General features: G+C 60.1%; 5 protein-coding genes across 10 annotated transcripts in view; 1 reads left to right on the plus strand and 4 right to left on the minus strand.

Annotated features, from left to right (window-relative positions):
- SLC16A13 (solute carrier family 16 member 13) overlaps window positions 1–7,042 on the minus strand; it is a 22,185-nt gene extending 15,143 nt beyond the window's left edge. For 2 of the 5 annotated variants that reach the window (XR_006287714.1, XR_006287715.1), the window contains exon 1: window positions 6,625–6,835. The gene's annotated coding sequence lies outside the window, so the exon portion shown is untranslated. Of the gene's footprint in view, window positions 1–6,624 lie in introns of all 5 variants that reach the window. The other 3 variants (XR_006287713.1, XM_037887606.2, XM_037887608.2) reach the window with 3 other exon arrangements.
- A 10,758-nt stretch (window positions 7,043–17,800) lies between these two features.
- Window positions 17,801–28,334, minus strand: LOC119564574 (B-cell CLL/lymphoma 6 member B protein). Its single transcript, XM_043537076.1, is given in 11 exon segments — window positions 17,801–21,425; window positions 21,679–21,816; window positions 22,125–22,255; window positions 23,791–23,985; window positions 24,341–24,444; window positions 24,877–25,184; window positions 25,186–25,369; window positions 25,724–25,945; window positions 26,627–26,841; window positions 27,537–27,673; window positions 28,247–28,334. Coding segments are annotated over 11 exon segments (1,854 nt in total). The 3' UTR covers window positions 17,801–21,293.
- A 1,588-nt stretch (window positions 28,335–29,922) lies between these two features.
- On the plus strand, window positions 29,923–38,977 carry TRIP6 (thyroid hormone receptor interactor 6). 2 transcript variants are annotated; one of them, XR_006287712.1, is made up of 11 exons: window positions 29,936–30,151; window positions 30,791–30,989; window positions 31,154–31,299; window positions 31,664–31,783; window positions 32,476–33,066; window positions 33,359–33,449; window positions 33,723–33,892; window positions 34,461–34,639; window positions 34,721–34,841; window positions 35,335–36,076; window positions 38,974–38,977. XR_006287712.1 is itself a non-coding variant. In XM_037887249.2 (10 exons), the coding sequence occupies exons 2-10, from the start codon at window positions 30,800–30,802 to the stop codon at window positions 35,464–35,466; spliced, it is 1,740 nt and encodes a 579-aa protein (XP_037743177.1). In that variant the 5' UTR covers window positions 29,923–30,151; window positions 30,791–30,799; the 3' UTR covers window positions 35,467–36,549. The 2 variants fall into 2 exon arrangements, 1 of the variants encoding a protein (XP_037743177.1); XM_037887249.2 differs by lacking the exon at window positions 38,974–38,977 and having other exon boundaries at window positions 29,923–30,151; window positions 35,335–36,549.
- Window positions 38,978–43,114: 4,137 nt separating this feature from the next.
- LOC102934752 (thialysine N-epsilon-acetyltransferase) lies at window positions 43,115–48,749 on the minus strand. The gene is made up of 6 exons (XM_037887252.2): window positions 48,609–48,749; window positions 48,243–48,294; window positions 47,894–47,977; window positions 47,349–47,447; window positions 45,487–45,527; window positions 43,115–43,466 (listed from the first exon to the last, which is right to left on the minus strand). Exons 1-6 carry the CDS (start codon window positions 48,669–48,671, stop codon window positions 43,293–43,295), a joined length of 513 nt encoding a protein of 170 aa, XP_037743180.1. The 5' UTR covers window positions 48,672–48,749; the 3' UTR covers window positions 43,115–43,292.
- Window positions 48,750–62,734: 13,985 nt separating this feature from the next.
- The window catches only part of LOC119564565 (thialysine N-epsilon-acetyltransferase), a 5,628-nt gene continuing 826 nt past the window's right edge, over window positions 62,735–67,536 (minus strand). Inside the window, exons 2-6 of the mRNA XM_037887253.2 lie at window positions 66,918–66,969; window positions 66,565–66,648; window positions 65,939–66,037; window positions 65,094–65,134; window positions 62,735–63,103 (exon numbers count right to left, since the gene is read on the minus strand). Of these exons, the coding sequence (XP_037743181.1) occupies window positions 62,930–63,103; window positions 65,094–65,134; window positions 65,939–66,037; window positions 66,565–66,648; window positions 66,918–66,969 (450 nt within the window). The 3' untranslated portion in view covers window positions 62,735–62,929. The remainder of the gene's footprint in view (window positions 63,104–65,093; window positions 65,135–65,938; window positions 66,038–66,564; window positions 66,649–66,917; window positions 66,970–67,536) is intronic.

Raw genomic sequence — 67,536 nt, forward strand, 5'->3', positions numbered from 1 at the left:
GTCATCACCCTGAGGAGATAGGGAATGAGACGATGCTCGCTGCTTACGCGAATCTCTCTTCCCAGTACTCTGGCATGGCTAATTGGGGCCCGGCCTACTATACCTTGCCTCACACGGCTATATCCCTCCACACACCGTACCCGGCCGGGGCCAACGATGTCACCTGTGCGCGTGTGGTTAACTGCACTAGTACAAGCCATCTCTAGGCTGGCTGCGACAACTTTTTGGTTATGCTGTGTTTATAATCATTGGGCTTATTTTTTGCTGCTGCTGTGTACAATGTATTCCCTCTTTGCTAAGGCTTTGTAGAGATTCGCCCTGGCAAGCTCCCCGAGTTATGTCCTTGCCTATTTGGGAGTTAAATTGCTCGCAAAAGCAAATTGACGGCTCCCATGAGAGGGCCGAGTATAATTAAACAAAAAGGGGGAGATGAAGGCTCATGTTTGGTCCATCCACCTGCAAACGGTCAGGGCACACCCTGACCGTTGTGAGGAGCAACACATTGCTCCGTCCAAGGACGAGGACCAGATATGAACCCTGGGAACTTGATTAAAGGACAGTAATCGTGGGAAGCTTCCTTGGCTTGGCCTTAAGGCCCGAGAATTAGGAATGTAGTAGATAGAGGCTGAAAAACAAGAATATTAATCAATGTCATGCATTCCTTTGCGGTGAAAGTAGGTAATGTGCAGGGGGGAGAAATATAATAAAGGAGAAGGTGGAAAGCTGACAGGCAGCAGCCCATTTCAGCTGACCAGCTTGCTTGCTTGAATAAATCTGTGTTCTGTCTCATCATTGAACCGCCACAGTCGTACATGCAACATGTGCAGGTGAACGAGCCTCTGATCGTGTGGCTGATGTGATTAGGCCCTATGATGATGTCCCTTGAATAGATCATAGAATCATAGAATATCAGGGTTGGAAGGGACCTCACGAGGTCATCTAGTCCAACCCCCTGCTCAAAGCAGGACCAATCCCCAATTTTTGCCCCAGATCCCTAAATGGCCCCCTCAAGGATTGAACTCACAACCCTGGCTTTAGCAGGCCAATGCTCAAACCACTGAGCTATCCCTCCCCCAGATATGTGGACACAGGAGCGGTTGCAAGTGCCTTGGAGGGTAGGATTCAAATTCAAAATGATCTGGACAAACTGGAGAAATGGTCTGAAGTTAAGAGGATGAAATTCAGTAAGGACAAATGCAAAATGCTCCACTTAGGAAGGAACAATCAGGTACACACACACACACAATGGGAAATGACTGCCTAGGAAGGAGAACTGTGAAAAGGGATCTAGGGGTCAGAGTGGACCACAAGCGAAATATGAGTCAACAGAGTAACCCTACTGCAAAAAAATCAAGCAGCATTCTGGGCTGTATTAGCAGGAGCGTCGTAAGCCAGACACGAGAAGTAATTCTTCCGCTCTGCTCCGCGCCGACACGGCCTCAGCTGGAGTAGTGCGTCCCGTTCTGGGCGCCACATTCCAGGACCGAGGTGGACAAACTGGAGAAAGTCCAGAGAAGAGCAACAAAAATGGTGAAAGGTCTAGAAAACACGAGGGAAGGCTGAAAAACTTGGGTTTGTTTAGTCTGGAGAAGAGAAGATTGAGAGGGGGACACGATCACAGTTTTCGAGTACATAAAACATGGTTACAAGGAGGAGGGAGAAAATTTGTTCTCCTTGACCGCTGAGGATAGGACAGGAAGCAATGGGCTTAAATTGCAGCAAGGGTGGTTTAGGTTGGACATTAGGAAAAACTTCCCAACGGTCAGGGTGGTTAAGCCCTGGAATAAATTGCCCAGGGAGGTTGTGGAATCTCTGTCACTGGAGGTTTTTAAGAGCATGTTAGATAAACACCCGTCAGGAATGGTCTAGAGAATACTTGGTCCTGCCTTGAGGGCAGGGGACTGGACTAGAGGACCTCTTGAGGTCCCTTCCAGCCCTACGATTCTATGATTCAGCAATTCGTAGCTCGTGATATCCAAGCAAACCGCAGAAGAACAAAACCGGTAGATTTGGGAGGGCGGGGATTTGGGGTGCATGCCCCCAAAAGCATGTAATGGCCAGATTGGGTCAGACCAAAGGTCCATCGAGCCCAGTGTCCTGTCTTCCGACAACGGCCAACGCCGGACGGTTCGGAGGGAACGAATAGAACCGGGGCAACACTTGAGCGATCGTCCAGGCTGAAATGCCCGCGTAACCCAAGCCGGGGAACGTCCCCATAAAACCATCCCCAGAGCTGAGCCCTTTGGCGAAACTCCAACCTCGACCGCAAAATTGTCAGCAGTGGAGAATTCCCCCCCACACACACACCCGTAAGAAATTGCTCCAACAATTCAGAACACCAAACGCCCACCGGCCGGAGCGGACCGCAGTGACTTAGAATCATAGAATCATAGAATATCAGGGTTGGAAGGGACCCCAGAAGGTCATCTAGTCCAACCCCCTGCTCGAAGCAGGACCAATTCCCAGTTAAATCATCCCAGCCAGGGCTTTGTCAAGCCTGACCTTAAAAACCTCTAAGGAAGGAGATTCTACCACCTCCCTAGGTAACGCATTCCAGTGTTTCACCACCCTCTTAGTGAAAAAGTTTTTCCTAATATCCAATCTAAACCTCCCCCATTGCAACTTGAGACCATTACTCCTCGTTCTGTCATCTGCTACCATTGAGAACAGTCTAGAGCCATCCTCTTTGGAACCCCCTTTCAGGTAGTTGAAAGCAGCTATCAAATCCCCTCTCATTCTTCTCTTCCGCAGACTAAACAATCCCAGCTCCCTCAGCCTCTCCTCATAAGTCATGTGCTCTAGACTCCTAATCATTTTTGTTGCCCTTCGCTGGACTCTCTCCAATTTATCCACATCCTTCTTGTAGTGTGGGGCCCAAAACTGGACACAGTACTCCAGATGAGGCCTCACCAGTGTCGAATAGAGGGGAACGATCACGTCCCTCGATCTGCTCGCTATGCCCCTACTTATACATCCCAAAATGCCATTGGCCTTCTTGGCAACAAGGGCACACTGCTGACTCATATCCAGCTTCTCGTCCACTGTCACCCCTAGGTCCTTTTCCGCAGAACTGCTGCCGAGCCATTCGGTCCCTAGTCTGTAGCGGTGCATTGGATTCTTCCATCCTAAGTGTAGGACCCTGCACTTATCCTTATTGAACCTCATCAGATTTCTTTTGGCCCAAACCTCCAATTTGTCTAGGTCCTTCTGTATCCTATCCCTCCCCTCCAGCGTATCTACCACTCCTCCCAGTTTAGTATCATCCGCAAATTTGCTGAGAGTGCAATCCACACCATCCTCCAGATCATTTATGAAGATATTGAACAAAACCGGCCCCAGGACCGACCCCTGGGGCACTCCACTTGACACCGGCTGCCAGCTAGACATGGAGCCATTGATCACTACCCGTTGAGCCCGACAATCTAGCCAGCTTTCTACCCACCTTATAGTGCATTCATCCAGCCCATACTTCCTTAACTTGCTGACAAGAATGCTGTGGGAGACCGTGTCAAAAGCTTTGCTAAAGTCAAGAAACAATACATCCACTGCTTTCCCTTCATCCACAGAACCAGTAATCTCATCATAAAAGGCGATTAGATTAGTCAGGCATGACCTTCCCTTGGTGAATCCATGCTGACTGTTCCTGATCACTTTCCTCTCATGTAAGTGCTTCAGGATTGATTCTTTGAGGACCTGCTCCATGATTTTTCCAGGGACTGAGGTGAGGCTGACTGGCCTGTAGTTCCCAGGATCCTCCTTCTTCCCTTTTTTAAAGATTGGCACTACATTAGCCTTTTTCCAGTCGTCCGGGACTTCCCCCGTTCGCCACGAGTTTTCAAAGATAATGGCCAAGGGCTCTGCAATCACAGCCGCCAATTCCTTCAGCACTCTCGGATGCAACTCGTCCGGCCCCATGGACTTGTGCACGTCCAGCTTTTCTAAATAGTCCCTAACCACCTCTATCTCCACAGAGGGCTGGCCATCTCTTCCCCATTTTGTGATGCCCAGCACAGCAGTCTGGGAGCTGACCTTGTTAGTGAAAACAGAGGTAAAAAAAGCATTGAGTACATTAGCTTTTTCCACATCCTCTGTCACTAGGTTGCCTCCCTCATTCAGTAAGGGGCCCACACTTTCATTGGCTTTCTTCTTGTTGCCAACATACCTGAAGAAACCCTTCTTGTTACTCTTGACATCTCTTGCTAGCTGCAGCTCCAGGTGCAATTTGGCCCTCCTGATTTCTTTCCTACATGCCCGAGCAATATTTTTATACTCTTCCCTGGTCATATGTCCAACCTTCCACTTCTTGTAAGCTTCTTTTTTATGTTTAAGATCCGCTAGGATTTCACCATTAAGCCAAGCTGGTCGCCTGCCATATTTACTATTCTTTCGACTCATCGGGATGGTTTGTCCCTGTAACCTCAACAGGGATTCCTTGAAATACAGCCAGCTCTCCTGGACTCCCTTCCCCTTCATGTTAGTCCCCCAAGCAGCGGGAGATGGATTGACAGAAATAGCGGGTGAAGTGGAGAAGTAAACTCAGGCTCCCTGGAATATCACACGTGGACAGGGGTTGAGACATGCAAGGTTGTAATGGAAAAGGGATATGAGAGAAAAAAGAAAAGACGTAAACTAGACAGTCGGCCCGCACTCTTCGCTGTTTGCGTTCCTCGATCTTTGCTTTCCGTCACCTTTAGGAGTTGACCGCATGGCAATCCGAGAGCCTGTTATCCCAGATCTATCGGGCTTTTGTGGAACCGCATTCACACCCTGCTTTATTTGGGTTTTCAAGGAAGTCTTCAAGCCTCCACGTACGTGACGCAGCGATCTCACTTCTTATACAGGAGTTTTACGGGAGCAAAGAACCGGTGATGGGGGTCTCGTGCGAGTCGCACCCAAGAGAGATGTGGACTAGATCGGTGGTCTGCAAACCTTTTTTCTTGGAGACTCCAGTTGAAGAAAATTGTTGATGCCCACGACCCAACAGAGCTGGGGAGGAGGAGTTTGGGGTGTGGGAGGGGCTCAGGGCTGGGGCACAGGGTTGGGGTGCGGGCTGCAGGGTGGGGCTGGGAATGAGGGATTCAGGGTGTGGGTTGGGCCTCTGGCTGGGGCAGGGGGTTGGGATGCAGGAGGGGGTCAGGGTTCTGGGCTGGGAGTGCAGGCTCTGGGGTGGGGCCGAGGATGAGGGTGCAAGAGGGGGCTCCAGGTTTGGGGGGGCTCAGGGGTAGGGCAGGGGATTGGGGTTATCTCGGGAGGCTCTCGTCCACAGACACCCCTCCCCGCCCCCCACAAGCTCCCATTGGCCTTGCAGTCCTGGTACTGGTTTGAAAACCACTGGTCTTGATAATACTTCATGAGCGCAGATGACTGGACTAGATGACTTCTCGGGGTCCCTTCCCGTCCTACGATTCTCCGAAGGGAAATTGTTCTGATCAACGCCTTACTTCATACTTTGCACTTCAACCCAGTTAACCAGGTTGCCTTCGGTTTTTTGCATCTTGAATAAGGGGTTCGCCATACACGGAAGCGACTGGCGCAAAGTGGATGAAGATAGATTGGAACGTAGCCCCCTTAATCCAGAGTCTCCACAAGATTCAGGAGTGGCTCCAGCGCTTAAAGGCTTAGCTGACAAGACTTTCATTTACACTTTCATTTCTGCTTAACTCCCACACACACACAGGACCCGATTCTGCTTCCCCGTGAACTGGCTAATACGGATAATCCACTTTCAGAGCAGATTTAAACGCACACCCGGCCCTCAATCCGAATTAACGTCCCAGTGTAGACAAACCCTTAAGACAGGGGTTCTCAAACTGGGGGTCGGGACCCCTCAGGGGGTCGCGAGGTTATTACATGGGGGGGTCACGAGCTGTCAGCCTCCACCCCAAGCCCTGCTTGCCTCCAGCATTTATAATGGTGTTAAATATATAAAAATGTGTTTTTAATTTATAAGGGGGGGGTCCACACTCAGAGGCTTGCTGTGTGAAAGGGGTCACCAGTACAAAAGTTTGAGAACCACTGCCTTAAGAGGATCAGACATTTATTCCCTCCCCGCTTCAGTGCGGGTTAAGAGTAAATCAGCAAAAAATTGACCCCCTCCCCCCCCCGCGTGCTGAACTCTTTAATCTTGCCACCAGGATTTTATTAACATCTTCACCCCCAGCAGAGCCAAAGACATATCAGGGTGAACCCATCTCCATCACCCCGAAGATCGCATGCCCCCTCGCTGTCCCCCCCCAGCAGCGACTCACCCCAGAATCAGCCGCACCAAAAGCAGTCAGAAGGGATCTAGTGGAGGGAGCTGCGATGGGGGGGGGGGGGGATTACCCCTTTAGCTAGGTGACTCCCCCACGCTCACTCCAGGGAAGGGGGAAGCAACAGCAGCTGGCGGGGGGGGGGGGTAGTATTGGGTCTCCCCCTCCCCCACCACCAGAGCTACTGTGACCAGGGTCAAAGTCTATGGAATCGCAGCAGGAAATCCTGGACCTCCAAACACCATCTCCTCCCTTCCCCCCCCTCCAGCCCGGGGTGTGTGTGTGTGTGTGTGTGGCGATCCCTCCCCTCCGCCAGGCGTTACACCTGTATACCCGCCTGGTCGCTGATCTCCCCCCCGCCCCCAATCCTTACCTGGCCGAGCATCACATCAGCCTCCGCTGCTCCCCCGAAAAAGCCAGGGCAAAAAATCCCCCCCCCCCGCTTCAGAAATCCCCCTCTGGGCGTTATACCCAGATACCAGCCCGCTGCCCCCCCGCCGCCTTCCCGGGGGCTGGCGACCCAGGACCCCCTTAAGAAGCGGAGTGGGGGGGAGGGGATGCGAGGATCAACGAACCCCACAAATCCGGGAAAAAAACAAACAAAAACCCACGTGTGTCCCCCCCCGCCCGCGCCGGGCGCTCACGTGGACCGCCCTGGCCGCGCCACCTGGCCGCAACGTTCCAAGGGGGCGGGGCGCAGCGGCCGCGCCACCTGCTCGCCACGTTCCAAAGGGGCGCCCGGCCGAGCCCAGACAGAACCTGCAGGGGGAAGGCCACGCCCCCTAAGCCCCGCCTCCCGCGCTCACCCCACCGGCGCAGGCGCAGCTGGGCTGTCCCGGAGCGTCCGCTGACCTGGGGTTAATTCGTGGGTCCGCCTCTTCTCCCTGCCCCCCTCCCACCCCGACACAGGGCAGAGCTAGGGGGCTGTCCTGTGGCTGCACGGGGGGACATCGGGGCCTATGGGGCTGCACAGAGTGGACATGGGGGGGTGTTAAGGGGTTGCACAGAGGGGGCATTTGGGGGGCTCTGGGGCTGCTCAAAGGGGGCATTTGGGGGGCTCGGGGCTGCACAGAGAGGATATCTGGGGGGCTATGGGGCTGCCGTGTGCCCTGCACAGAGGGGACATGGAGGGGGGCTATGGGGCTGCACAGAGAGGACATCCGGGGGGGGGGCTATGGGGCTGCCCTGTGCCCTGCACGGAGGAAACATTTGGGCAGGTGGGAGGGCTATGGGGCTGTACAGAGGAGGCATCAGGGGGCTATGGGTTGCTGTGTGCTCTGCACAGAGGGCGTATTTGGGGGGCTCTGGGGCTGCACAGAGAGGATATCTGGGGGACTATGGGGCTGCCGTGTGCCCTGCACAGAGGGGACATGGAGGGGGGCTATGGGGCTGCACAGAGAGGACATCTAGGGGGCTATGGGGCTGCCGTGTGCCCTGCACAGGGGAAACATCTGGGCAGATGAGAGGGCTATGGGGCTGTACAGAGGAGGCATGGGGGGGGGGCCTGTGGGGCTGCCGTGTGCCTTGGCAGAGGGGTATCGGGTTAGCTATGAGACTTTCCCCTTTTCCTGCACAGAAGGGGGAGTCAGAGGGCTATGGGGCAGCCCTGTGCCCTGCACAAAGGGTGCATTTGGGGGGCTATGGGGCTGCACAGAGAGGATATCTGGGGGGCTGGGGGGTTGCCCTGTGCCCTGCACAGAGGGGGGTGGGGTGGGAGCTATGGGGCTGCACAGAGGGGGCATCTGGGGGTGCTATGGGGCTGCACAGAGGGGACATCGGGGCCAGGAGCTACCCTGTGCCCTGCACAAAGGGGGCATTTGGGGGGCTATGGGGCTGCTCAGAGAGAATATCTGGGGGACTATGGGACTGCCGTGTGCCCTGCACAGAGGGGGCATGGGGTGGGGCTGTGGGGCTGCCCTGCGGTCTGCACAAAGGGGGCATTTTCTCCTCACGTCTCCCCTCCCTCTCCCTTTGCTGCCGATCGACCCAAACCCGCCTTGCTCTCCCCTCGCTGGACACGGTGAACGATCGGTTCCCCGCCTCCCGTCAGTCACAACGACGGTGCGGCCGACGCCGAGGATTGAATCCGGCGGAAACGCAACCGGCGGCCGATGCTTCCCCCCATCGCGTGTTTTCAACTCCCTTGCGGGGCTGGATCTAGCCCCAAATGCTCCTAGGCCGCTGTCGGATCCCAACGGCGCTGAAACGGATCGTCCCGGTGGAGAGGAGGGAGTGAAAAACCCAGCGGCGTAGAAAGCCGTCTGCTTTGACTTCCCTCCGACAAGGCATATTCTTTGAGCTTCACGTCAGCTGGTGTTGGATCTCAGTTTGTGGCAAAATCGGAGGGATATAGTCTGCCTTGAGGTTGGCCCGGTGTGGTTTGGAAAACCAGACGGGCGGGCGTTTTTACCAAATAAAGGGGACAACTCCGGGCTGTCGCTTTTTGGAAACAGAAGCCCATGAAAAATGCTCCGTGTTTGGAAGGGGGAAAGTCGCGATGAGACTTCGGGGCGCTGGGTTGCTTGTCGGTTGGCTGTGAAGAAGCCAGGAGCCCCATGAAAATAACCATCAAAGGCGGGGGGAATAAAAGAAGACACGGACTGAAGGCGGAAAGCGGAAAGACCGAGTCAAAGGAGGAGGAATAAACTGGGAAATCAGACTGCGAAGAGCTACAAAGGGATCTCCCAAAACTGGGTGACCCGGCAACACAATGGCCTCTGAAATTAAATGTTGATCAATGCAAAGTCACGCACATTGGAAAACATCATCCCAGCTCTATGCATAAAAGGACGGGGTCTAAATGAGCGGTTCCCCCTCAAGAGGGGGATCTTGGCGTCCTTGCGGATGGCTCTCTGAAAACGTCCACTCAATGGGCAGCGGCCGCCAAAAAAGCCAACGGTATGCTGGGAATCGTTAAGAGAGGGATAGATAATAAGACAGAAAATATCCTATCGCCTCTATATAAATCCACAGGACGCCCACAGCTTGAACACTGCGTGCAGATGTGGTCGTCCCGTCTCAAAAAAGATCTATTTGGGATTGGAAAAGGTGCAGAAAAGGGCAGCAAAAATTATTCGGGGTCTGGAACGGGTTCCGTGCGAGGAGAGATGAATAAGACCAGGACTTTTCAGCCTGGGAAAGAGATGACTAAGGAGGGATATGATTGAGGGCTATAAAATCATGACAGGTGTGGAGAAAGTAAATAAGGACGTGTTATTTACTCCTCATGAACCAGGGGTCACCCAATGAAATAAATAGGCAGCAGGTTTAAAACAAACAAAAGGAAGTATTTCTTCACACAACACACAGTCAACTTGTGGAACTCCTCGCCAGGGGATGTTCTGAAGGCCAAGACTAAAACAGGGTTAAAAAAAGAACTAGATACGTTCCTGGAGGACAGGTCCATCAATGGCTATTAGCCAGGATGGGCAGGGATGGGGTCCCTGGCCTCTGTTTGCCAGAAGCTGGGAATGGGGGCCAGGGGATAGATCACTTGATGATTCCCTGTTCTGTTCCTTCCCTCTGGGGCCCCTGGCATTGGCCGCTGTTGGATGACGGGATACTGGCCTAGATGGACCCTTGGTCTGACCCAGTCTGGCCGTTCTTAATAGCTGGTAACTTCTGTGAAGTGCAAGTCAGGTGTGGCAGATGTGACACTTTGGAGAACACTGGAATATTGTATCGACTTTACAAATCGTCCGAGCCTCTTCGTGGACCACGGGGTTACGTTTCCTGAACTCGGAGCGGAAGGGGGAAACAGAAGAGGGGTAATTAACGCAAATCCCCCACGTACCCAACAAGTCTGGGGACGTTTTCCTGCGGCAGTTCGCATGGACCGGTTGAACGGGTCTGAGAGACAAAGACCTTGTGCCCGTAGACCAGCCAGGAGGGAGGTCACCGGTGCGTCTGATGTCACTGATAAACCGGGGAGGGTTCAGAGAAGAGCTACTGGAATGATTCAAAGATTTGAAAATGTGCCTTACACTGAGAGACGCCAGGAGCTGGGTCTGTTTAGCTTCACGGAGAGAAGGCGAAGGGGTGATTTGATCCCGGGGGACCGGAGATTTGATTTAGACTCTTCCATCTAACAAGAGCCGACGGCCGGACGTTGAAGCTAGACCCGTTCAGACAGGCAATCAGGCATCATATTTTTTACCAGTGGTAATTGTTAATTACTCTTAAAATAATTGCACCTTCTTTCTGGTCTGAATTGGTCTAGCTTCATCTTCCAGCCATTGGACGGCGTTAGACCTTCCTCTCCTAGGCTGGAGAGCGAAATGTATGTTCCCTACGTAGATATCTAGAGACAGGGATCCGGTCACCCCTCAGCCGTCTCCTGGTGATGCTTGGATTGCTCTAAGCCATGTTTTCTAATCCTGGACAATTTCTCCTGGCTCGTGTGGCCCGGGGAAATGCCAGGGTCCGGGCAGGCTGCAAAAAGGAGCGCAGATTCTCCCCCAAACTGGTGGTTAACACTGAAGTTAGCCTCACCAACCAGTCACAGACTGTGCTCCTGATCCCCCACCCTGGTTATCGAGAAGCCGAAAAAAGGAATCACACAGCGCCCTGTATTGCATTCCAGTTGTCTGGCTCCCAATCAGCACCTAGGTCCAGTGCAGTGAGAAGTTACTTAAAACCTCTGCTCGCTATACAAAAATGTTCTTCTCACCCCCAAAAGGGCCGGCCAGGTTGGTGTATCCATCAGGTGTATCCCTGGGATCGTTGTCCCGCTGATGGCCCTTGGCAGTCTGTCTGGAGGCGTCACCCCCAGGGGCACACCGGGCGCAAGCCACCCCTCGGCTGTCTCTTGGGGACGCTACATGGATCGGGCTCCGGGGTGGGATCGCCCGAAGCCGGGTTTCCTACCCCTTGAATGTTTCTCACGGCTCGTCTCCGGCCCTCTTCCAATTGATCGCCCTCCCCCTTGAACCATGGGCCCCAGCCCTGGAGGGAGGATCCGGGCAGCCAACCCCGGAGGGAACAGAACCTCTCCGCTCCTGCCCGCCATCCCCTTTTCGATGCGGTCCAGGATCGCGGGCCCGGGCGGTGAGTTTTCCTATCCCCCCGAGGGTGCTCGGCCCTGAGGCCCAGCCCCCACTCCACCCCCTAGAATATCAGGGTTGGAAGGGACCTCAGGAGATCATCTAGTCCCTGCCTCGCTCCACCCCACAAGACCCCAACCCTCGCTCCGTCCCCCTCCCCCAAGGCCCTGCACTTGCTCTGCCTCTTCCTGCCCCCACTCCGCTCCCTCCGCGAGACCCCACGCTCGCACTGCCCTCTCCCCAAGGCTCCTCCCTCGCTCCGCCCCCTCCCCTGAGGCCCTGCCCCCACTGCACCCCTCCCCAGAGTCCCCTCCGTCACTCAACCCCGCGCAATACCCCAACCCTCGCTCTGCCCCCTCCCCCGAGGGCCTGCTGTCGCTCCGCCTCTTCCCGCCCCCACTCCGCTCCCTCCCCCAAGACCCCACGCTCTCTCCGCTCCCTCCCTCACTCCGCCGCCTCCCTCGCTCGCCCCCCTCTCCCGAGGCCCCGCCCCCACTCCACTCCCTTCCCTGAGGCCCCGCCCTTGCTCCACCCCCTCCTGCAAGGCCCCGCCCTCGCTCTGCCCCCTCCCCAGGGGGCCTGCTGTCTCTCCACCTCTTTCCACCCCCACTCCACCCGAGCCCCCTCCCTCGCTCCACCCCCCCAAGGCCCCTCCCTCGCTCCGCCACCCCCAGGCCCCGCTCTTGCTCCGCCTCTTCCCAACCCCCACTCCGCTTCCTCCCCCAAGACCCCATGCTCGCTCCGCCCCCTCCCCCCGAGCCCCCTCCCTCGCTCCTCCGCCTCCCTCGCTCTCCCCCTCCCCCAAGGCCCCGCCCCCATTGCACTCCCTTCCCTGATGCCACGCCCTTGTTCCACCCCCTCCTGCAAGGCCCCGCCCTTGCTCCGCCCCCAATTAGCTGATCAGGGCACCCCTGTGGTTCCCACTATTTATTTCTCCCATGGGCGCCCTGGGGCTGGAGCCCCCAGGGAGTCGGCGCCGAAGATCGCGGTGCCCAATCCCCCGCCGCAAGGCCCCGTTGGAGAAGAACCGCGCTTCTTCCGTGTGGGAGAGAGCAGAGCGCAGACCCCAGGAGTGGCGCAGCCTGGGGGAAAACCCCGGTCCGGAGGGGGAGAGAGAGGCCAGCGGGGATGGGGGGCAGGCCCCAGCGGTGGGGGGCCCTGAGAACAGGGCAGGATCCGGACTTCCAGGGAGGCCAGCTGAGAGGCGACAGCAGGCAGCCGGGCGTCGGGGACGGGCTGGCCCGGGCCCCCCAGCCTGCCGCTCGGAAAGGGGGGCTGAAGTCCCGGGGCAGGGGAGAGAAGGGTGCGAGGACTCAGAGCATGGGGCCCGGGACAGAGGGCTGCAGACCGGACGGAGGAATCGGACATCTGGATTCATTGCCCTGGAAGGGGAAGGGGCAAAGGTGAACCGGCCGGAGGGGCGAGTCAAGGGGAAGAAGCAGACCACCAGAGGACCGCCACGAGGGGGAGCATCTGTGATGAGCCAACTCTTGCGCTGGGTCGAAACCCTGGATCCTCCGGCAATGATACCTCACATAACGTGAGTGTTGTGTGTGTGACGCCCCCTGCTGGAGAGGATCTGTGTGTGTGTGTGTGTGTGTGTCCGGGGGGGGGGAACGAATTAGCGACATGATCCACCCCTTTTAGCAAAGCATTGGGTTGCTGCTCTTTTACCTCTGTTCTCTGCAGGAGCTTTTGGCAGCAGGCCTGATGCCGGGGTAGATGGGCCCTTGGCTCTGATGTGAGAAGGCGGGGCTGGGGGATTGCAGGCTGGGTGGGGGGGGGGAAGGGATTCCCGAGTGGGGCTGCCCAGGTCTGGGGCCTGGTGTGCAGGGACCCCTCGGCGCGCTGCTCGGAAAGCGTCTCCCGCAGCGGTTCAGTGGGTCACATCCTCCTTGCGCAGGTGGGGAAACTGAGTCACGGAGCTGCGACGCGGCTTGCCCTGGGAATCCTGTATCGCACTCTGGGGCTCCATCCACACACACACACACCCCCTGGGAATGAGGGAGAAGGAACTGGGAATGAACCAGGAATGAGAGGCCAGCTTCTGCCACTAGGGGGCAGCCCCGAGCTGCAGAATGGGCAGGTGGGGCGGGGGGGAGGGGGTGTTTCCCGAGAGCTGGATCCGGTGCGGGGTGGCGGTGCGGGGGTCAGGGGTTGTTCTGGTTTTTCTTGGCCGTAGATCCTGGAAGTTTCTAGCTGATCTGTTTCCTCCTGCCCGCCCCCAGCCGCCCCTTCCACTGGGAGGAAGTGTGTGTGTGTGGGGGGTGGGGTTAGGACTGGAGGCTGTGCAACCCCTCCCCCCTAAACCAGCAGCATGGGTGGGGGGGCAGTGTGCATGGACACACACAAGGAAGGAGATGGGGGGCGCGTCATTGTGCCCCGTGCATTGGCTGTTTGTGTGGGGGGGGGGCAGGGGTTGATGGGGAAGTGTTGTTGGTGGAGCGGGGCGGGGGGAGCGATGTGGGATTGTGTTTAGATGAGTTTTGTCCCACTGCAAACAGCGGGTGCGTTTCGGTGCTGGGCACGGAGTCCCTGGATAACCAGTCGCCCTGCCCCAGAGGTGGCCGCATCTCGGCACCGGGCGAGGGGTCCCTGGATAACCAGCCGCCCCGCCCCAGAGGTGGCCACATCTCGGCTCCGGGCGAGGGGTCCCTGGGTCACCAGCCGCCCCGCCCCAGAGGTGGCTGCATCTTGGCACCAGGCAACGGATCCCTGTATACCCATCCGCCCCACCCCAGAGGTGGCCGCATCTCAGGGCTGGACAAGGTGTTCCTGGATAACCAGCCGCCCTGCCCCAGAGGTCGCTGCATCTCAGCGCCGGGTGAGGGGTCCCTGGATAACCAGGCTGAAATAGGCCAAGGCACCATAGGATATCGGGACCAGGGCAGCAGGCTCAATACCGGGCTAGATGGGCCCGTCGCTCTGATCTGTCTGGGCTCCACTCTCTGCCTTCCCGGCCTCACCCTATCCCCCCCTGGCCCACGGCCCGGCTGCCTCCTTGGGGCCGTGACTCACCCCGGCCCTCCGGGTTCACTGGGGTGTGTGTTTGTGTGGGGAGGGCCCAGGGATGACGTCTTCGCACCTGTTTCCTGCTTCTGTGACTGTTGCGGAAGGAGCTGGGGGGGACCCCCATGTCCGCACCCCACCCCCTTGCCGGCTCTGAGCCACAGGAAGGAAATCCGGCCAGCTGTCCTCTGGTGTGGCAGAGCATGGCTGTAGGGCCACTGGCAGAGACCAGAGCCCCACTGATCCTGGGGGTCTGGAGGATAGGGATAGCCCCTCCCAGCATTATGCCCCCCAGCTCCTGTACTGGGGTGGTGTCAGAGTTCGTGAGGGCCTGTGAAGTTGGGGGCTGTGTCTTGGCTGCCTGGGGGTAAGGCAGGGGAAATCCTCTCGAGTGGGGGGCCGTACGGGGCCCAGGACACACAATGCTACCTAGGGGGCGCCGGCTGCCATCTGGCGCCAGGGCTGGGGGAGCGGCTGGCTCAGGGGGGCAGGGAATGGGGCATGGGGCCTGTCCCCTCTAGGGGGAGCCAGCTCCTATCCAGCCCGACAAATCAAAACTCCCCCCAGCACCTTTTCCGGAGGACTAGTGTGTCTAAGACCTGCCCCCCGCCCCCCATCCCCTCCAGAAGTGAACCTCATCACAGATCAAGGAGTGCAATTGTCTACACCTCTTGTGCAGGGGAGAACTGGATTAATAATCGAGGGTCCCTGGTTTTGTATTAAAGGTGTAGGACGCCTGGGTTCTCTCCCTGGCTCTGGGAGGGGAGTGGGGTCTAGTGGTTAGAGCAGGGGGGGCTGGGAGCCAGGACGCCTGGGTTCTCTCCGCAGCTCTGGGAGGGGAGTCGCGGCTGGTGGGTTAGAGCAGGGGGGGCTGGGAGCCAGGACTCCTGGGTTCTCTCCCCGGCTCTGGGAGGGGAGTGGGGTCTAATGGTTAGAGATGGGGGACTGGGAGCCAGGCCTCCTGGGTTCTCTCCCCTGCTCTGGGAGGGGAGTGGGGGATGGTCGTTTAGAGCGGGGGGGGGGGCCTAGGAGCCAGGACTCCTGGGTTCTCTCCCTGGCTCTGGGAGGGGAGTGAGGGCTGGTGGGTTAGAGCGGGGGTGGGGGCGTTGAGAGCCAGGACTCCTGGGTTCTCTCCCCAGCTCTGGGAGGGGAGTGGGGTCTAGTGGTTAGAGCAGGGGGGACTGGGAGCCAGGACTCCTGGGTTCTCTCCCTGGCTCTGGGAGGGGAGTGGGGGACTGGCGGGTTAGAGCAGGGGGGGAGGGTTGGGAGCCAGGACTCTGGAAGGGGAGTGAGGCCTAGTGGCTGACTCCAAATTCACCCCGGGGTTGCTGAGAACAGAATGCAGCCCTGCCCCCCCCCTTGCAGTTCGGGGGGTGACGCTGGCTTGACCCCAGGGAGCCTTGATCCAAATCAAGCCCCCGTTCCTCCCCCCACCTCCCCCCCGCCCCCAGCTCTGCAGGAAGCTCCCAGATCAGGGAATGAGGCTCTGCGGGGACACTGGCAGGACACAGCTGCCCTGGGTCCATTGTTAGGGCAGGAAGCCGGGATGGGGCGTGTCTGTGGGGCCCCCCCCCACCCCCGCCCCTCTTCAGTGAGCGCAGACAGCAGGACAGGGTGCCCGGACTCCTGGGTTCTCTCCCCAGCTCTGGGAGGGGAGTGGGGGCTGGTGGGTTAGAGCTGGGAGCCAGGACACCTGGGTTCCATCCCTAAGAGCTTATGGGTGAGTTCTTTTCCAGCTAAGACAAGTGGGGTGGGGGTGACACCCCCATTCTCTTTGTTGTCTTGCGGCTCTGTGTCCCGTCCTGCCCAGCACCCCCCTCCCCCGCTAGGAGGGAACCGGCCTACCCCAAGGCAGCCCAGCCCAGCCCCTGGGGCTTCTTTCCTACCCCAGAGGGAGACGCATGAGCTCTGTGGATTTCCAGGGGGAGGGGGAGAGAAAAGGGTGACTGGCCCAAGGCTAAACAGTGAGTTTGGAGCAGATCTGGGGAGAGAACCCAGGAGTCCTGGCTCCCAGCCCCCCTTGCTCTAATCATTAGACCCCCCACTCCTCTTCTCAAGCTGGGGAGAGAACCCAGGAGTCCTGGCTCCCAGCCCCCCTTGCTCTAACCATTAGACCCCCCACTCCTCTTCTCGAGCTGGGGAGAGAACCCAGGAGTCCTGGCTCCCAGCCCTCTGCTCTAACCACCAGCCCCCACTCCCCTCCCAGAGCCAGGGAGAGAACCCAGGAGTCCTGGCTCTGACCCACCCTCCCTCGCTCTAACCACCAGACCCCGCTGCTCTCCCAGAGTCATATGATAAAACTAAAGACCGGATCCCAGAAGAGCCGGTCGTGCCGTCCCCACAAAGGACACTGGATCGAGGTAGCTGGGTGGGATTTGTCGTGGGCAATTCTGCCTTCCCTCCCGTCATTTGCATCTGAGTAGGGATTTTCGTTTCCCCTCACTACCCCCACCCCCGCCCCCATACATGGCTGCATCTCAGCGCTGGGCAAGGGATCCCTGGCTAACCAGCTGCTCCACCCCAGAGGTGGCTGCATTTCAGTGCTGGGAGCGCTGTGCTGTAGGATGTGGTGCTGGGGGGCTCAGCAGGGGGCGCTCTCCCCTGGCAGGCACGGCTGGCCCCAGGGCGGCGCTAGGGGGCGCTGTGGGGCAGGGAGCGGGGCGGGGGGCTCAGCAGGGGGCGCTCTCCCCTGGCAGGCACGGCTGGCCCCAGGGCGGTGCTAGGGGGCGCTGGTGGGGCAGGGAGTGGGGTGGGGGTTCAGCAGGGGGCGCCCTCCCCTGGCAGGCACGGCTGGCACCAGGGCGGCGCTAGGGGGCGCTGTGGGGCAGGGAGTGGGGTGGGGGCTCAGCAGGGGGCGCTCTCCCCTGGCAGGCAGGGCCTTGCTAAACAAAATGCACCCGTGCATCTGTCCAGAAAAGCTTTATTGAAACCAGCCACCGAGCCGCGTGTTGGGGTGCTACAGGGTGTGAGGCCAGAACCAGCTTTTGACAGATACCCCCCAAATCAGCTCCAACCCCCCCCCCCGACCCAAACCTCTCCCCCACCAGAACACCAAGGCGGAGCCCTGATGTGAAAGCACATTTTGCCCCGCAGCGTTTTGTGACAATATATAATATTCCCACCTCTGCAATTTACCCCCGTTTGCATGTTTCCTGGCAACATGTGCTTTTAGCTGGGGGGGTGTCTTCAAATCCCAGAAGAACTACGGGAGTGGGGGAGGTTAAATATGCCACTGCACCCCTCCAGTAGCCAGCACTAGGAATAGCTGTTAAATTTCCCCTCTAGGGGGCGCCAGCTGTGAATTGGCCCAAGGGTGGGGGACTGGCTGGCTAAGGGGGGAAGGGAATGGACATGGGGCCCGTCCCCTCTAGGGGGCGCCAGCTCCCGTCCGGCCCCAGGGCGGGGACTGGCTGGCTCAGGGGGACGGGGAATGGGGCATGGGGCCTGTCCCCTCTAGGGGGCGCCGGCTCCCATCTGGCCCCATGACGGGGCGACTGGCTGGCTCAGGGGGTGGGGAATGGGATATCTTCCTTATGTGTGGTAATGGGAACCGGTCCCATCGTGTGCGTGATAGAGGGAGAATAACTGACCCCTACTAGGTGGGGAGTAGGAGTTGGGAGACGGAGATGTGTGCGTTCCTCTTCCATCTAGAGCCCCATTGTGTGGATGGTCGCCTGATCCCAACCTATCCCGTCTAGACTGCACTATCTACTCCTAGGCTAGCCATCCTAGACCACCCGGCCGATTCTAGACTGGATTAGCCATTCTAGACTGTGCCCGCCTTCCTAGGCTAGCCATTCTAGATGGTGCTAGATGGGTCCAGGCTGTGGTATCCCTTCCTAAGCGATGGGTTCTAGATTGGGCTACCGATCTAGACTGGGCTATCCATTCCTAGGTTAGCCGTACTAGACTGTGCTGTCCTGGATGGTGTTATCCATTCCTTGTTCATGAATTCTAGACTACGGTAGCCATTCTCGGTTGTGCTGTCCGTTATAGGGAGCGCAAACTGTTCAGAGACTGTGTGTTCTAGATCGGGCTATCCTAGATGCGTCTTTTTGTTCCAAGGTGATCCGTTCTAGGCTGTGGTATCCCTTGCTAAGCTATTGATTCAAGATTGGGCGATCTGTTCTAGACCACGCCATGCATTCCTGTGTCGTCAGTTCTAGACTACACTATCCATTCTAGAATGGGCTATCTATTCTGGGCTGCACTATTTGTTCTAGCCTTTACCATACATTGACTGTAGGTTCCCTTATCCATTCTATGCCACACTATCCATTCCTAGGTTGTTTTAGACTATGCTATTCTAGACTCTCCTTTCCCATCTGCTCTTCCCCCTGGCAACTGAAAGGTGATAAACTTCCCTCCTCATTCCAGAACCACAGCTCCCTCCCTTTCCCCCACATGCCGTGAAGCACCAGAGGTTCCAGACCTCTTCTGGAGCAGCAAAGACCAGTTGCTGCTGAAGTTTTGAGCTTTATTCTAGAGCCACTGTGATCCCAGATCCCTCTCTTGCCCCACTAACCTGCTCTGACTTTAATTGTTTTGGGGGGAGTAGGGTCCTCAGCCACCCATGACAAATATCTTACACCCTGCAGTATTCCCAATCCAGCGGGATTCCTGATCTAATGATCCAGCCCATCAATCAGTTGTGTTCTAGACTCATCCATTGATAATCTAGAACCTTAGCTGGGACCAGAGACTAAACGTTCTGCGTTGCTCTCGCTTTGGTCTCCAGAACTTGAAATGCCCAAAGGCCATCTGGCAAAGTGGATATGGAACGATTACAGATGAATAATCTAGAACCCCTGCTCTGGAAGCTCCTGAGCTGAGAGGTTCCAAAATCTGGAGATAGAGACTCAAAAGAGCCTAGAACCCAGGATCTGGTAGACATGAGGCCTCAGAGGTTCTAGTATCTGGAGACATAATATTGAGAGGAAGCCTGGAAATCAGGAATCCATAGGCAGAAGAAAAATCAGAGGTCATATGTTATGGGGGACCTGGATCATCTACATTTTAGCAATCCAGAACCTCTGCTCCTGAAACCTTTGATCCGGGAGGCTCCAGACTTGGTGGATGGAATATTTAGATTCAGAAAATACAGATTCTGGAACCCTGGATTCCATAAAGAGGAGACCTCGGAGGATCTGGACTCTGGAGCTGGAATATGTAGACTCCAGAAGAACACAGTCTAGAACCCTCAATCCTGTAGACAAGGCACCTTAGATGTTCTGGATCCCATATCCAGATAACTGTAGGTGTTCTACACTCAGAAGGTGGAACATTTACATGCTGGATAACATACCTAGAACACAGGATACATTAGGTTCCAGACTCCAACCAGATAAACTCCAGAAGGTCCCCAGACCTTAGGATCAAACTTCTTGCTTTGCTACACCTCACGCTTCCAGAGATCTCCAGCACGTCAAGAACCCTTTTGTAACGGACCTGCCCCAGTACGACTCTAGAGCCTTCTAGAGCGGGCAACTAACTAACACAAGGTCAAGTGGCCGAGCTACAAACGCCTTTTCCATTTGCTCCAAGCACTGACATTGCAAAGCAAATTAAAAGCAACAAAAAATACACCCCCCAACTTGGGGGGAGGGTTAAAAATATAGATAGATACGGGTCAGAAAAAGCCACCGTCAGCAAAAGAATACATTTAATTCTTTAGAGAACCTTTGTGAAAAAGAAAAGAAGAAAACACTTTCTTAAACCAGCTTCAAGCTGGAGGCATCAGTTGTCCACAGAGACAACGTGGGTAGGGGAAAGCTTAACTGGAGTGACTCTGTATTAAAACTGGTTTAATCAAAACTCCGGAGTCACCAGTTGTCCATAGAGACTTCTAGGGTAGGCTAGATCTTCAGTAAAGACTCCGTGGACAAATGGTGAATCTGGATTTTAGTAAAATCAGAGTCAATCCACAGAGATTTAGAGACTGGACTAGAATGTCTTTGAGGTCTTCATGGACAGACCAGAGACATTCGATGTCCCTAAAGATGTCCAGCCTCAGTGAGAACTTAACTGGAGTGACTTTGGGTTGACACTAGTGTCACCGAAACTGCAGAGTCACAATTAGCTGGCTAGAGAGGCTTCCAGGGTGGTTAAATCAGAGTCACTCCAGAGTCACTCCTCCCAGATTTAGATCGTGATTAGAACTTCAGTGAAGTCTATGCAAAACTGGCAGCTGCTGACTCCAGTTAAGCCAACATCAAGCCGGCATCATCAGTTGTCCATAGAGATGTCCAGGGTAGGGGAGAATTCAGAGTGACTCTGGACTGAAACTGGTTTAACCAAATGAGATATTGCCTTCCAGAAGGAAACATAAATCAACTGAAAATTAAGTACAGTAGTTAAGAAAAGTGGGGGGTGGGGGTGGGGGTGGGGGGGGCGTGGTCTCTCACAACACTCTGCCTGCAGAGCTCTGACATCACTTCCTGTGCCACATTTACTTAAAGAACCAAGGACTCCTGGGTTCTCTCCCGAGCTTTGAGAGGGGAGTGGGGTCTGGTGGGTTGGAGCAGGAGGAGCTGGGAGCCAGGACTCCGGGGTTCTCTCCCCGGCTCTGGGTGGGGAGTGAGGTCTAGTGGTTACAGCAGAGGGCTGGGAGCCAGGACTCCTGGGTTCCCTCCCCAGCTGGGGGGGGGAGGGAATTCCAGACCCACTTCAAAACACAGGGTGCAGATACACTCCCCCCTACACATATGGAACTGGGTCTTCCATAGACCAGAGAGAGCACCCCCCTGCAGTCCATAGCCCCCCATGTCCCGTAGCGTCCCCTCCCCGAGCCAAGCCCAGACACTGCAGGACAACACATGCTATGAAAGGGGGTCACGACCAGCGGGCCCCTCCTGACAGGCCGGGAATTTCCCCTACCCCGACACGGCCCCCCCCTGCTGGCAGGAGCGAAGTAAGCAGCGGTGCGGGGCGGGGGGGGAGCTGTGTCTCTCTCCTGCTCTCTGGCGAGAGGGGGAGGAAGCGCGGTCCCCCTTCAGCAGCGGGCGCCGGAGGGGCCGGCCAGCACTGCGTAGCGGATCTTGGTGTTGGTGACGGCCCCATGCTTCTGCCGCAGGTGAAGCCGCAGCTGGCTTTTGTGCCGGAAGTGCAGGTGGCAGGCCTCGCACTGCGGGGGGGCCACAAGAGAGCGGGGGTCAGTGCCCTGAGCCGGGCGGGGGGAGAACCCAGGAGTCCTAGCTCCCAACCCCCCCCCCCCCGCCTCCGCTCTATCCCACCAGACCCCAATCCCCTCCCAGAGCCGGGGAGAGAACCCAGGAGTCCTGGCTCCCAACCTCCCTTGCTCTAGCCACCAGCCCCCACTCCCCTCCCAGCCCCGGGGAGAGAACCCAGGAGTCCTGTCGTCGTCGTCCCCCACTCACGTGATACGGCTTCTCGCCCGTGTGGATCCGGATGTGGCTCTTGAGGGTCTGTAGGTGCCGGAAGCGGGTCCCACACGTCTCGCAAGGGTAGGGCTTTTCACCCGTGTGGATCAACACGTGGGCCCGGAGGTGGGCGACCTGGGAGGGGAGAGAGACGTGATCAGATTCCAGGGGGCTGCAGTACTTGGCCTGGCCTCTAGGGGGCCCTGCTTCCCATTGGAATCTATGGGACTCAGGGTGGCAGTACCCAGCCTGGCCACTAGGGGGCCCTGCTCCCCGTTGGAGTCTATGGGAGCCAGGCGCCTCAGATCCCACTGCACCCACCAGTAGATGTTGGCCCTTATTGATTGCACGAGTTTCTCTCACTGCTCCTTGCCCCAGGCCTCCCCTTCACAGCCCCTCCACCTGACCCCCGCAGAGCCTACCCTGCCGCCCCCCACCCGCACCTGCACGAAGCTGGAGCCGCAGGTCTCACACTTGTAGGGCTTTTCGCCTGAGTGGATCCGCGAGTGGGTTTTGAGGTTCGCTGGCCGGTTGAACTGGGCCCCACAGACTCCGCAGCGATATGGCTTCTCACCTGGGGGGGACACAGGAGGCAGCTAGGGGGCGGCACCCACCTCCCCTCTGACCCCTCCCCATGAGCCCTCCAACATGCTCTTGGCCCTCCTGCTTCCCCTGAACCGCTTCCTCCTCCTCCTGACTTTTCCCACCTCCCCTGACCACGCCCACTTCCCCTGGACCCCGCCCCTGACCCTTCCTGACCCCACCCACCTCCCCTGTTCCCTCCCACCTCCTATTAACCCTGCCCCCTGACCCTTCCTGACTCCACCCACCTCCTCTGTTCCCTCCCACCTCCCATTAACCCCGCCCCCTGACCCTTCCTGACTCCACCCACCTCCCCTGGTCCCGCCCACCTCCTATTAACCCCGCCCCCGACCCTTCCCTGACTCCACTGACCTCTCCTGGTCCCACCCACCTCCCCTGGTCCCCTCCCTCTGACCCTTCCTGACTCCACCCACCTCCCCTGTTCCCTCCCACCTCCCATTAACCCCGCCCCCTGACCCTTCCTGCCTCCACTGACCTCCCCTGGTCCCGCCCACCTCCCTTGGTCCCCGCCCCCTGACCCTTCCTGACTCCACCCACCTCCCCTGGTCCCATCCACCTCCCCTGGTCCCCTCCCCCTGACCCTTCCTGACTCCACCCACCTCCCCTGTTCCCTCCCACCTCCCATTAACCCCGCCCCCAGACCCTTCCTGACTCCACTGACCTCCCCTGGTCCCGCCCACCTCCCCTGGTCCCCTCCCCCTGACCCTTCCTGACTCCACCCACCTCCCCTGTTCCCTCCCACCTCCCATTAACCCCGCCCCCTGACCCTTCCTGACTCCACCCACCTCCCCTGGTCCCGCCCACCTCCCCTGGTCCCCTCCCCCTGACCCTTCCTGACTCCACCCACCTCCCCTGTTCCCTCCCACCTCCCATTAACCCCGCCCCCTGACCCTTCCTGACTCCACTGACCTCCCCTGGTCCCGCCCACCTCCCTTGGTCCCCGCCCCCTGACCCTTCCTGACTCCACCCACCTCCCCTGGTCCCATCCACCTCCCCTGGTCCCCTCCCCCTGACCCTTCCTGACTCCACCCACCTCCCCTGTTCCCTCCCACCTCCCATTAACCCCGCCCCCTGACCCTTCCTGACTCCACCCACCTCCCCTGGTCCCGCCCACCTCCCTTGGTCCCCGCCCCCTGACCCTTCCTGACTCCACCCACCTCCCCTGGTCCCATCCACCTCCCCTGGTCCCCTCCCCCTGACCCTTCCTGACTCCACCCACCTCCCCTGTTCCCTCCCACCTCCCATTAATCCCGCCCCCTGACCCTTCCTGACTCCACCCACCTCCCCTGTTCCCTCCCACCTCCCATTAACCCCGCCCCCTGACCCTTCCTGACTCCACCCACCTCCTCTGTTCCCTCCCACCTCCCCTGGTCCCCTCCCTCTGACCCTTCCTGACTCCACCCACCTCCCCTGTTCCCTCCCACCTCCCATTAACCCCGCCCCCTGACCCTTCCTGACTCCGCCCACCTCCCCGGCCCCTCCCCCTGCCCCCCCGGCGCCCCGTACCGGTGTGCACGGCGCGGTGGGAAGCCAGGTTGCCCTTGTAGCGAAAGGCCGAGCGGCAGACGTGACACTTGAACGGTTTGTTGTCGTGGGGGGCAGCCGCCGGGGCCTGCCCCCCCTCCGCTCCCCCGTCCTCCCCCTCCCCCTCCTCCTCCTCCAGGCCCGGCTCGCAGGCCCCGCAGCCGTACGGCCCAGCACCTGCGGGAGGGGAGGGGGCCGTGAGAGGGTTCAGGGCATGGCCCGGGGGGAGGGGTCCCCAATACTCAGAGCCCGCCCTGCAGCCTATGGGACTGGCCCCTCCCCCTTCAGCGCCTATGTGGGACCAGCCCCTCCCCCGCCACAGCACAGGGGACTGGCCCCCTCCCCTCACCCCACAGTGCGTATGGGACCAGCCCCTCCCCCACCCCACAGCGCGTATCAGACCGGCCCCTCCCTCCACCTCACAGCGTAAATGGGACCGGCCCCTCCCCCCCACAGCACGTATGGACCAGCCCCCTCTCCCCCTCCCCCCACACACCGTGCAGGGGACAGAGCCCCCTTCCTCGCCCCTCACCTGTTGCAGGCCGGGGCCGCCCCTGGGGAAGGTGGGGGCAGGGTGGGTGCAGCGGGGCCCCCACCTGCCGGCGCTGGGGGCACTGTGACAAGGCGGGGTGCGGCCTGCGGGGAGATGGGAAAGGGCGGGGGGGGGGCTCAGCTACTACGAGGCATAGCTCCCCCCAGCCCCCAGTGTATGGGGCCTGGGCCCCCGCCCCCCACTCACCGTATGGGACCAAGCGCCCCGCCCCTGTGTATTGGACCAGGAGCCCCTCTCACAAGCATATAGGACCAGAAGCCCCGATCCCCACGGCATATGGACCCCTCTCCCCCACCCCAGCTTGGCATACGGACCAGCTGCCTCGCCCCCCCAAGTATATGGGACCCGGCACCCCCCTCAATTGACGTATGGGACCGGGCACCCCTCCCCCACTCAGCATATAGGCCCGGGCGCCCCTCCTCTTCCCAACGTATGGGCCCGGGTGCCCCTCCCTGTCCCAGCGTATGGGCCCGGATATGGGACCGGCCGCCCCACCCCCCAGCTCAGCCACTCACCCGCAGAGGGCGCCGTCACGCTGGGTCCCGGGGCCGCACCCCTCTTCCCCGCCATGGCTGGCGCCTTGGTCTTTGCCGGCCGGGGGCTCGGGCAGGGTCGGGGGGCCGGGGGGCTGGGGGCCGGCCCCACCCCCTCCCCCCGCCCCCTCCCCCCGGAGCGAGTTCAGGACGATGAACTTGTATTTCTTCCAGTTGCAGGCCTTGGGGTCGGGGGCGCAGCCACTGGACTCGCAGGGGGAGGCGGGGTGCCCCTCGGAGCGCGACGGACTGTCGGGGGGGCCCCGCTCCCCCCCCGGGGGCGCCCCCCCCAGAACCCTTCGCCGGCGGCCTGGCAGGAGCCGATCGCAGGGGGGCCCCCGGGCTCGGCCCCTCTGGGTGGGGACCCTCTGCGGGCACCATCCCACTGTCATCTGAGGGTCCTTGGGGGGTGTCCAGGGATTTGGGGTCCGCCGGGGAGGGGAGGGGCTTGGGGTAGCAGCTAGCGCGGTCGTAACTGCAAGAGAGAGGGATGAAATGAGGGGGAGCAGTGACCCATTCCCGCCCCACCACCCCGAGCCAGCCCGTCCCCGCCCTGGGGCTGGGTGGGAGCCGGCGCCCCCTAGAGGGGACAGGCCCCTGCCCCATTCCCTGCCCCCCTGAGCCAGCCCGTCCCCGCCCTGGGGCTGGGTGGGAGCCGGCGCCCCCTAGAGGGGACAGGCCCCTGCCCCAATTCCCTGCCCCCCTGAGCCAGCCAGTCCCCGCCCTGGGACCAGGTGGGAGCCGGCGCCCCCTAGAGGAGACAGGCCCCTGCCCCATTCCCCGCCCCCCTGAGCCGCCCGGCGGCCGGAGGGGAGCCGGCGCCCCCTACCTGGCCTGAATGAAGCGGTGACAGGCGTCCACCACGTGCTCCATCTGCAGGTAGGTGGCGGCATTGAGCAGGGCGGGGACAGAGGCCGGGGTGAGGGGCAGGCGGGCGGTGTACATGAAATCCAGCAGGGCCTGGAAGCCCCCGGGCTGGATGGAGCTGGGCAGGGTGAGGACAGTGACCTCGCTGCCCCCCTGGGCCAGGAAGATGGAGTAGAAGAAGCCACTGCCAGGGGGAGAGAAGGGTGATGGGAAAGCGGGACGCGGACTACAACTCCCAGCATCCACCGCGGCCCACCCAGACCACACTGGGGCGGGGCGTGGGGATAGACACCTCCCCTCTGGCCACGCCTCCCCTTCCCACACTGGGGCGTGGCCCAGATGCCACCTCCCCATGGCCACACCTCCTCAGCCCCCTCTCCCCCACCCCGAAGGTGGCTCAGAGTCTGGCCCGGCGGCCCGCCCCCACCCTCTCCCCACAGGACGGGGACCCAGCTGTGGGTCCAGATGGGTGTGGCCCCCCCCCTTGCCGTGCGGAGCCACCAACCCACAGCCATGTCCCTGCCCCACACAGAGCCACCCCACGGCCACCACCATCCCCGTCCCCACGACTCAAAGCCCGTTCCCGTGGCCCCTCATCAGCCCTGTCCCCACCCAGCTGCGCCCCCGCCTTCCCAACCATGCCCCCTACCCGCAGCGCCCCCTCACAGCCCCGCCCACCCACGCACTGCCACACCCTCTCTAGCCACGCCCACCCTTCCAGCCACGCCCTCTCTAGCCACGCCCCCACCCTTCCCAGCCACACCCACTGCTCAGCAGCCACGCCCTCTACAGCCAAGCCCCAGCTGTTCCCAGCCACACCCTCTCTGGCCACGCCCCCAGACCGTCACAGCTCCGCCCCCCTCACCTGCAGGCGGCGAGCACAGCCTTGTGGGCCAGCAGGGGGCGCCCCCCCACCAGCAGGGTGACATCGGTCAGGACGCGGCGGTGACGTAGCTGGTCCAGGTTGACCAGCACGTCTCCGGCGTGGCGTGTGAACTCCCGGACGGAGCCCGCCGGGCCCCCGGCCCCACCCGAGCTCATAGTGACTGCGGACACAGGGGGGTCACCGCAGGCCAGGGCCTGGGGGGGAGACGGGGTTACTCAGAGGGCAGGGGGAGAGGGACACAGCAGGAGAGGGCAGGAGTCCTCCTCCCAGCCCCCCCGATCTCACCACCAGCCCCACTTCCCTCCCACAGCTGGGGAGAGAACCAAGGAGTCCTGGCTCCCAGCCCCCCTGCTCTGACCCACCAGCCCCCACTCCCCTCCCAGAGCTGGGGAGAGAACCCAGGAGTCCTGGCTCCCAGCCCGCCCTGCTCTGACCCACCAGCCCCCACTCCCCTCCCAGAGCTGGGGAGAGAACCCAGGAGTCCTGGCTCCCAGCCCGCCCTGCTCTGACCCACCAGCCCCCACTCCTGTCCCAGAGTCGGGGAGAGAACCCAGGAGTCCTGGCTCCCAGCCCGCCCTGTTCTGACCCACCAGCCCCCACTCCTGTCCCAGAGTCGGGGAGAGAACCCAGGAGTCCTGGCTCCCAGCCCCCCTGCTCTGACCCACCAGCCCCCACTCTTGTCCCAGAGTCGGGGAGAAAACCCAGGGGTCCTGGCTCCCAGCCCCCGGTCCTCTAACCCACCAGCCCCCCCTCCACTGCCAGAGCTAGGGAGAGAACCCGGGAGTCCTGGCTTCCAGCGCCCCCCCCCCCCCCGGCTCTAACCCACCAGCCCCCACTCCCCTCCCAGAGCTGAGGAGAGAACCCAGGCATCCAGGCCGTGACAGCTCACCCTGACCAGCAGGGACCCTCTAACCTTCCTGCCCGCAGGACTTTGGGGGGGCGGGAGAGTGCAATCTCCCAGCTGAACCCCCCAGTCCGGAGAACCAGCCTCCAATGGCTCATCCAGGCGGGGTCTCTTATAGTGTCCTGAGAGGGGGGGTGGGGGAAGTTCTCTCTCTAGTTCACATCCTTCCTGCCCCGGCCCAGCCGTGGGGAGGGAGTGGGGGGGGGGGGGGGAGTATTAATAGACTTTTCAGGAAAAAGGCCGGAGAATTCCAAGATCCACAAACAAACCCACCTCCAAGCTCCCCCCTCTTCTAACCCACCACCCCAATCCCGTCCCAGAGCTGAGGAGAGAACCCAGGAGTCCTGGCTCCCAGCCCCCCCTGCTCTGACCCACCAGCCCCCACTCCCCTCCCAGAGCCGGGGAGAGAACCCAGGAGTCCTGGCTTTGATCCCTGCTCAGTTCACCCCACTGCTCTGTTAAGGCACCCCCCCGCACCTCTCTTTTTAGATCCAGGAATTGGGAGCGGGGGGGATTTGTGGCGAGGGGGGGAGCTGCTGGGACCCGCTGATCCCTGAATGAAGTTACTCTATTTCCTTCTATTGTCCTGGCCTACGCTGGGGAGCCCGGAGTGTGTGTGGGGGGGGGGGGCAGGCAAGGAGGTGGGAATTGGGGGGCAAGGAGGGAGGAAACTGGATATTTTTTTGGACCCTCACCCTTAGTGAGATGAGACAAAGACACATGGCGGAGGCAGCCAGGCAAGGGGTCCCTGGATAACCAGCTGCCCCCGCGAGGTGGCCGCATCTCAGCACCGGGCGAGGGGTCCCCTGTGTAATTAGCCGCCCCGCCCCAGAGGTGGGTGCATCTCAGCGCCGGGCGAGGGGTCCCTGGGTCACCTGCCGCCCCGCCCCAGAGGTGGCCGCATCTCAGTGCTGGGTGAGGGGTCCCCGGGTCACCGGCCGTCCCGCCCCGGAGGTGGCCACATCTCAGTGCCGGGAGAGGGGTCCCTGGGTAACAGCCGCTCCGCCCCGGAGGAGTCCCTGGGTAGATTTCTGGACACAAAGTCCATTGTGGTACAGTCAACAAATGCAGGAAACTCCCAGTAGTGGCGGGGGGGTGGGGGGGTGCCCCAGGCAGTGACATCACACTGGGTGGGGGGGCAACTCAGCATTTCAATTGTCATATAACCCAGATCTTAAAGTCGCGGTAGGGGCTAGAGACTCTTTTGATTGCACCAGTAGCCAGGGAGAGAACCCAGGAGTCCTGGCTCCCAACCCCCCTGCTCTAACCCACCGGCCCCCACTCCCCTCCCAGAGCCGGGGAGAGAACCCAGGAGTCCTGGCTCCCAGCCCCGCCCCCGAATCTAGCCCACAGGTTAATCGCTCGGGTTCGAGGAATGTGTCGGTACCACCCTGTGGCCAGCAGGTGGCGCTGTCGGCCCGCGCATCACCCTGGCTTGCAGTGTGGGCCCCACGCCCAGCAGGGGGGGCTGGGAGCCAGGACTCCTGGGTTCTCTCCCTGGCTCTGGGAGGGGAGTGGGGTCTGGTGGGTTAGAGCAGGGGGGGCAGGGAGCCAGGACTCCTGAGTTCTCTCCCCTCCTCTGGGAGGGGAGTGGGGGCTGGTGGGTTAGAGCGGGGGGGGGGGGGCGCGCTGGGAGCCAGGACTCCTGGGTTCTCTCCCTGGCTCTGGCAGCGGAGTGGGGTCTGGTGGGTTAGAGGACCGGGGGCTGGGAGCCAGGACCCCTGGGTTCTCTCCCCGACTCTGGGACAGGAGTGGGGGTTGGTGGGTTAGAGCAGGGGGAAAGAGGGGGGTTGGGAGACAGGATTCCTGGGTTCTCTTCCCAGCTTTGTTATGTGACGTTGGGTCTGTCCCTTACTGCTGTGCCTCAGTTTCCCCTCCTGCGCTGCATCTCTTTAGACTGTCAGCATTTTGGGTCAGCGTCTTTCACTGTGTGTCTGGGCAGCAACGGGGGCCAAGACAGGAAACCCTGTCCCCCCCCTCCCCCCCGTGGAACAGCTGTTCAGACTTTCCTGATAAGGCTGGACAGGAGCCAGGGACTCAGAGTGGGGCTGGCCGGCCAGTCCCTGACCCAGGACCGGATGGGAGCCGACACTCCTGGAAGGGGAAAGGTCCAGTACCCAATTCCCCACCCCTGAGCCAGGCCGAGAACCCAGGAGTCCTGGCTCCCAGTCCCCTGCTCTAACCACTAGACCCCACTTCCCTCCCAGAGCCGGGGAGAGAACCCAGGAATCCTGGCTCACAGCCCCCCCTGCTCTAATCCACCAGCCCCCACTCCCCTTCCAGAACCAGGGAGAGAACCCAGGAGTCCTACGCTGCCCCTCCCATGCCCCCCCACAGGAAGTGGTAGGAATTCCCAGCCCCACGTGACCCCTCTGGAATGTGGTGACGTCACCGAGGGGTCCATTAAAAAAAGTTTTTTGGGAGTTGGAAGAAAAAAAAAAACTTTTCCGGGGAGTTTAGGAGCCGGCGGGATCCGGCGCCTCCGGGACCTTCCCCCTGTCCCCCACCGGGCTAGGGAACCCCCCACCCCACGAGTGGGGCAGTACAGGAGGGGCTGGGACCCCCCCCCCCCGCAACTGGGATTCCCGCATCGGAGCCAGGTAAGAATCGGGTCCCCCCACCCAGCAGGAATTCTCCCCACGTGATCAGAGACACACACCCTCCCCGGCCAGGGACCCTTCCCCACTGAGACCCCCACTCCCTCTCCCAGGGACCCCTCCCCATTGGGAACCCCCTCTCTCTCCCTGGGCTAGGGACCCCACCCCCTTTAGCGCCCCCAGGGCCAGGGTCTCTACGCCAGGACTTTTCCTCCCCCGCCTTCCGCCCCTGGGACACCCCCTCCCCCACGGTTGGAATGGAGGGGGGCTGGGGTTCCCCAAGCTGGGTCCCCCCCCCCCCCACCCTGGAAATCCCCTCCCCAACCAGGGCCAGTGGGGCCGGGTGAGAGTTAAATCCTGCCCCTCCCCTGCCAAATCTAGACAGACCCAAGGCAGGCCCCACTGCCCTCCCACAGCAGGGGAGAGAACCCAGGAGTCCTGGCTCCCAGCCTCCCTGCTCTAACCCACCAGAACCCTCCTCCCCTCCAGGAGCCACAGAAAGAACCCAGGAGTCCTGGCTGCCAGCCCCCCTGCTCTAACCCACTAGCCATCGCTCCCCTCCAGGAGCCACAGAGAGAACCCAGGAGTCCTGGCTCCTAGCCCCCCCGTTCTAACCTCTCTGCACCCCCCCTCCCTCTGCAGGTCCCAGAGATGTCCGGTCCCACCTGGCTTCCCCCAAAGCAGCTGAGCTCCTCGGGGTCTCCCGGCGTCTCGGTCTCGGCTCTGGCACTCGGCAAACCCCAGAAGAAATACGCCCCTGTTCCTGCGCCCCCCAGGCCGGCCCCCCAGGAGCAGAACGGGGGGGGCATGAGCGGGACAGGCTACCAGCCAGCGGGCCCTGGTAAATACCTGGTTTTCCTCTTCCCCCCCCCCCCCCGCCCCCATACCCGAATGGTCTGATCCAGGTTGGGGGCAGGGCTGAGGGGGGGAATCTGGGAGGCGGTGGAGGGGGGAATAGAGAGGGAGGGGGCCTGTAGGTCTGACCCATTGCTGTTTCCCCTCTAGGCAGCCTCACCTCCCGTCCCCTGCCTTCCAGCTTCGGCCCCCCGGCTGACTTGGAGCATCATTACCCATCAGCCCCGGGGGCCAAGGATGAACTGGGGGTGCCCTGGGGTGGCCCCCCCTCTGCTGGATGCGGGTACCACATGCAGGTAGGAGGAGGGAATGGGGCCCCCGGGCACTGGGGGGATGGGACAGGGATTTGGGGTGCTGGTGGAGAGGGGGTGACCTATATCCTATGCAGCCCAGTGCCTTGCCTCCGTGGGACCTTGGAGAAAGCATAAGTTTCCCATAATTCACCTGCCTTGGTCATATGGGGCACGTGGGAAGGCTCCTTCCTGACCATCTCATGCCTTGGAGCATGAGGCTTGATTCCCGTTACCCTGCGGAACTACCTGCCACTAGGACAGCAGCTGGACTGCCTGATCCCAGCTGACAGGCCTGGGCAGTACCTTATAGCCCCCCCCCCCACTCCCCACATCGTAATCCCCTCCCCCTCCTTGTCTGTTTCCTTAGGGGTCTGCCCTAGACCCAGGGCCCCACCGCCCCTCCAGCATCGACGCCCAAATTGACTCGCTCACCAGTATGTTGGCTGATATGGAGAATGCCGGCCCCCAACGCCGGGGGGAGAGGCAGGTAAACCCCCCCACCACCGGAGGGTTCTGGGGGAGGGGGGTTTGACCTGGTGGGTTTTAAATGGCACAGCCTCTCCTGCCCTAATGAGATTTCAGACCCTATAATCACGTCCTTCCAAGTACCTTCTTGCCCCTCTCCTGCCCACTGCATGGCAACTCCAGCGCCTGATATCTCCGGAACCGGTGGACACAGGCTTCCGCATGTGACACCGTTGGAAAGTAGAGACCCTGGGCTTTCCGTTGGTATCACCCGCCCGCATCTCCCTCCCCCGGTTTCCTGGGGATCGGCCACCGAAAATCACATTCCAACCAGAACCTCGGGGGGAGGGAAGTGGAGATGGTTCACGGGACGTCACAGTGGGCCTCCTTTATTGCCCGATCTTTCTTGAGCCGGTGGGCATAGAGATGAGTGCCAGGCACCGTTGGAAAGCTACAAATCCAAGCTTTCCAATGGGGTATGGCAGGTGCTGCTATCCTTCACGGTTCACAAGATATTGATGGTTTCACAGAGTCGCCGTTGGCCTAGCAAGACTTGACGATCAACATGGACGAGTGGGGTTCCTTGGGGAACAATGGGTGTTTCAATGCGTTTAGGGTTGGGGTGGACTTGCAGGCTGGGGGGCTGGTAATATGGGGTACCCCCAAAGCCCCACACCAGCCTACGTCTCCTCTTTCCTCTCCTTTCTTCTCCAGAACTTCGACTCCGTCCCGTACCCGTCGGCCTCTGGCCCCCCGCAGCCCACCCCCCCCAAAATGCCCGGCCCCTACAAGCCGGGCTCCTTCGCCCCCAAGAACTCACCCTATGGTCCATCGCCCCAACCCGCCACCTCAACGGCTTCCTCTGGGCCGTCTCCCCAATATGGGGCAGGCTACCCACGGGCACCGCCCGGGCATAAGCCCTACCCGCAGCCCATGCCCGCGTCCTACACCACGTCGGCCGGGCCGGCCTTCAACGTCCAGGTCAAAGTCGCCCAGCCAGTGCTGGGTTACGGTCAACCGAGGCACCGGGCCGAACAGGCCTACGCACCCCCCTCGCCCCGAGTGGGCCGCGGGGCCCAGTACGCCTTGGAGCCGGGCGCCAGGGGGGAGGAGGGCTGGTATCTGGAGCCGGGGGGTTACGGCAAGAGGCCGGGCAAGGGGGAGTGCTATGGGGCCGGGGGGCTGGCCAAACCGGGGGAGGCGGCTGGGGGTCCGTACCAGGCTGCCGCCAGGACCCCAGGCAAGGAAGAGACGGCGGTGATGGGGAAGGCGCCCCCTGGTGGTGGAGGAGGATACCAGCACCAGGTAATGTGAGAGGGAATGGGCCGGGAGTATGAGGGGGGGCAGGACCCGTGGGTCCTCTGGGAGGGGAGTGGGGGCTGGTGGTTAGAGCGAGGGGGGGCGGGGGCTGGGAGCCAGGACGCCTGGGTTCTCTCCCCAGCTGTGGGAGGGGAGTGGGGGTTGGGGGGTGAGAGCAGCCGGGGCTGGGAGCCCGGACTCCTGGGTTCTCTCTGGCTGGGGATTGTACCATCTCGTGGGGGGGGGCGGGGGGGATCAACGTGAGCGAAGCCTCCAGCCGAGGTCTCCCTCCCCCCAGGCCCCCCCGAGCCGCCCGGAGGAGGAGCTGGACAGACTGACCAGGAAGCTGGTGCATGACATGAACCACCCGCCGGCTGGGGAGTACTTCGGTGAGGGGGGCAGGGAGTGGCGGGGGGGGCTGGGGGGGTACAGGGTGGCGAGTCGGGGGGGTTCGTGCTTGAGGGGCAGGGAGGGGGTTACTGGGGTGGTTGGGGGCATGAGAGGTTGAGGCAGTGGGGGGCTGGGAGAGAGGTGGGTGGGCAGGGAGGTGGGGGGGTCGGCAGGGGGGCTGGAGTGGGCGGGGAGCGGAGAGGTGGGGGAAGGGTCAGTGGAGGAGCTGGGGGGGCCCCGTGTGACACCTCCCCCTCCGCCCCCCTCCCCAGGGCGCTGCGCCCGCTGTGGGGAGAACGTGGTGGGGGACGGGACGGGCTGCGTGGCCATGGACCAGGTCTTCCACGTGCCCTGCTTCACCTGCACCACCTGCCACGCCCGGCTGCGGGGCCAACCCTTCTACGCCATGGAGCGCCGGGCCTACTGCGAGGCCTGCTACGTCGTGAGTGCCGGGCCGCAGGACGCCTGGGTTCTCCCCCGGCTCGGGGAGGGGAGTGGGGGCTGGTGGGCTAGAGCTTGGAGCCAGGACGCCTGGGTTCTCTCCCTGGCTCCAGGAGGGGAGTGGGGGCTGGTGGGTTAGAGCAGCGGGGGCTGGGAGCCAGGACTCCTGGGATCTCTCCCTGGCTCCAGGAGGGCAGTAGGGACTAGTGGCTAGAGCAGGGGGGCTGGGAGCCAGGACTCCTGGGTTCTCTCCCTGGCTCTGGGAGGGGAGTAGGGACTAGTTACTAGAGCAGGGGGGCTGGGAGCCAGGACTCCTGGGTTCTCTCCCCGGCTCCAGGAAGGGAGTGGGGACTAGTGACTAGAGCAGGGGGGGCTGGGAGCGAGGACTCCTGGGTTCTCTCCCCAGCTCTGGGAGGGGAGTGGGGCCTGGTGGGTTAGAGCAGCGGGGGCTGGGAGCCAGGACTCCTGGGTTCTCTCCCTGGCTCCGGGAAGGGAGTGGGGGCTGGTGGTTAGACCTGGGGGGCCCGGACGGGGCTGGCCCCAGGCCCACGGCTCTCCCCTCCCGCCAGGTGACGCTGGAGAAGTGCTCGATGTGCTCCAAGCCCATCCTGGACCGGATCCTGCGGGCCATGGGCAAGGCCTACCACCCCCAGTGCTTCACCTGCGTGGTCTGCCATCACTGCCTGGACGGGGTCCCCTTCACCGTGGACGCCACCAGCCAGGTCCACTGCATCGAGGACTTCCACCGGTACGGCCCCGCCCCCCTGCCCTGTGGCCCCGCCCCCCGGCTCCCCTGACGTCCCTCTTCCCCTCTCTGCGCCCCCCGCAGGAAGTTCGCCCCCCGCTGCTCCGTGTGTGGCAACGCCATCATGCCCGAGCCCGGGCAGGAGGAGACGGTCAGGATCGTGGCCCTGGATCGGAGCTTCCACATTGGGTGCTACAAGTGTGAGGTGGGGGCTGGCAGCCCGGATGCCTGGGTTCTCTCCCCAGCGCTGGGAGCGGGGGCTGGTGGGTTACAGCAGGAGGGGGCTGGGAGCCAGGATGCCTGGGTTCTCTCTACAGCACTGGGAAGGGAGTGGGGGCTGGTGGGTCAGAGCGGCGGGACTGGGAGCCCAGACACCTGGGTTCTCTCCTCGGCTCTGGGAGTGGGGTCTGCTGGTTAGAGCAGGGGGACTGGGAGCCCGGACGCCTGGGTTCTCTCCCCGGCGCTGGGAGGGGAGCGGGGGCTGGTGGGTTAGAGCGGGACTGGGAGCCCGGACACCTGGGTTCTCTCCTCGGCTCTGGGAGTGGGGTCTGCTGGTTAGAGCAGGGGACTGGGAGCCCGGACTCCTGGGTTCTCTCCCCGGCGCTGGGAGGGGAGCGGGGGCTGGTGGGTTAGAGCAGGAGGGACCTGGGAGCCAGGACGCCTGGGTTCTGACGGACTCTCTGTCCCCCCCGCCCCAGGAGTGTGGGCTGCTGCTGTCGTCGGAGGGCGAGGGCCGGGGCTGCTACCCCCTGGACGGGCACATCCTGTGCAAATCGTGCAGCGCCCGGCGCATCCAGGAGCTCTCCTCGAAGATCACCACCGACTGCTGAGGGCTCAGGGTGCCCAGCCCCCCGCTCACCCCCTGGTCTCTGCCCTGGGGGAGGGGCTCTGTCTGCCCCCACTGCCTGCATCTGCTTTAGTATCTGTCGACTTGGGGTCCCCCTCAACCCCGTTCCTCCTATCCCCTATGGGGCAAAGGTCCTGCCTTGTGCCCCCCAGATTCCTGCCCCTGGCTATGTCGGCATCTATTAATATTGGGGGTTCCCCTGCACCATGCTTCTCCCACCATTTTGGGGGGGCAGAACCCCCCACTTCTTGCTGCCCCCCAGCTCCATTGTCTTCTATTAATCCCTCTCTGCCCCCATTTCTCCCTTCACTTTGGGGGACGTTTGCACCCCCAGAGTCCCTGCTCTGCCAATCGCTATTAATTCAGGGTCCCCTCTGCCCCTTGCCTCCCCCCCCAATTCCTGAGCACCCTAAAACCAACCAGGCCCCACGGTCAAGATGCGGGGGTGGCAGCAGAAGGGGGGGTGGAATTAGCCCAGCTCTAATATTGGGGTGAGGGGGGACCCCCCTCCCCAGTTGGTATACACCGGAGGGCAGGGCTTTGTGGCAGGACAGGAAGTGAACCTGTCTCTTCCCCCCCCCCCCCCCCAGCATGTCTCCCCAATATTTCTCACGGGGGGCAGTGGTTATATTTCTCCCCACTCCAGGGGTTCATAGCCCAGCTTGGGGGGAGGGGGGTGCTCAGGATTTGGGATTTCTCCCCTCAATTTCTAGGTCAGTTTGTTTTTTGGAGGGGGGGGGGGACGGGGACTGGCTGCCTCTCCTCCCAAGGAGCCCTGACTCCCCGCCCATTTTGGGGTGGTGGGGGGCCATCGGACCCTGAGCTGGTCTCAGGGGGCAGATGATATCCCATTAACAATCCCCTAGCAGTGCGTGTCAGGATGCCTGGGTTCCATCCCCAGCTCCTGGGAGGGCAGTGGGAGCGGGAGGAGCAGGACTCCTGGGTTCTATCCCTGGCTGGGGGAGGGGTTTCCTTCATCACCATTAACCGTTTCCATTGCATACTTCACCCTCCCTCCCCCTTTCTGGGGCGGGGGGCAGTTGGATTAAAGATTTGTTTTTTTTCACTCTTGGCAATGAAATGTCCTGCTTTCTTTTGTTCGGAGGCGTTACTGGGGTACCCTATGTGGCTCTGGGAGGGGAGTGGGGACTAGGGGTTAGAGCGGGGGGGGGGCTGGGAGCCAGGACTCCCGGGTTCTCTCCCCGGCTGTGGGACGGGAGCGGGGGCTGGCAGTTAGAGATGGAGGGGCTGGGAGCCAGGACTCCTGGGTTTTCTAGATTCCGGTGCCCGGACCGCTGTGATCTGGGCTGCCCTGTACAACCCAGGCCAGGGGCCTGCCCTGAAAAATCACCCCTCGAAGTCACCCCTTAACCTTCTCTGCGTTAAACTAAATGGCTGGTGCTCATAAGGCAGGTTTTCTAATCCTTTAATCCTTCGTGTGGCTCTTTTCCATCTCCCGTGTCCGGGTCTGGCGCCCCGGCCGTCTTGAATTGGGGGCGCCAGACCCGGACACGGGAGTCCAGCCGCGGTCGCGCGAGGGCCAAATTCAGAGTATACATCACCTCTCTGCTTCTCCTACTCCAGATTCCCCCAATTATAAGTCCCAGGAGCGCATTCGCTCTTTTAGCCACAGCGTCGCCCTGGGAGCTTGTGTTCAGCTGCTCCTCCACCATGACGCCCAAATCTCTTTCAGAGTCCCTACTTCCACCCTGTAAGTATGGCCCATGTTTGTTGTTAGTATGATTTTAAAGACCCCCCCCCCCACCACCACCTCCTTACTGTCCTTAACTGTGCTGGCCATGCCTCTTTGTGGCCCTTTTGCTTCCCTTATCAATGTACTACGATTCCTAGTTTCTGATTTCTATTCGGTACAATCAATCTCCCCTTTTCTTCCATTTGTTCCATGTTCATCTTTTTATAGCCGTCACTTTCCCCTCAGAACCAGGTCGGTTTTTGGGGGTTTTTTTGTTTTTGTTTTTAACTTGGCCGGCTTTTTTTCCCTTGAGTGTGGCACCTTACGAAGCATCCTTCCACAATCCCCAAGCCACGGTGGCGTTTTCCTGATCTGATCGGTTTCCTCCCGGCTGATTTGGCTCGGCATGGCTTTCCGCTTGGGGAAACGGGCCTTTTTAAAAGCACCGCGGGCGGGCGTATTAATGCCGGTTTGGATTTAGTTCTCTTCTCAAGGCGTGAGGACTTGTCGCAAAGCGGCAGTTTGTTTTTCGGTCCTACGGTCGGCTCCTCTTCAGCCGTGCGGACGAGATCTTCCGTGTCTTTCCCCGTATCAATGGTCAAATCAAGAATTTGTCATCTCCCCCCCCCCCCCCCCCATCCCCGTCAGCACATTTGTCACCCGGTGTCAGTGGCGAGGTGACTTGAGGGTGCGCTTGGCGCCTGCCCTCTGGCCGACTCGAGCCCACAGAGCCCGGGGTAGAGCCAGTCCCACCCGTCTTTCCCCTGAAGGTGGCCCAACGTCTCACCGAGCCCAAATCCTCCATCCTGTGAGCTGAGCGGGCAGGTCCTGAGGTCCCAGCTGCCTGGCTCAGGGGGGCAGGGAATGGGGCAGGGGCCTGTCCCCTCCAGGGGGCGCCAGCTCCCATCCAGCCCCACGACAGGGATTGGCTGGCTCAGGGGGGCGGGGAATGGGGCAAGGGGCCGCTCCCCTCTAGGGGGCGCTGGCTCCCATCTGGCCCCAGGGCGGGGACTGGCTGGCTCAGGGGGGCGGGGAATGGGGCAAGTACTGGATAGTCTCTCTCGCTTGGTCGCCCCCCCCCCAGGGGTGTGTGTCTGGGTGTGTGGGGGGGGAGGTGTCTGGGTGCAGCCACTGGGACCTTGCGGGAAGTGGGATGCCCCCCCCAGCAAGGCCTGATCGCTCCCCCTTTCAGCTGCCCTCCCCATCCCCTGCCTTCTTCCCATCCTCCCCCCTCCCAGCACCCCCTGCCTGTCCACCCCCTCCCCTGCACCCCCTAGCGGCTCATTGGCTGGGCTGCCCCCCCACTCTCTTTGGGGGGGGGTGTATATAAGAGGCACGGCTGGGGTGGGGGCTGGTCGCACACAAGTTCTGTCTGCTTCCCAGCTTGGTGTCAGGCAGCTGGTTTTGGGGGCGAGCCTCGGCACCATGGGGTCCCCCCTTTTCTTCCTCCTCTTTCTCCTCGCCAGCTCCGCGCTGCGCCCTGGGACCCCCGCTCCTGCCGGCGCCCCCCGGCTCCATGCCCCCCGCCTGGGGAGCCAGGTGAGATGGGGGGTAGGGTATGGTCAGAGTGCCCCTGGGGGGAAGGGGGAACTGGGGGGAGCTGCAGGGATTGGGGGGCTAGGGGGGTCCTGTAGAGATTGAGGAGGGATGGGGGGACTCATGCTGGCGTTTAGGGGGTACTGCAGAGCTTGGGTGTCTATATAGAGTTTAGGGTGCTCCAGGAGGGTGGTTGGGGTACTGTATAGACTGGGGGGCCCAAAGGAGTTTGGAGGTGCTGCATAGATTGGGGGGATGGAGTTTTGTTGCTGTGTAGAAATTGGGGTGCTCTGCAGGGTTGGGGTACTGCATAGTCCGGGGGGCACCTCAGATGTCATGGGGGGGCTGTGATGAAATTCCAGGGCCCTGGGGAAAGTGAGGGGTGTTGCATAGTGGGGGTGCACCCCTGGGGAGTTTGGGGGGTTGGAAGTGTCCTGGGTGTATGGGGGGGGCTGTTCAGAAATTAGGCGTGCACTGGGGGGAGTTTTGGGGTGCACCCCTGGGGATTTTGGGGTGCTGCTGCATAGATTGGGGGTTGGAAGTGTCCTGGGTGTATGGGGGGGCTGTCCAGAAATTAGGGGTGCCCTGGGGGGAGTTTTGGGGTGCCATGGGTCCTCTGCAGAAATTGGGCATGGTTAGATGTTTTTGCATAGAGAGGGGTGTGTGCAGAAATTGGGGTCCCCTGGGGTGACAGGGGGGGCTGCAGAGTTTGAGGAGGTGCCCTGAGGGGCTATAGAGATGGGGGTGCTGTGTAGATTGAGGGTGTCCTGGGAGGGCTACAGAGATGGGGGGCTGCGCGGCCGGGGGGGTGGCATGGATGGGGTGTTGAAGGCAGAGATCCTAAAGAAGGGAGACTGATGCCCAAGGCAGGGGAGGTCAGATGGGGACACCCCGTTTCCTGAGCAGGGTGGACCCTGATGGGAGTCCTGGGGGTGGGCTGGGCAGTCTCCCCTGCCCGCCATTCTCCCAGAAGCCCCCCAACCCAGCCCCTTTAGCTCTCTTCTCCCTCCCAGAACTCGCCCTGGGTATAGAGCTGGGGTCTGCATATCTGAGAACGGGGGGGGGGCTCTGAGCGCTGTTTTGGTTACCCCCCAGTGAGGAGAGAGATTAATTCAGGGAGACTTAGGGGTTACAGGAAGGGGAGGGAAGTGGGGTAGAGCCAGGGATGGGGGGTGAACCAGGACTCCTGGGTTCTCTCCCTGGCTCTGGGAGGGGAGCGGGGGCTGGTGGTTAGAGTGGGGGGGGGGGGGGCTGGGATCCCGGACTCCTGGGTTCTCTCCGTGAGTGGGGTGGTGCCGGGGTGACCCTTGGTCTCTCTTCCCTCCCCCCCCAGGCGCTGTCCCGGGCCGTGGTGCTAAAAGCCGTCTCCGGACTCCTGCGCCCTGAGCTGTCTCCCCAGGATGCGGCCCCCCGCTGGCACCGGCCCCCCGCGACCCCCCGGGAGCGAAAAGCCGGCTGCAAGAGCTTCTACTGGAAAACCCTCACCTCCTGCTAGCCCCGCCCCCTGGGGGTCCCAGCCCCCGAGGGGTGCTCTGCCGCCCCCTCCCTTGGTGCTTAGGGGGGTCCTGCTATGCCACGATCAATTCCCAATAAAACCCGTTTGTGTGTTTCCTCCACCCACGGTCTCTGTGGTCCTGTCTGTTCCCCCCAGGGTGAGCTGCGAGGAGAACCCAGGAGTCCTGGCTCCTAGGCTCCCTGCTCTAACCACTAGCGCCCCCTCCCCTCCCAGAGCTGGGGAGAGAACCCAGGAGTCCTGGCTCCTAGGCTCCCTGCTCTAACCACTAGCGCCCCCTCCCCTCCCAGAGCTGGGGAGAGAACCCAGGAGTCCTGGCTCCTAGGCTCCCTGCTCTAACCACTAGCGCCCCCTCCCCTCCCAGAGCTGGGGAGAGAACCCAGGAGTCCCGGCTCCCAACTCCCCTCCGCTCTAACCACTAGCCCCCCTTCCCCTCCCAGAGCTGGGGAGAGAACCCAGGAGTCCCGGCTCCCAACTCCCCTCCGCTCTAACCACTAGCCCCCCTTCCCCTCCCAGAGCTGGGGAGAGAACCCAGGAGTCCTGGCTCCCAGCCCCACCCCCACCCCCGCTCTCACCACTAGCCCCCCTTCCCCTCCCAGATCCGGGGCGAGAACCCAGGAGTCCTGGCTCCTCTAACCCTGGGAGAGAACCCAGGTGTGGGAGGGGAGTGGGATGTAGGAGCTAGAGTGGGGGGCTGGGAGCCAGGACTCCTGGGTTCTCTCCCCAGCTTTGAGTGGGGTCTCGCGGGGACCTTTATGGAACCAGCTTCGCTCTCTTTCCCCCCGTGGGGAGTGGTCCCCTCACTGCCCCCCCCCTTTCAACGCTCTTGTTTATGGCGCTGGGAGGGTTAACGGGCCTTGGCCCAGCTGGGGGCTCCCCCCCCCCCCCCGCCCCCGCCCTTTCGGCTGTTGATGATTAAACATGATGAGTTTTTCCTTAATTTCTCCCAGCCAGGGGGGTGCGGGGGGGGCACGGTGATGAACTCACAGTCCTTTCCCCCCCCCCCCCCCAGTCTGCCTGCAGCTAAACAGAATAGGAATCTGCGCACTGACATGAGTGGGGGGTCTTTGCCGAAGTGTCCGCCTCCCCGGGACCCCCTAAACCTAACTCAGGGGGCAGGGGCTGGACAGAAGGGAGGGGCCACTCCCAGCGAGGGACCCTTCAATTTACCCCATTCTCTGCAGACAGACCCCCCCCCCGCCACGATGTTGAGTTAGAGCGGGGGGCCTGGGAACCAGGACTCCTGGGTTCTCTCCCGGCTCTGGGAGGGGAGTGGGGGCTCGTGGTGAGAGCAGGGGGGGCTGGGAGCCAGGATTCCTGGGTTCTCTCCCCGGCTCTGGGAGGGGAGTGGGGGCTCGTGGTGAGAGCAGGGGGGGCTGGGAGCCAGGATTCCTGGGTTCTCTCCCCGGCTCTGGGAGGGGAGTGGGGGCTGGTGGGTTAGAGCAGGAGGGGCTGGGAGCCAGGACTCCTGGGTTCTCTCCCTGGCTCAGGGAGGGGAGCGGGGTCGGGTGGGTTAGAGCAGGGGGGGCTGGGAACCAGGATTCCTGGGTTCTCTCCCCGGCTCTGGGAGGGGAGTGGGGGCTGGTGGGTTAGAGCAGGAGGGGCTGGGAGCCAGGACTCCTGGGTTCTCTCCCCAGCTCTGGGAGGGGAGTGGGGTCGGGGCCCCGATCAATAGGCTGGAGAGGGGGCCCTCCCCGGGGCTGGAGAAAGGAAAGCTACGCAGAGGAGAGAGATGAAAGGCCCCCCCCCTTCACCCAGCAATGATGGATCAGAGCTGGCGCCTGTGACCTGCTCACACTGTGCCCCCCCCCCGCCACTGCTAATGGGTCTCCCAGCCACCATCCCTGCAGGGACTGAGTCACACCAGTGACAATGGGGGGGGGGGGGCTGGGAGCCAGGACTCCTGGGTTCTCTCCCCGGCTCTGGGAGGGGAGTGGGGGCAGGTGGTTAGAGCAGGGGGGGCTGGGAACCAGGACTCCTGAGTTCTCTCCCCGGCTCTGGGAGGGGAGTGGGGGCTAGTGGTTAGAGCAGGGGGGGCTGGGAGCCAGGACTCCTGGGTTCTCTCCCTGGCTCTGGGAGGGGAGTGGGGGCTAGTGGTTAGTTTCAGATTCCCCATCACTCACAGGGGGAGCTGACGGCACTCCCGGGAGTGACCGTTGTGTTTCCCCCGCCCGTCCCCCCGCGTTCACACACCATCCAGGGTCCGCGAGGTGGTGAGAGACGACGCCTTCGTCCCAGCCCCAGTCTGGCGCATGTTTATTGGGGTCGCAAGCCGCTTCGTCGCGTCGTCCGGCCCCACCGGCCTGGTGAGGAGTGGAGCCTGTATGGACCCAGAGATTTGACTCACGGGGGGTGGGGGGGACATGGAGGGCACTGGGGAGGGATGGGGGAGATGAAGTGGGGGGGAAGGATGGAAGGAGGGAGGGATGGAGGGAGGGATGGAGGAATGGAAGGAGGGAGGGATGGATGGAGGGCTGTGGGGGATGGAGGGAGGGATGGATGGATGGATGGAGGGCTGTGTGGGATGGAGGGATGGAAGGAGGGAGGGATGGAGGGAGGGATGGAGGAATGGAAGGAGGGAGGGATGGATGGAGGGCTGTGGGGATGGAGGGAGGGATGGATGGATGGAGGGCTATGGGTGATGGAGGGATGGAAGGAGGGAGGGATGGATGGAGGGCTGTGGGGGATGGAGGGAGGGATGGATGGATGGAGGGAGGGCTGTGTGGGATGGAGGGATGGAAGGAGGGCTGTGGGGATGGAGGGAGGGATGGATGGATGGAGGGCTATGGGTGATGGAGGGATGGGTAGATGGAGGGAGGGCTGTGGGGGATGGAGGGATGGAAGGAGGGCTGGATGGATGGAGGGCTGTGTGGGGTGGAGGGATGGAGGGATGGCTGGAGGGCTATGGGGGATGGAGGGATGGAAGGAGGGCTGGATGGATGGAGGGCTGTGTGGGATGGAGGGAGCGATGGAGGGTTGTGGGGGGCAGACGCAGGACACCGTGAGGCTCGGAGGGCTCCAGCTGGTTTAGCTCCATGGCCCCAGCCCGGCTCCCCCTGGCCCCGAATCACTGTCCGTCCCCTGCCAGCCTGCGCAGGGCCTCGGCCCCCAGCTCGAAGCAGTGCCAGTCGCTCGCCTCCGTCTTGTCCTGGGCCCCGAGTTGCCGGTACCACGCCAGGGCCTGGCTGTTCCACGCCGCCACCGTGAACTTCATCTCGGTGCAGCCCCGGGCCAGCACCACCTGCCGCGACGGGGAGGGGCGGGTCACCGCATGGGGGAGGAGACTGGGGGGGCTGGCTCTGGGTCAGAGGGAAGGCGCATCCATGCATGGACTAATCCCACCAACCTAATCCAGTCCCAGATAATCCTAATCCAGACCAGAATGTAAATTTTCTCATAATCCAGTCCCTCCTAATCCTAATCCACATCGATCTAATCCTGATACAGACCAGCATGGGTGATTTCTCCTAATCCAGCACTGTCTAGTCCTAATCCAGACCCTCCTAATCCAAATCCAATCTAACCCTAATCCTAATACAGGTGTCCCAAATCCTACACTCAACCTGTCCTAGTTGATTCTGCCCTCTAATCCTAATCCAGACTCATTGTCTCCTTACCCTAATCCAGATTCAACCATCTAAACCTAATCCTCACTTGCCCTTTAACCCTAATCCAGATTCCACCCTCTCCACTTTATCCAGATTCCCCCAGCTAACACTAGCCTTAATCCACTCTCCTCTTAATCCACTCTCTATCCCTTATACCAATCCAGATTAGTTTCTTACTGAGCCCTGTCATCCAAATCACGCCTACAGCTTGTGACGAAATTGGGGATTTTTGGAGCGCCTCAGTTTAACAAGGTGGTGAGAGAGGGTATGTGGTTGCCGGGACCTCCAGACAACAGCCTGGAGATGGGGGTTGCTAGGCCCGAGGACCTGGAGAGTTTCCTGTGTTGGGTTCAGACGCTCAATAAACCCTCCTGTTTTTCGGTGGCTGGGAGTCGCTCTGGTCTAGAGAACAGGGGGTCACCATTCCCTCTGGGAGTGGAGTCCCCGGGGGTCCAGAGTGAGGGGACTCCCTGGGGTGGCCCACAGCGAGAGACAAGGCATGCTATGGCTCGGAGAGGTGGCACCCCTGAGAGAGAGTGGCGCCCCGAGAAGGGCTGTCGCCCTGAAGGGGTCCCCCGCAGGGACCGCACGGGGCCAAGAGTGGGCATGAGTCCATGACACGGCTATATAAATATATTCCGAACCCAGGGTTCCTTTATCTAACTAGTCATAATCCAATCAAGAAAACAAATCACATCCTAATATTAATCCACACTGTGTTTATCTAAACGTAAGCCCAATTCTAATTCAGACCATTTTATTTAACCCGACATTATCTAGCCCAAATCCCAAACCAGACTTCTCACTCTATCCGCAGTCTACCCCTAACACCAATCCAGACTGCTTAATCTATCCATGGTCCGACTCTGATCCCAATCCAGACTCCACAATCTATCACAATCCAGAGTGTTTAATCTATTCCCATTCAACCCCTAATCCCGATCCAGATGGTTTAATCTATCCCCAATCTACCCCTAATCCCAACCCTGACTGATTAATCTATCACCAATCAACCCCTAATCCCAATCCAGATTGACTAATCCATCCCTAATCTACCCTCAATCCCAAACCGGAATGATTAATCTCTCCCCAACCTATCCTCAATCCCAAACCAGACTGATTAATCTAACCCCAACCTACCCCTAAACACAATCCACAGTGTTTAATCTATCCCTAATCTGCCCCTAATCCCAACCCAGGCTCTTTAATATATCACCAATCTACCCCTAATACAAATACTGACTGCTTAATCTACACCAGTCTGCCCCTAATCCAAATCCATACCACTTAATCTATCCCCAACCTACCTTCAATCCCAATCCAGACTTCTTAATCTACACCAATACAGGGTAACTCTATTTGCCCCTAATCCCAATCCAGACATATTAATCCATCCCAGACTCCCCTAATCCAGCTCTACTGAGAGTGAAACCTTGAAAGCATGTCCCACGGGGCCCACTGCTGACCCCAGTGTGGGGCCGCCCCACCCCCTCTGGGATGGGGTGGGTGGGGTGAAGGAGAAGGGGGCGGGGTTTGTGCCTGATCACCTGACACTCCAGCCCAAATCCCGTGTGCCAATCCCCTCCCCTCATTGGGGTTGGCTGGGGGGAGAACCTGGGGGGTGGGGTAGAGGGAGAGGGGGTAAAATCTTACCTTAGCCATTTCACTCAGCAGCTTCTTCCCGATCCCCCGGCCTAGGGAGCCAAAGAACGGCAAAGGGGGGTTACAGCTCGTTTGGGTCCAGATGGGCACTGCCCTCCCCCCCACAATTAGCATCCATAGTCTCCTCCCCTTCTCTCCCCCGCAAAACCGGGGTGAATGAGAGGGGAACCAGCCCTGTGAACACCCGCGGAGTGACTCCGGATTGACTCTGGATTGAGCGAGAGGGAAACTGGACCTGTGAACGCCAGTAGAGTGACTCCGGATTGACTCTGGATTGAGCGAGAGGGAAACTGGACCTGTGAACGCCAGTGGAGTGACTCCGGATTGACAGCGTTAGTTCACATTAAGAGGACACAGCTATCATAGAAGATCTGGGTTGGAAGGGACCTCAGGAGGTGTCTAGTCCAAGCCCCTGCTCAAAGCAGGACGAATCCCCAACTAAATCAACCCAGCCAGGGCTTTGTCAAGCTGGGCCTTAAAAACCTATAAGGATGGAGATTCCACCACCTCCCTAGGGAACCCATTCCAGTGCTTCCTCACCCTCCTCATGAAATAGTGTTTCCTAATATCCAACCTAGACCTCCCCCACTGCAACGTGAGACCATTACTCCTCATTCTGTCATCTGCCACCACTGAGAACAGCCGAGCTCCATCCTCTTTGGGACCCCCTTCAGGTAGTTGAAGGCTGCGATCAAATCCCCCCTCACTCTTCTCTTCTGCAGACTAAACAACCCCAGTTCCCTCAGCCTCTCCTCGTAAGTCATGTGTTCCAGTCCCCTAATCATTTTCGTTGCCCTCCGCTTGCCGCTTTCCAGTTTTTCCACATCCTTCTTGTCATATGGGACCCCAAACTGGACACAGTACTCCAGATGAGGCCTCACCAGTGTCAAATAGAGGGGAACGATCACGTCCCTCGATCTGCTGGCAATGCCCCTACTTATACATCCCAAAATGCCATTGGCCTTGGCAACAAGGGCACACTGCTGACTCATATCCAGCTTCTCGTCCACTGTCACCCCTAGGTCCTTTTCTGCCGAACTGCTGCCAAGCCATTCGGTCCCTAGTCTGTAGCGGTGCCGGGGATTCTTCCGTCCTAAGGGCAGGACTCTGCACTTGTCCTTGTTGAACCTCATCCGATTTCTTTTGGCCCAATCCTCCAATTTGTCTAGGTCCCTCTGTATCCTATCCCTGCCCTCCAGCGTATCTACCACTCCTCCCAGTTTAGTGTCATCCGCAAATTTGCTGAGGGTGCAATCCACACCATCATCCAGATCATTAATGAAGATATAGAACAAAACCGGCCCCAGGACCGACCCTTGGGGCACTCCGCTTGATACCAGCTGCCAACTAGACATGGAGCCATTCATCACTCCCCATTGAGCCCGATGATCTAGCCAACTTTCTACCCACCGTACAGTCCATTCATCTAGCCCAGACTTCTTTAACTGGGAGACGTCATATTCCCCCCCGCTTTGTTTTCCACATCCCTGTTGCCTGGCTTGTTAATCATTGACAGACTCGGCGGTGCAGATTATCGCCATGATCTGAACAGACGGGGTGGAGCCTTCTGGGGCCGTCATCCTGAGCAGGCGGCCTTGACCCTTGGCTGAGCAATCCTGGCTTCTGGAACAAACAGTTACAAAGCTCACCGGCTGAAATTCTTCCTTCTCTCTTGACTGCAAAGTTGATTCCTGCTGTTCACTCCACTCCAGAGTCAATCAGGAGTCACTCTGGAGTCAATCAGGAGTCACTCCACTGGAGTCACACTGGGGCTGATTTTGCCTCTCACTCCCCCTGCTCCCCATCCTCTCCCCCGTGGCTCATTCCCCAAAGGAAGCAGCATGGCACCCTACCTCTGAACTCAGAGACCACATATAGATTCTCCAAGTAGACAATGCGGCCGGTGTTCACACTGTAGCCAAAGAAGAATAAGGCGTAGCCGATTAGGTGACCTGGGGGAGAGAGAGGGATCAAACAGGGGCCAGCCACTGTGGGGTAGGGATGGACTTGGGGGAGGGGGGGGTACCACACAGGAGCTGGGGTCCAGGTCCGGATCCAGCGAGAGGCGGGGTTGGACCTGGTTTAAGATGTGGATAAAGCCGCAGAGTCAGAACTACTCTGGGTTCACACCAGCTCAGGATCCAGATCGCTGGCTCCAATGGAGTGACTCTTGATTGACCCCGGAGCAATTGAGACAGGAATTGGCCCCATTGACTCCACTGGAGTGACTTCTGATAGACACAGAGTGAGCGAGAGGGGAATCGGACCTATTGACTCCAGCCTGACAACGGAGTGAGCAAGAGGGGAAATGGCCATGTGCACTCCAGTAGAGTGACTCCTGATTGACACCGGAGTGACTCCTGATTGACACCGGAGCGAGGATTATGAATTTACGTACCTTGCTTGTCTTCTTGCTCCGGGGCCAGTTCTGCTACGAGACATTGGTAGAAGGGGTCCCCTCCAAACCCGTCAGCCCTCAACACTACAGGGAGAAATGGAGCAGACAGACAACAGGTGTGGGGAGGAGTTTGGGGTGCTAGTGGGAAGGATTGGGGGAGGGTCAGGGATGAGATTGGGGAAAACTGGGAGTTCGGGGGAAGTTTGGGGGGGAAGGCCAGAAGGGGGCCAGAGGGGTGAATTTGGGGGAGGTTTCCAGGGACGGTTGGGAGGTCAAAGTGAGTTGGGGGGATCAGGCTGAGTTTGGGGGTGTCCCCTCCCCACACGCAGCCCCCCATTGTCTGGCTCACCCTGGGAGTTGATTGTCACCTCGTCCAGCAGGTTATGATATTCGGCAATCTCCTGGGGGGAACAAACAGAGTCAGTGACCCCGGGAACGAGCAAGATTCAGGGTGGGTGGGGGAAACCCCAACACTGTGGGGCTAGATAGACGCACTGTGGGGTGTTGTCTGGGGATGGAGAGATAAGATTAGCCATGTAGGAACGGACGGATGGGGCAAGGCATTGATGAATTAACAGAGCACGGATTGTTCTCCGCCTCTGGGGAAACTGAGGCACAGAACATTTCCGGGGGGGCAAAGTCACTCAGGAAGGGAACCCCGGCTTCCTGATGCCCCCAGCAGCCCCCAGCCGGCCCCTGCCCCACGGCAGCTCACGCGGATCATGCCCATGATGTGGTCGCAGTCGGTGCTCTGGGCCGGGCGGACGACGCACTCCATGGCCACCCGGGGCCGGCGGGCGATGGGGCTGGGTGTGGCCTTCCAGCCTGCCACCTGCGATCTATATAGCGCAGGGATTTACAGCCGTCCACGCCCTCCCCCCCCCCGCCCGCTCCCCAGCTGGGCGGGATCTGGCTGCCGAGCTGGATCTGGGCGGTGCTGGGGGGGGGAATTCCCAAGTCTGGGAAGCCGGCGGCTCGGATCAAACCACACGCTGGGGGATGGGAAGACAAGCGAGCTGGGCACCGTGCCAGGGGTGAAAGATCCCGTGTGACCCCTTATTTCCGCCCCCCGCCGCCGGGTCCTGATAAGCCACTGGTAGCTGGGGTGGTAACGAGGGCACCCCCCGCACCCCACCGGGGAATCAGAGCTCTGAGAGCTACCTCCGGCCTGTGGATAATTCCCACTGGGGTGGGGGTGTCCCAGCCACGCCCTGTTCTAAGCACCAGCCCCCACTCCCCTCCCAGAGTCAGGGAGAGAACCCAGGAGTCCTGGCTCCCAGCCCCCCCGCACACACTATTGTCGCTCTGGGTGGGTAGTGGAGGCTGGTGGGTTAGAGCTGGGGGGGGGGGGGGGGCTGGGAGCCAGGACTCCTGGGTTCTCTCCCCAGTTTTGAGTGGGGTTTCGCGGGGCCCTTTATGGAACCAGCTTTGCTCTCTCCCCCCCGTGACGAAGTGGGCATGTTCTTAATGGTTTCTCTGAAGACGGGGTGAGTGCCTCAGTTTCCCCTAGGCAGTTCTTAAGTATCTAGGTGGCGGGATAAGGGTATATGATCGTCGCAGAGCCCTAGAGGGCAGGTGTGTGCAGGGGTCTGCACAGAAAACGGCCGACACCCTGTCTCCTGGCAAGTGATGGCCTGGGCCCTTCCCCCCTGCAAGGTGAGAGCTAAAGGGTTGGAGAACAAAGGAATCCGGTGCCCTCCTGGCCGGGGGAGACGGCTGGAGAGAGCTGGGGTGGAGAGCGGGCTGGGGAAACGGAGGAAGGGCCAGATGGGGCTCTGGCCTCTCTGCCCCCCGGAAGATGGACCTGAGGGGTCCCGTTCTCTGCACCTACAAGCTCTGTTTTAGACCATGTCCCTGTCGTCTAATAAACCTTCTGTTTTCCTGGCTGGCTGAGACTCATTTCTGACTGCGGAGTTGGGGGGTATTCGGATATAGCTATTCAGGCCTGTCGGTAAAGGCCTGTACGCTAAGAATTTAGGCGTGTTCTTATCACTTGGCTAGTTAGGGGTATAAAAGGAAGAATCAAAATCACGGTCTGCCGGTGTAAGGGCCTTCTCTTACCGTGACAGTCTGAGGCCCTAAGATCTTTGGCTAAGCGACCGGTCACCTCCTCACATCCCGAACTAGTCACATTGAAAGAAGGTCCTATTGGGCCGTGAGGAATACGCTCCTGTCCTGGTAATGCCCATCGCCTCCAGAGAAAGGGAAGTGCCTCGAAGATGTAAAAGGAAACTTAGGTTTGATAGCATCCTGCCTGCCAAGAACTCCCTTGTCAATAGCTGAGATGTGAAATCCCCACTTCGGTATTGTTTTGTCATTATAGTCCCCACTTTGCCACTGTTTGTCGGCATCATCTCTGTCTGGTTCTGTGATTGGTCCTGTCTGCTGTATAATTAATTTTGCTGGGTGTGAAGTAATTAAGGCGGTAGGATATAATTGGTTACATAATCATGTTACAATTCATAGAATATCAGGGTTAGAAGAGACCTCAGGAGGTCATCTAGTCCAACCCCCTGCTCAATGCAGGACCAATCCCCAATTTTTGCCCCAGATCCCTAAATGGCCCCCTCAAGGATTGAACTCACAACCCTGGGTTTAGCAGGCCAATGCTCAAACCACTGAGCTAGTTAGTTAAATTGGTTAGTTAAATTTCAGGAAAATGATTGGTTAAGGTATAGCTAAGCAGAACTCAAGTTTTACTATACAGTCTGCAGTCATTCAGGAAGTGGGGAGGGTGGGAAATGGGGACAGGGAATGGGGAAATTGGAATCACGTTTTGCTAAAGGGGGAAATGGGGACAGGGAAGGGGGGTGGGGAAATTGGACTCATGTTTTGCTAAGGGGGGGAATGGGAACAGGGACACAGGTGTAAGACTCTGTGCTGTCAGAGCTGGGAAGGGGGACACTAAGGAAGGAAACTGGAACCATCCTTGCTGGAAGTTCACCCCAATAAACATGGAATTGTTTGCACCTTGGGGATTGTTGACTTGGGGGATTGTTGCTCTCTGTTCATGAGAGAAGGACCAGGGAAGTAAGTGGGTGAAGGAATAAGCGCCCCAACAGGGGGGCAGGACCCTCTGGCTTCCCCAGGACTCTGCCTGGGCAGACTCGCTGTGGGAAGCGCACGGAGGGGCAGAGGAGGCTGAATGCTCCGAGGTCAGACCCAGGAAGGTGGAAGCTGTGTGAGCTGTGTGTCCTGGAGACAGTCTGCTCACAGAGAGGAGACTTCCCCAGAGTCCTGCCTGGCTTCATGGGGAGCAGTTCCAGAGCATCGCCCGGGGACTCCGTGACAACTGGTGGCAGCGGTGGGATGTACTGCACCCCATGGACCGAGCATCCGGCAGTAAGCAACTGGGGAGCAGTAAAAAGAAGGGGGGCTAATGAGGACCAGGCGTGCTGAAGGCTCAGAGTGGGGCGGTTTCAGGGGGCAAAGGAGCTACGCTTAACCCCTGGGAGTGTGTGACCAGCGAGAAGGACTGTTGCAATAATGGGGTCCCCCTGGGGACTGCGATGAACAGTCTCAGGGGCGGGGGAGCCTGCCGCTCGACCCTGGCAAAGAGGGGGTGACCTGGAGAAGGGCTGGCACACGAGGGGTTCTCCCTGGAAACCGTGGGGAGCTGAGAGCGCACAGGCCTGTGAGTCCACAGCAACTCGGGAAGAGCGGAGTGATGGTCTGTCACTGTCTCCTGAAGAAGGACATTGTAACCCGGTGCAGAAAGAGAGGGTTACACATTGGAAAGTTCACCAAAGCACAGTTCATCGTGCAGCTGGAGGAGGAGGACCGCTCTAAGGAACAGATTCCTGACCCCAAATGGGGCTATGGCAGGATCTGGGAGCAGCTGGAGTGGGAGCCAGGCATCCCCAAGACTCCTGTCCCCGACCAGACGAGGGTCTTCACGATCGGGTTCCCCATCGGGGGATCGGAGACGGACGGGATTGGAGCGGAGTCCGAGAGAGCAAGAGGACTGAGAGAGACAGCGAGAGCCCGAGAAAGAGCTGCAGAGGCAGCAGCAGCATGAACTGGGGGTGGTGGAGCGGAGAGGCCCAGGGGACCTCCCAGGGGTGAGTGGGGATAGACCCCGGGGGGCCAGTTCCGCAGGGAACCTCGAGACTAAATTGCTGCCCCTGGTTAAGGACGGGGGGGGGATGTGGATGCCACCTCACTGCCTTTGAGCAGGCTGGAGATTTGAATCAGGGGGACCCTGCGGAAAAGCCCCGGTGTCTCGCTCCCTTGCTGGGTCCCAAGGCCATAGACTCCGTCAGCCAGATGGGTGGGGAGGTGGACAGGCTCCCACTCCTGGTCCCAACCTATATGTCTGTGTGGAGTTTCCTGGGGTCAGGCCCCTCAGACCCCCAGTGGGAGCGGAAGGTGATGGTCAATGGGGAGACATTCCTGGGGTGGCGAGATCCTGGGACAGAGAGAACTGTTGTCAGGCCCTGGGTGGTGCAGCCTCAGATGCTGAGGGGCTGTGTGAGCTGGGTGAGGGTCCCAGGGACGAAGCCCCTCACCCTGCCTATGGCCCAGATCCCTGTGCAGACCCAGGAGGGCTGGGCTGGCTGGTCGTTGGGGTTCTCCAGGATATCGACTGCGAGACCCTGTTGTCGGGTGACTGTGTCTCTTCGGGACAGGATCCAGGCCCTGCTCCTGTAACGGCCGAGGGTTTGAATTTGAATCCAGGGAACCAATGAGCTGAGATGGAAATGGTCAGTGAAAACGCAGATGACCTGGCTGGCAGGGGGGAGAAGCTGAGGGAACGTGCTGGCCGCAGCGCTGCAAAGCCCCTTGGGGAAGGCTGCAGGGACAGATCCCCGTGGGAGAAGGGGTTCCTGTACCGGGAAGGGGCTCCCCAAGGGGAAGCAGAACTGTGGGGGATCAGGAGGCGGCTGACGGTGCCCCAGAAGTATCGCCTCCGGCTATCGTACCTGGCCCGTGATGTCCCTCTCTCGGGACACCAGGGGATCCAGAGAACTTTGGGTCCGGCGATCTCGGCCTGACGGTGGGGAAGTCCCGGGATAAGGGTGAAGCCCCCTTGAGACTCCTGCCCATCATAAAGGACCCTTTCCAGAAGGTGGCTGTGGACACAGTGGGGCCCCTCAGCCAGGAAATACGTCCTGGTGGTGATGGATCTCGCGATCCAGAGGTGGGGGCTCTGTCCTCCACCGAGGCAGACACCGTGGCAGGGGGTCCCCAGCGAGGTCCTTACAGACCAGAGGTCCACTGTCCTGTCAGCCCTGCTCTGGGGCTGGTGGGAGAAATGGGGGGTCTGGCCCAGCTGGGCCTCTGCAGATCACCCTCAGTCCAACGGGCTGGTGGAGAGAGTTTGATGATGCTGAGGATTTATCCGCAGGACGGGGACAAGGACCTGCCCCATCTGCGATTCGGGAAGTGCCCCAGGAATCCACCAGGTTCTTCCCTTTGGAGCTGCTGTATGGGACGAGAGTGAGGGAACCTGATAAGGGACGATTGGGAGGAGAAGGGGGAAGACCCCCGGGGGGATCTCTTCCCTGAAGTGGGAACCAGTCCTCCCATCAGGTGTCCCCCGTTCAGAGTCACTGGGAAAACAGCCCAGAGCCTGGAGAGAGAGGTCAAGGACAGGCTGGCTTTAGAGGTGATCCAGCCGTCCAACAGCCCATGGGCCTCACCCGTGGGGCTGGTCCCCAAGAAAGACGGGTCGATCCGATTCTGTGGGGACTATCAGAAGCTTAATGCCATCACCGTGTCCGATGCCTACCCCAGGCCTAGGCCCGGTGAGATTCTAGACGAGCTGAGGGGGGTGGAGAACTTGGCCCTGGCGTCCATTGAGGACATCTGGGTCCTTAGCCAGACCTGGGAGGAACATGTGTCCCCGGTGAAGAGGGCTGGGCTGCCCCAAGGAGGCAGAACCGAGGGTAAAAGCTGGAAGGTGCAAGGTGGGGATTGCAGAGGTGTCATACCTGGGCCACAAGGTGGGGAGCGGCTGCCAAAGCCCAGAGCTGGCCAAGGTCAAGATGGGGGCTCGTCACCCAGACAGCCCGAATCGCAGCCCTCCAGACTGGAGCGCTGGGAGAAGACCCGATCTGAGTTTGAACCCCAGGGGTTTTGGGGTGGCAAAAGGGCACGGGCCGCATAAACCTCCCCACGTGCCGCCTGCGAGTGCCATCGGGCACGCCCGACCTAAGGGAGGGCGTGAAACAGGAAGGGCCTGGTGTAACTCCCACCAAGGAACGGGAGAGATGCTGGGGCATCCATGGTGGGTTTGAACTTCCCCAGGTCACCGGCTGAAGTGACCCCGCTCAGTTCGGTCTCGAAGGGGGGAGAGATGTGACGAAGTGGGGCTGTTCTTAATGTTTCCTCTGAATACTCTAGGGGTGCCTCAGTTTCCCCCTAGGCACCTCTTAAGTCTCTAGGTGGTGGGATAAGGGGGTGTGATTGTTGCAGAGCCCTAGAGGGTGAGTGTGAAGCTCCTTTTGGACCGTGTCCCTGTCGTCTAATAAGCCTTCTGTTTTACTGGCCAGCTGAGAGTCACGTCTGACTGCGGAGTTGGGGGGCAGGGCCCCCCAAGGAGCCCCACCCGGGCAGACAGCAGGGCAGGGGAGGCTGGATGCTCCGAGGTCAGCCCCAGGAAGGTGGAAGCTGGGGAAGCATCTTGCCCCGGGGACAGTCGGCGCCGAGAGCAGAGGGTCCCCACAGTCCTACCTGGCTTTGTAGGGAGCAGTTCCAGAGCATGGCCCGGGCACGCCGTGACACCCCCCCGTGGCGGGTGACCCCTCACTGCCCCCCCCTTTCAACACGCTCGATTCTGGTGCTGGGAGGGTTAACGGGCCTTGGCCCAGCCAGGGGCGCCCCCCACCCCCACTGACCTTTCAGCTGTTGACTATTAAACATGATGAGTTTTTCCTTAATTTCTCCCAGCAGGGCGGTCCTTGGAGGGGGGGGGGGGGCAGGGTGATGAAGTCACATCCCTTCCCCCCCCCCCGCCAGTCTGTCTGCAGCTGAACAGAACAGGAATCCGCGCACTGATGAGCGGGGGTCTTTGCTGAAGTGTCCTCCGGGACCCGCCCTGGGAGGGGAGTGGGGTCTAGTGGTTAGAACAGGGGTCTGGGAGCCAGGACTCCTGGGTTCTCTCTCCGGCTCCGGGAGGGGAGTGGGGTCTAGTGGTTAGAACAGGGGTCTGGGAGCCAGCACTCCTGGGTTCTCTCCCCGGCTCCGGGAGGGGAATGGGGTCTAGTGGTTAGAACAGGGGTCTGGGAGCCAGGACTCCTGGGTTCTCTCCTCGGCTCTGGGACGGAAATGGGGTAGGGGCCCCGATCAGTACGCTGGAGAGGGGGCCCTCCCCGGCACTAGAGAAAGGAAAAGGTGTGCAGAGGAGAGAGATGCAAGGCCCGCCCTTCACCCTTCCCCCCCCACCCCCCCAGTGGTGACGGATCAGAGCTGGCACCTGTGACCTGCTCACACCAGAAGCTGGAGAGATGCTGCAGGCAGGGGGGCTGCAGACTCCCCCCGCCAGGCTGTCAGAGCTCAGCACCAGCTCTGCCCCCCCACCACTGCTCCCACCGCCCCCCACTGCTAATGGGTCTCCCAGCCACCATCCCTGCAGGGACTGCGTCACACCAGCGACAATGGGACGGGGGGGCTGGGAGCCAGGACTCCTGGGTTCTCTCCCCGGCTCTGGGAGGGGAGTGGGGGCTAGTGGTTAGAGCAGGGGGGGACTCGGAGCTAGGACTCCTGGGTTCTCTCCCCGGCTCTGGGAGGGGAGTGGGGGCTAGTGGTTCGTTTCAGGTTCCCCATCTCTCACACGGGGGAGCTGACGACACTCCCAGGGGTGCCCATGGTCGTCCCCCCGTCTGCGTTCGCACACCGCCCAGGGTCCCGGCGCTGCGAGGTGCTGAGACAAGAGGCCTTCGTCCCAGCCCCAGTCTGGCCCGTGTTTATTGGTGTCGGCAGCCACTTCGTCGCCTGGTTGTACTGGGGCTGGAGGGCGGGGTGTGGAGGGATGGAGGGCGCTTGGGAGAGATAGATGGATGGTTGGAGGAAGGGCTGTGTGGGGTGGATGGAGGGAGGGAGGGAGGAAGGGAGGGATACGGGAGATGGATGGATGGAGGAAGGGCTGTGTGGGATGGAGGAAGGGCTGTGTGGGATGGATGGATGGATGGAGGGAGGGAGGGATATCGGAGATGGCTGGACAGAGGAAGGGCTGTGTGGGATGGATGGATGGATGGATGGAGGGAGGGATGAATGGATGGAGGAAGGATGGGCTGTGGGGGATGGATGGAGGGCTGTAGGGGAAGGAGGAATGGATAGATGGATGGAGGGCTGTGGGGGATAGAAGGAGGGATGGATGGATGGAGGGCTGTGTGGGATGGAGGGATGGATAGATGGATGGAAGGAGGGATGGATGGATGGAGGGCTGTGCGGGATGGAAGAATGGAAGGAGGGATGGATGGAGGGCTATAGGGGAAGGAGGGATGGATAGATGGATGGAGGGCTGTGTGGGATGGAAGGAAGGATGGAGGGCTGTGTGGGATGGAAGGAGGGATGGAAGGAGGGAGGGATGGAGGGCTGTGTGGGATGGAAGGAGGGATGGATGGATGGATGGAGGGCTATAGGGGATGGAGGGATGGAAGGAGGGATGGAGGGCTGTGTGGGATGGAAGGAGGGATGGAAGGAGGGAGGGATGGAGGGAGGGATGGAGGGCTGTGTGGGATGGAAGGAGGGATGGAACGAGGGCTGTAGGGGAAGGAGGGATGGATGGAGGGATGGATGGAGGGCTGTAGGAGAAGGAGGGATGGAAGGAGGGATGGAGGGCTATGGGGGATGGAAGGAGGGCTGCATGGATGGAGGGCTGTGTGGGATGGAAGGAGGGACGGAAGGAGGGATGGAGGGCTGTGTGGGATGGAAGGAGGGATGGAAGGATGGATGGAGGGATGGAGGGCTGTGTGGGATGGAAGGAGGAATGGAAGGATGGATGGAGGGCTGTGTGGGATGGAAGGAGGGATGGAAGGAGGGATGGAGGGCTGTGTGGGATGGAAGGAGGGATGGAAGGAGGGAGGGATGGAGGGCTGTGTGGGATGGATGGATGGATGGAGGGCTGTGTGGGATGGAAGGAGGGATGGAAGGCTGTGTGGGATGGATGGAGGGCTGTGTGCGAAGGAGGGATGGAAGGAGGGAGGGATGGAGGGCTATGGGGGATGGAAGGAGGGCTGCATGGATGGAGGGCTGTGTGGGATGGAAGGAGGGATGGAAGGAGGGATGGAGGGCTGTGTGGGATGGAAGGAGGGATGGAAGGATGGATGGAGGGCTGTGTGGGATGGAAGGAGGGATGGAAGGAGGGATGGAAGGCTGTGTGGGATGGAAGGAGGGATGGATGGATGGATGGAGGGCTGTGTGGGATGGAAGGAGGGATGGAGGGCTGTGTGGGATGGAAGGAGGGATGGAAGGAGGGATGGAGGGCTGTGTGGGATGGAAGGAGGGATGGATGGATGGATGGAGGGCTGTGTGGGATGGATGGATGGATGGAGGGCTGTGTGGGATGGAAGGAGGGATGGAAGGAGGGAGGGATGGAGGGCTGTGTGGGATGGAAGGAGGGATGGATGGATGGATGGAGGGCTGTGTGGGATGGATGGATGGATGGAGGGCTGTGTGGGATGGAAGGAGGGATGGAAGGCTGTGTGGGATGGAAGGAGGGATGGAAGGCTGTGTGCGAAGGAGGGATGGAAGGAGGGAGGGAGGGATGGAGGGCTATGGGGGATGGAAGGAGGGCTGCATGGATGGAGGGCTGTGTGGGATGGAAGGAGGGATGGAAGGAGGGCTGTGTGGGATGGAAGGAGGGATGGAGGGCTGTGTGGGATGGAAGGAGGGATGGAAGGAGGGCTGTGTGGGATGGACGGATGGATGGAAGGATGGATGGAGGGCTGTGTGGGATGGACGGATGGATGGAGGGCTGTGTGCGAAGGAGGGATGGAAGGAGGGAGGGATGGAGGGCTATGGGGGATGGAAGGAGGGCTGCATGGATGGAGGGCTGTGTGGGATGGAAGGAGGGATGGAAGGAGGGAGGGATGGAGGGCTGTGTGGGATGGAAGGAGGGAGGGATGGAGGGCTGTGTGGGATGGAAGGAGGGATGGAAAGAGGGAGGGATGGAGGGCTGTGTGGGATGGAAGGAGGGATGGAGGGCTGTGTGCGAAGGAGGGATGGAAGGAGGGAGGGATGGAGGGCTATGGGGGATGGAAGGAGGGCTGCATGGATGGAGGGCTGTGTGGGATGGAAGGAGGGATGGAAGGAGGGAGGGATGGAGGGCTGTGTGGGATGGAAGGATGGATGGAGGGAGGGAGGGCTGTGTGGGATGGAAGGATGGATGGAGGGCTGTGTGCGAAGGAGGGATGGAAGGAGGGAGGGATGGAGGGCTATGGGGGATGGAAGGAGGGCTGCATGGATGGAGGGCTGTGTGGGATGGAAGGAGGGACGGAAGGAGGGATGGAGGGCTGTGTGGGATGGAAGGAGGGACGGAAGGAGGGATGGAAGGAGGGATGGAGGGCTGTGTGGGATGGAAGGAGGGATGGAGGGCTGTGTGGGATGGAAGGAGGGATGGAGGGCTGTGTGGGATGGAAGGAGGGATGGAAGGATGGATGGAGGGATGGAGGGCTGTGTGGGATGGAAGGAGGGATGGAAGGATGGATGGAGGGATGGAGGGCTGTGTGGGATGGAAGGATGGATGGAGGGATGGAGGGCTGTGTGGGATGGAAGGAGGGATGGAGGGCTGTGTGCGAAGGAGGGATGGAAGGAGGGAGGGATGGATGGAGGGCTGTGTGGGATGGAAGGATGGAAGGAGGGAGGGATGGAGGGCTGTGTGGGATGGAAGGAGGGATGGATGGATGGATGGAGGGCTGTGTGGGATGGAAGGAGGGATGGAAGGAGGGATGGAAGGAGGGATGGGATGGAAGGAGGGATGGAGGGCTGTGTGGGATGGAAGGATGGAAGGAGGGAGGGATGGAGGGCTATGGGGGATGGAAGGATGGATGGAGGGCTGTGTGGGATGGAAGGAGGGATGGAAGGATGGATGGAGGGCTGTGTGGGATGGAAGGAGGGCTGCATGGATGGAAGGAGGGATGGAAGGAGGGATGGAAGGAGGGATGGAGGGCTGTGTGGGATGGAAGGAGGGATGGAGGGCTGTGTGGGATGGAAGGAGGGATGGATGGATGGATGGAGGGCTGTGTGGGATGGATGGATGGATGGAGGGCTGTGTGGGATGGATGGATGGATGGAGGGCTGTGTGGGATGGAAGGAGGGATGGAAGGCTGTGTGGGATGGATGGAGGGCTGTGTGCGAAGGAGGGATGGAAGGAGGGAGGGAGGGATGGAGGGCTATGGGGGATGGAAGGAGGGATGGAAGGAGGGCTGTGTGGGATGGAAGGAGGGATGGAGGGCTGTGTGGGATGGAAGGCTGTGTGGGATGGAAGGAGGGATGGAAGGATGGATGGAGGGCTGTGTGGGATGGACGGATGGATGGAAGGATGGATGGAGAGCTGTGTGGGATGGACGGATGGATGGAGGGCTGTGTGCGAAGGAGGGATGGAAGGAGGGAGGGATGGAGGGCTGTGTGGGATGGAAGGAGGGACGGAAGGAGGGATGGAGGGCTGTGTGGGATGGAAGGACGGAAGGAGGGAGGGATGGAGGGCTGTGTGGGATGGAAGGAGGGAGGGATGGAGGGCTGTGTGGGATGGAAGGAGGGATGGAAAGAGGGAGGGATGGAGGGCTGTGTAGGATGGAAGGAGGGATGGAGGGCTGTGTAGGATGGAAGGAGGGATGGAAGGATGGATGGAGGGCTGTGTGCGAAGGAGGGATGGAAGGAGGGAGGGATGGAGGGCTGTGTGGGATGGAAGGATGGAAGGAGGGAGGGATGGAGGGCTGTGTGGGATGGAAGGATGGATGGAGGGCTGTGTGGGATGGAAGGATGGAAGGAGGGAGGGATGGAGGGCTATGGGGGATGGAAGGATGGATGGAGGGCTGTGTGGGATGGAAGGAGGGATGGAAGGATGGATGGAGGGCTGTGTGGGATGGAAGGAGGGATGGAAGGAGGGAGGGATGGAGGGCTGTGTGGGATGGAAGGAGGGATGGAAAGAGGGAGGGATGGAGGGCTGTGTGGGATGGAAGGAGGGATGGAACGAGGGATGGAGGGCTGTGTGGGATGGAAGGAGGGATGGAGGGCTGTGTGGGATGGAAGGAGGGATGGATGGATGGATGGAGGGCTGTGTGGGATGGATGGATGGATGGAGGGCTGTGTGGGATGGAAGGAGGGATGGAAGGCTGTGTGGGATGGATGGAGGGCTGTGTGCGAAGGAGGGATGGAAGGAGGGAGGGAGGGATGGAGGGCTATGGGGGATGGAAGGAGGGATGGAAGGAGGGCTGTGTGGGATGGAAGGAGGGATGGAGGGCTGTGTGGGATGGAAGGCTGTGTGGGATGGAAGGAGGGATGGAAGGATGGATGGAGGGCTGTGTGGGATGGACGGATGGATGGAAGGATGGATGGAGAGCTGTGTGGGATGGACGGATGGATGGAGGGCTGTGTGCGAAGGAGGGATGGAAGGAGGGAGGGATGGAGGGCTGTGTGGGATGGAAGGAGGGACGGAAGGAGGGATGGAGGGCTGTGTGGGATGGAAGGACGGAAGGAGGGAGGGATGGAGGGCTGTGTGGGATGGAAGGAGGGAGGGATGGAGGGCTGTGTGGGATGGAAGGAGGGATGGAAAGAGGGAGGGATGGAGGGCTGTGTGGGATGGAAGGAGGGATGGAGGGCTGTGTAGGATGGAAGGAGGGATGGAAGGATGGATGGAGGGCTGTGTGCGAAGGAGGGATGGAAGGAGGGAGGGATGGAGGGCTGTGTGGGATGGAAGGATGGAAGGAGGGAGGGATGGAGGGCTGTGTGGGATGGAAGGATGGAAGGAGGGAGGGATGGAGGGCTATGGGGGATGGAAGGATGGATGGAGGGCTGTGTGGGATGGAAGGAGGGATGGAAGGATGGATGGAGGGCTGTGTGGGATGGAAGGAGGGATGGAAGGAGGGAGGGATGGAGGGCTGTGTGGGATGGAAGGAGGGATGGAAAGAGGGAGGGATGGAGGGCTGTGTGGGATGGAAGGAGGGATGGAGGGCTGTGTGGGATGGATGGAGGGATGGAGGGCTGTGTGGGATGGAAGGAGGGATGGAAGGATGGATGGAGGGATGGAGGGCTGTGTGGGATGGAAGGATGGATGGAGGGCTGTGTGCGAAGGAGGGATGGAAGGAGGGAGGGATGGAGGGCTATGGGGGATGGAAGGATGGATGGAGGGCTGTGTGGGATGGAAGGAGGGATGGAAGGATGGATGGAGGGCTGTGTGGGATGGAAGGAGGGATGGAAGGATGGATGGAGGGCTGTGTGGGATGGAAGGAGGGCTGCATGGATGGAGGGCTGTGTGGGATGGAAGGAGGGCTGCATGGATGGAGGGCTGTGTGGGATGGAAGGAGGGATGGAAGGAGGGAGGGATGGAGGGCTGTGTGGGATGGAAGGAGGGATGGAAGGATGGATGGAGGGCTGTGTGGGATGGAGGGAGGGAGGGCTGTGTGCGAAGGAGGGATGGAAGGAGGGAGGGATGGAGGGCTATGGGGGATGGAAGGAGGGCTGCATGGATGGAGGGCTGTGTGGGATGGAAGGAGGGATGGAGGGCTGTGGGGGATAGAAGGAGGGATGGATGGATGGAGGGCTGTGGGGGATAGAAGGAGGAATGGATGGATGGAGGGCTGTGGGGGATGGAGGGATGGAAGGAGGGATGGATAGATGGATGGAAGGAGGGATGGATGGATGGAGGGCTGTGTGGGATGGAGGGATGGAAGGAGGGATGGATGGAGGGCTGTAGGGGAAGGAGGGATGGAAGGAGGGATGGAGGGCTGTGTGGGATGGAAGGAGGGATGGAAGGATGGATGGAGGGCTGTGTGGGATGGAAGGATGGATGGATGGAGGGCTGTGGGGGATAGAAGGAGGGATGGATGGATGGAGGGCTGTGGGGGATAGAAGGAGGGATGGATAGAAGGAGGGATGGATAGAAGGAGGGCTGTGTGGGATGGAGGGCTGTGTGGGATGGAGGGATGGATAGATGGATGGATGGAGGGCTGTGCGGGATGGAGGGATGGATAGATGGATGGAGGGCTGTGTGGGATGGAAGGAAGGATGGAGGGCTGTAGGGGATGGAAGGAAGGATGGAGGGCTGTGTGGGATGGAGGGAGGAGGGCTGTGTGGGATGGAGGGAGGAGGGCTGTGTGGGATGGAGGGGAAGGAGGGATGGAAGGAGGGATGGAAGGCTGTGTGGGATGGAAGGAGGGATGGAGGGCTGTGTGGGATGGAGGGCTGTAGGGGAAGGAGGGATGAATAGATGGATGGAGGGCTGTGTGGGATGGAAGGAGGGATGGAAGGATGGATGGAGGGCTGTGTGGGATGGAAGGATGGAAGGATGGATGGAGGGCTGTGTGGGATGGAAGGAGGGATGGAAGGATGGATGGAGGGCTGTGTGGGATGGAAGGAGGGATGGAAGGATGGATGGAGGGCTGTGTGGGATGGAAGGATGGATGGAGGGCTGTGTGGGATGGAAGGAGGGATGGAAGGATGGATGGAGGGCTGTGTGGGATGGAAGGACGGAAGGAGGGATGGATGGAGGGCTGTGTGGGATGGAAGGAGGGACGGAAGGAGGGATGGATGGAGGGCTGTGTGGGATGGAAGGAGGGACGGAAGGAGGGATGGAGGGCTGTGTGGGATGGAAGGAGGGACGGAAGGAGGGCTGTGTGGGATGGAAGGAGGGACAGAAGGATGGATGGAGGGCTGTGTGGGATGGAAGGAGGGATGGAAGGAGGGATGGAGGGCTGTGTGGGATGGAAGGAGGGATGGAAGGATGGATGGAGGGCTGTGTGGGATGGATGGAGGGAGGGCTGTGGGGTGCAGATGCAGGACTCCATGGGTCCCGGAGGGCTCCGTCTGGTTTAGCTCCGTGGCCCCTGCTTGGCACCAGTGGCCGTATCCAGCCCGGCTCCCCATGGCCCCAGATCACCGTCCGTCCCCTGCCAGCTTGCGCAGGGCCTCGGCCCCCAGCTCGAAGCAGTGCCAGTCGCTCGCCTCCGTCTTGTCCTGGGCCCCGAGGTGCCGGTACCACGCCAGGGCCTGGCTGTTCCACGCCGCCACCGTGAACTTCATCTCGGTGCAGCCCCGGGCCAGCACCACCTGCCGCGACGGGAGAGGAGCGGGTCAGCGCACTGGGGAGCAGACGGGTCAGAGGGAAGGCGCATCCATGCATGGACAAATCTCACCAACCTAATCTAGCCCCGTATAATCATAATCCCAATCCAGGCCCTCCTAATCCAAATCTAGATACCAATCTAACCCTAATCCTAATACAGATGTCCAAAGTCCTACACTCAACCAAGACCAAATGATTCTGCCCTCTAATCCTAACCCAGACTCATTGTGTTCCTATCCTAATCCAGATTCCACCATCGAAACCTAATCCTTACTCGACCTCTAACCCTAATCCAGATTCCACCCTCTCCACTTGACGCTGACTCCTCCTCTAACCCTAATCCAGATTCCCCCATCTCCACCTAATCCAGATTCCCCCAGATAACACTAGCCTTAATCCACTCTCCACTTAATCCACTCTCAATCCCTTATACCTATTGAGTCCTGTCACCCAAATCCCGACTACAGCTTGTGACGAAACTGGGGATTTTTGGAGCGCCTCAGTTTAACAAGGTGGTGAGAGAGGGTATGTGGTTGCCGGGACCCCCAGACAACAGCCTGGAGATGGGGGTTGCTCGGCCCGAGGGCCCTGTGCTGGGTTTAAACGCTCAATAAACCCTCCTGTTTTACGTTGGCTGAGAGTCGCTCCGGTCCAGAGAAGAGGGTTTGGGAGTGGAGGTCCCGGGGTCCAGAGCGAGGGGACTCCCTGAGGGGGCCCACGGTGAGAGACAGGCGTGGTAAGGCTCAGAGAGGTGTGATTCCAGGAGGTGGGGGGACTAAACCCCGAGAGAGAGTGGACCGCCAAGAAGGGCTGTCGCCCTGAAGGGGGTCTCCCCCCAGGGACTATGCAGGGCCAAGAATGGGCGCGACATTTGAATCCATGACACAGCTATACAATTATATTCTGAACCCAGGGTACCTTTATCTAACTATCCATAATCCAAATCAAGAAAACAAATCACATCCTAATATTAATCCAGATTGTGTTTAACTAAACCTAACCCCAATTCTAATTCAGTCCATTTTATTTAACTCGACATTATCTAGCCTGAATCCCAAACCAGACCTCTTACTCTATCCCCAATCTGACCCTAAAACCCAATCCAGACTCTTTAATCTGTCCCCAGTTTACCCCAATCCCAATCCAGACTGCTTAATCCATACAAATCGACCCCTAATCCCAATCCAAACCACATAATCAATCCCCAGCCTATCCTCAATCCCAATCCAGACTGATTAATCTAACCCCAACCTACCCCTAAACACAATCCACAGTGTTTAATCTATCCCTAATCTGCCCCTAATCCCAACCCAGGCTCTTTAATACATCACCAATCTACCCCTAATACTGACTGCTTAATCTATACCAGTCTGCCCCAATCCCAATCCATACCACTTAATCTATCCCCAACCTACCTTCAATCCCAATCCAGACTTCTTAATCTACACCAATACAGGGTAACTCTATTTGCCCCTAATCCCAATCCAGACATATTAATCCATCCCAGCCTCCCCTAATCCAGCTTTACTGAGAGTGGCACCTTGAGAGCATGTCCCCCGGGGCCCGCTGCTGACCCCAGTGGGGGGCCACCCCACCCCCTCTGGGATGGGTTGGGTGGGGTGAAGGAGAAGGGGGCGGGGTTTGTGCCTGATCACCTGACACTCCAGCCCAAATCCCGTGTGCCAATCCCCTCCCCTCATAGAATCATAGACTATCAGGGTTGGAAGGGACCTCAGGAGGTCATCTAGTCCAACCCCCTGCTCAAAGCAGGACCGATCCCCAATTTTTGCCCTAGATCCCTAAATGGCCCCCTCAAGGATTGAACTCACAACCCTGGGTTTAGCAGGCCAATGCTCAAACCACTGAGCTATCCCTCCCCCCACTGAGCTATCCCTCCCCCCCTCATTGGGGTTGGCTGAGGGCTGGGGGGAGAACCTGGGGGGTGGGGCAGAGGGAGAGGGGGTAAAATCTTACCTTAGCCATTTCACTCAGCAGCTTCTTCCCAATCCCCCGGCCTAGGGAGCCAAAGCCCGGCAAAGGGGGTTACAGTTCATTCGGGTCCATGTGGGCACTGCCCTACCCCCCCCGCCATCAGCATCCAAAGTCTCCTCCCCTTCTCTCCGTCCTCAAAACCGGGATGAATGAGAGGGGAACCAGCCCTGTGAACGCCAGCAGAGTGACTCCTGATTGACTCCGGATTGAGCGACAGGGGAAATGGCCCTGTGAACGCCAGCGGAGTGACTCCTGATTGACTCCGGATTGAGCAAGAGGGGAAATGGTCCTGTGAACGCCAGCGGAGTGACTCCTGATTGACTCCGGATTGAGCGACAGGGGAACCGGCTCTGTGAACTCCAGGGGAGTGCCTCCAGATTGAGAGCGTTAGTTCACATTAAGAGGACACAGCTATCCTACTGGGCGACGTCACATTTCCCCTGCTTTGTTTTCCACATCCCTGTTACCTGGCTCGTTAACCATTGATGGACTCGGCGGTGCAGATTATCGCCATGACCTGAACAGAGGGGGTCGAGTCTTCTGGGGCCGTCATCCTGAGCGGGCAGCCTTGACCCTTGGCTGAGCAATCCTGGCTCTTGGAACAGTTACGAAACGCACCAGCAGAAGCTCTTCCTTCTCTCTTGACTGCAAGTCTGATTCCTGCTGTTCACTCCACTCCGGAGTCAATCAGGAGTCAATCAGGAGTCACTCTGGAGTCAATCAGGAGTCACTCCACTGGAGTCACACTGGGGCTGATTTTGCCTCCTGCTCCCCATCCTCTCCCCCGCCGTGGCCCATTCCCCAAAGGATGCAGCATGGCACCCTACCTCTGAACTCAGAGACCACATATAGATTCTCCACGTAGACGATGCGGCCGGAGGTCATACTGTAGCCAAAGAAGAATAAGGTGTAGCCGATTAGGTGACCTGGGGGAGAGAGAGGGATCAAACAGGGGCCAGCCTCTGTGGGGTAGGGATGGACTGGGCAGGGGGAGCACCACACAGGAGCTGGGGTCCAGGTCCGGATCCAGCGAGAGGCGGGGTTGGACCTGGTTTAAGACGGGGATAAAGCCGCAGAGTCAGAACTACTCTGGGTTCACGCCAGCTCAGGATCCAGATCGCTGGCTCCAATGGAGTGACTCTTGATTGACCCCGGAGCGATTGAGACAGGAATTGGCCCCGTTGACTCCACTGGAGTGACTCCTGATAGACACCAGAGTGAGCGAGAGGGGAATTGGACCTATTGACTCCAGTATGATAATGGAGTGAGCAAGAGGGGAAATGGCCATGTGAACTCCAGAAGAATGACTCCTGACTGACACCGGAGTGAGCTAGAGGGGAAGCAGTCCTGTGCACTCCAGTAGAGTGACTCCTGATTGACACCGGAGTGACTCCTGATTGACACCGGAGTGACTCCTGATTGACACCGGAGCGAGGATTATGAATTTACGTACCTTGCTTGTCTTCTTGCTCCGGGGCCAGTTCTGCTACGAGACATTGGTAGAAGGGGTCCCCTCCAAACCCGTCAGCCCTCAACACTACAGAGAAATGGAGCAGACGGACAACAGGTGTGGGGAGGAGTTTGGGGTGGCGGTGGGAAGGATTGGGGGGGGGGGGGGTCAGGGATGAGATTGGGGAAAACTGGGAGTTCGGGGGAAGTTTGGGGGGGAAGGCCAGAAGGGGGCCAGAGGGGTGAATTTGGGGGAGGTTTCCAGGGAAGGTTGGGAGGTCAAAGTGAGTTCGGGGGGATCAGGCTGAGTTTGGGGGTGTCCCCTCCTCACGCCCGGCCCCCCACTGTCTGGCTCACCCTGGGAGTTGATTGTCACCTTGTCCAGCTCGTTATGATATTCGGCAATCTCCTGGGGGGAACAAACAGAGCCAGAGCATGACGAAGCAGAACTGTTCTTAATGTTTCCTCTGAATAGTGTGGGGGTGCCCCAGTTTCCCCTATGCAGTTCTTAAGTATCTAGGGGGTGGGATAAGGGTGTATGATCATTGCAGAGCCCTGGAGGGCAGGTGTGTGAAGGGGTCTGGACACAGACAATGGCCGACACCCTGTTTCCTGGCAGCTGATGACCTGGGCCTTTCCCCCTTGCAAGGTGAGAGCTAAAGGGGTTGGAGAACAAAGGAATCCGGTGACCTCCTGGCCCGGGAAAGGGACAAAGCCTAGAGCAGGGCGGGGCTGGAGAGAGTTTCAGTTTGGGGCTGGCTGGGACATGGAGTGAAGGGCAGACGGGGTTGTCTGGCTCACTGCCCCCCAAAATGGACCCAGCTGAGGGGTCCTGTTCTCTGCACCTACAAGCTCTGTGTTAGACCATGTTCCTTTCGTCTAATAAACCTCTGTTTTACTGGCTGGCTGAGAGTCCCGTCTGACTGCGGAGTTGGGGGGCAGGACCCTCTGGCTTCCCCAGGACCCCACATGGGTG

This window comes from Chelonia mydas, chromosome 28 (genome assembly GCF_015237465.2).
Source record: "Chelonia mydas isolate rCheMyd1 chromosome 28, rCheMyd1.pri.v2, whole genome shotgun sequence".
Taxonomy (NCBI): Eukaryota; Metazoa; Chordata; order Testudines; family Cheloniidae; genus Chelonia; species Chelonia mydas.

Bases quoted from the DNA above. Each gene is read 5' to 3' on its own strand.
- TRIP6 (XM_037887249.2), top strand. From the start codon at position 30,800: ATGTCCGGTCCCACCTGGCTTCCCCCAAAGCAGCTGAGCTCCTCGGGG. The intron at 30,990-31,153 runs GTAAATACCTGG...TTTCCCCTCTAG, and splicing joins CTACCAGCCAGCGGGCCCTG to GCAGCCTCACCTCCCGTCCC. The intron at 31,300-31,663 runs GTAGGAGGAGGG...CTGTTTCCTTAG, and splicing joins GATGCGGGTACCACATGCAG to GGGTCTGCCCTAGACCCAGG.
- LOC102934752 (XM_037887252.2), bottom strand. From the start codon at position 48,671: ATGGAGTGCGTCGTCCGCCCGGCCCAGAGCACCGACTGCGACCACATC. The intron at 48,295-48,608 runs GTGAGCTGCCGT...TGTTCCCCCCAG, and splicing joins ACATCATGGGCATGATCCGC to GAGATTGCCGAATATCATAA. The intron at 47,978-48,242 runs GTGAGCCAGACA...TTCTCCCTGTAG, and splicing joins GGTGACAATCAACTCCCAGG to TGTTGAGGGCTGACGGGTTT.